The sequence below is a fragment of the Apteryx mantelli genome, chromosome 25 (assembly GCF_036417845.1).
Source record: "Apteryx mantelli isolate bAptMan1 chromosome 25, bAptMan1.hap1, whole genome shotgun sequence".
Lineage (NCBI taxonomy): Eukaryota > Metazoa > Chordata > Aves > Apterygiformes > Apterygidae > Apteryx > Apteryx mantelli.
Genome location: NC_090002.1, coordinates 7995200 through 8063137, shown reverse-complemented (window position 1 = coordinate 8063137; position 67938 = coordinate 7995200). Strand labels below are relative to the sequence as shown.

The 67938-nt window shown below is 49.4% G+C and overlaps 5 protein-coding genes and 1 long non-coding RNA gene across 10 annotated transcripts in view; 5 read left to right on the top strand and 1 right to left on the bottom strand.

Annotated features, from left to right (window-relative positions):
- LOC136994189 (uncharacterized) overlaps positions 1-1388 on the top strand; it is a 1936-nt gene extending 548 nt beyond the window's left edge. Inside the window, exon 3 of the long non-coding RNA XR_010886315.1 lies at positions 1145-1388. This is a non-coding gene — a long non-coding RNA (uncharacterized lncRNA). The remainder of the gene's footprint in view (positions 1-1144) is intronic.
- A 21105-nt stretch (positions 1389-22493) lies between these two features.
- LOC106483946 (acidic mammalian chitinase-like) lies at positions 22494-26776 on the top strand. The gene is made up of 11 exons (XM_013942011.2): positions 22494-22518; positions 23174-23203; positions 23593-23794; positions 24153-24209; positions 24315-24480; positions 24605-24729; positions 25199-25322; positions 25453-25638; positions 25790-25909; positions 26009-26150; positions 26514-26776. The coding sequence occupies exons 1-11, from the start codon at positions 22494-22496 to the stop codon at positions 26765-26767; spliced, it is 1431 nt and encodes a 476-aa protein (XP_013797465.2). The 3' UTR covers positions 26768-26776.
- Positions 26777-31064: 4288 nt separating this feature from the next.
- On the top strand, positions 31065-35347 carry LOC106482366 (acidic mammalian chitinase-like). Its single transcript, XM_067310506.1, has 11 exons — positions 31065-31089; positions 31745-31774; positions 32164-32365; positions 32724-32780; positions 32886-33051; positions 33176-33300; positions 33770-33893; positions 34024-34209; positions 34361-34480; positions 34580-34721; positions 35085-35347. Exons 1-11 carry the CDS (start codon positions 31065-31067, stop codon positions 35336-35338), a joined length of 1431 nt encoding a protein of 476 aa, XP_067166607.1. The 3' UTR covers positions 35339-35347.
- Positions 35348-39635: 4288 nt separating this feature from the next.
- On the top strand, positions 39636-44266 carry LOC106483947 (acidic mammalian chitinase-like). Its single transcript, XM_067310510.1, has 11 exons — positions 39636-39660; positions 40316-40345; positions 40735-40936; positions 41295-41351; positions 41457-41622; positions 41747-41871; positions 42341-42464; positions 42553-42738; positions 43283-43402; positions 43502-43643; positions 44007-44266. Exons 1-11 carry the CDS (start codon positions 39636-39638, stop codon positions 44264-44266), a joined length of 1437 nt encoding a protein of 478 aa, XP_067166611.1.
- A 729-nt stretch (positions 44267-44995) lies between these two features.
- Positions 44996-47900, top strand: CIMAP3 (ciliary microtubule associated protein 3). The gene is made up of 6 exons (XM_013942007.2): positions 44996-45020; positions 45337-45512; positions 45866-45964; positions 46789-46922; positions 47204-47321; positions 47751-47900. Exons 1-6 carry the CDS (start codon positions 44996-44998, stop codon positions 47817-47819), a joined length of 621 nt encoding a protein of 206 aa, XP_013797461.1. The 3' UTR covers positions 47820-47900.
- Positions 47901-49146: 1246 nt separating this feature from the next.
- On the bottom strand, positions 49147-57147 carry TAF8 (TATA-box binding protein associated factor 8). Of its 5 annotated transcripts, XR_010886333.1 has the most exons (10): positions 57088-57147; positions 56489-56645; positions 55669-55767; positions 54996-55058; positions 54409-54533; positions 53945-54092; positions 52938-53080; positions 52224-52445; positions 50054-50157; positions 49286-49353 (listed from the first exon to the last, which is right to left on the bottom strand). XR_010886333.1 is itself a non-coding variant. In XM_067310623.1 (8 exons), the coding sequence occupies exons 1-8, from the start codon at positions 57118-57120 to the stop codon at positions 49168-49170; spliced, it is 954 nt and encodes a 317-aa protein (XP_067166724.1). In that variant the 5' UTR covers positions 57121-57146; the 3' UTR covers positions 49147-49167. The 5 variants fall into 5 exon arrangements, 4 of the variants coding, with proteins under 4 accessions (XP_067166724.1, XP_067166726.1, XP_067166728.1 ...); XM_067310623.1 differs by lacking the exons at positions 50054-50157; positions 52224-52445 and having other exon boundaries at positions 49147-49353; positions 57088-57146; XM_067310624.1 differs by lacking the exons at positions 49286-49353; positions 50054-50157 and having other exon boundaries at positions 50529-52445.
- Between the last annotated feature and the right edge of the window lie 10791 nt (positions 57148-67938).

Sequence of the window (67938 nt, the reverse complement as noted above, 5' to 3'; positions counted from 1 at the left end):
TCCCATCACGGAGCATGGAGAGCAAGCCAAGGCAAGCAGGCAGCAGAAGCAGCGTCCTCGGTTGCCTCCGTGCAGCCCAGCAGCAGGGGAGAGGGGAGCTCGTGCAAGCGGTGCACAGCCCTGACGCTTAGTGAGATGCAACCAGCGCCTTAAAGCCACTACAAACCCGGGAGCTGCACCAGCTGGCCCGGCTGGCAGCCACGCTGCCCGGGATGAAGGCACTCGCCCAGCTTCTGCTGAAACTGGCCTGCAGCTAAAGCAACAGTAGGAGGCCAAGCTCTTTTCTTGCCTTTTCTTTGATCAACCATGAGAGAGTTGCTATCAAAACAGGATGGGACTTCTGAATGAGTATTCCCTGGCAGCGACCCGGCGCTGTTCAGAGCCATTGTCTCGCCGCCCCGGATCCCTGCCTCGGCCTGAGCCGGGGGAGGAGCTGAAGCCCCAGGTCTGATTTGATCCGCACGAAAACGTGTTCTCCTTCCACGGCCAGGGCCTCATTTGGCACCTCCACAAGCAGTGGGTGCAGCTGGAGAAACGGAGGCGAGGAATGAGCTCATGCGGGCTGGCCTCTGCCTGCGGAGCAGCCCCGCGGAGGCCGAGCTGGCGCTGGTTCCCACAGTGCTGCTCCCGTCGCTGGCAAGGCGCTTTCGCGCCGGTGCTCCCTGATAAAGCGGGAGGAGCAGCCCGCGCCTCCCGGCTATCGACCTGCCAGCCCGGCTCTGTCTTATCACTGGTCTTATTGACAGCTCTGGGGTCCCGCAGTGTGGGCATCCTTCACGTTGGCGAGGGCCGTCTACAAGGACCATGGTCGCCTCTTAGCAGCACTCTCAAAAGGGGGGATTTCATGGGTCTTGAAACTCCAGTTATTTTCCATGACTCAAGAATGCAGTAGGATTTATTGGAGGCCTTTGGCTTCCAGAGCCTGCAGCTCATTTTGTTCACACCTCTGTCGTTCATGCATGCACACGCTGCACGTGCAGACTCACCTTCTGAAGCGCTACGACTGTGTAGCAACACGCAGCCAACAGGCCAGGGCAAAGAGTAAGAAAACAGCTTTTAAAATCATACTGGTTTGGTAGAGGTTGATATGAAAAACATTGCCCAGGCAGAGGGCTGCACTGACCCCGTTTGGTGCTCTGCGCAGCTTCAAGGAAGGTGCTTTGGGCAGCCGGCGGAGAAGCTGCCGTGGCTCGGCTCGGCTCGGCTCGGCTCAACTCGGCTCAGCTCGGCTCGGCTCGCGGAGGGCCAGGCTCGCCAGCGGCTCGAGCCTGGGGTCCCGGGTTCTCCCCACCCCCCTCCATCTGCCGCTCCATTCATCCCCAGAGCACAAGGAAGCAGGCAAATCTCTTGCTATAAACCAGATTTGCCTTTGTAAGCTTTGAAATAAACCCAAGGATTAAAGTCTAAGGACTTCTTTTTTTTTTTTTTTAGTCAGCAACACACATGAAAGAAACGCGGGTCCATGTGAAGCACAGAGCGCGATACAGGGCGGGCGGAGGTTATTTATACCGCGGCAGCAGCCAGAGGCCCCCAAAGAAGCTGCATAAGCGCACGCAGCGAGAGCCCGTCCACGCAGAGCTTTATTACTTTGAACACACCTGTACTGTCAGCCACCAAAGACACTCGGAGCACGTGGGCACAACCATAATTGCCATGAAATTAAGAAGCAAACAAAACTATCCTGGCACAAGACACCTTTATACAAATACACCTGTAAAAGCCAAAGCAAAAATAAATTCTCAAGACTGCTACTTTAGTAAAGCATCGGAGAGCCTGCGCAGAGTTTGCAGCCTAACTGGACAAGCTCAGAGCAGGGAAAAGGAGTCGTTTCCCCCATCCGACAGAAGGATCACATTGAAAAGTACTGGGATGGTACCATCCAGTTCTGAGTCACTGTGCAGTAATCGTAGCAAGAGGTCTTCTGTCCTCCAGTCGGCCAAGAATAGCATTAATAGCAAGTGCAGGTTTATTTGCAACTAGGGCTAACTGTTCTTAAGTGCTGTTGATGATCTAACCTCGGCGAGCAGGTTCCCCTGCCCCCCCCTGCTCAGCAAGCAGATGAAATAAGTGGTGGCACCATTCTCCAAATTCAGATCCTCCATTTATTCTTAATCATCGTCACTGTTCCTGCAAGCTGCCCTGGCGCAGCTGAGGGCCTTTGTCTTGCATGTGTTCGTCTCTAGCGCAGGCCCTCGTCTCCAAAATCAGGTTCTCTTCGTTAAGCCCTTCCAATAAGAGATTTCCTGTGGAGCTCAAGGACCTCTAAGCAGGGTATGTGTCCATAACTTCTGGCCCTGTTAAACAAGGCTGCAGTCTTAGAGACGGGGCATAAGACTTAATACATGCTTTCTAATTGCTTTGAGGAGTTACAGAGTAAACAAACAATTATAAAATAAAATTCATTTTATAAAGAGAAATTAGAGCTGTTTTTAATGCTGTTCTGGCTAGATTAGTTTCCACCCTGTGTTTACCTGAAAATGGCTGAGAGCATTTAAATTTCAATTGAAATTAAAAAAAATACATATAAACCTCTCCATAGCGATTGGCCAGATGAGGTTCGTAACTGGTTTGACAGGAATTAAAAGTTCAGATGGGTTTTCAAACGTTCTGGCCCTGTTTGTCCAAAACAGGTTGAGCTGGAAGTTTTACAATAAAAAGGTAATGTGGCTTTCAACGAAGGGTTAAAGCTCCGCATGGACAGACCAAAACACTCACAGGGACTCAGGCTTTTCAAGAGTCAGCAGCTCACAGCTTTTTTATGCACACCTAAAAGGCAACCGTTCCCACACTACACTTTCTTTGGGTATGTTTGGGGGGGGGGGAAGCACCTTTTTTAATACGCTGGGCTGTCGTTCACGACACATTAGACACAAAAACCACTTCACAGGCCGTCGCTTGAATAGAGTCAGCTGCCAGTCAAATAGCCAGGGTGTGATTCCACACCCCCTGTTATCAGCAGAGAAATAGTTACACACAGAGAATTAACATTCAAATCCTCCTGATTAGACGTGTCCCACAGACGGCTAAATGAGCTGTCACTTCTCCAGGGTGGGCCCCTCCCCATTAGCCCAGCATTTGAGAAGGATTTTAAGGTTATCGATTTAGATCTGGGAAGCCAAGGGCTGCTTTTCCTTTACATTAAGGAAAAAAAAAAAAGAGAGACAGAAGAGAAAAAGTCTCTGGGAAGAGCTTTGAGCTTCAATAGAGTGTATTAGCCCGGTTCGGGTCTCGTTATCTGGCTCCGTCGGAGGAGGCACAGGCGGTGCGGTTCCCCTGCCAGCAGCCGCCTGGTTGCTAGCACCAGTTAAGCACAATCAGTGGGAATTTAAGGGGCAAAAAAGCCCAGGGATAAGCAGGGCTAGTACGTTTAATCACAGCTGTAATTGGTAACCTGGGCCTGACCCCAGAAACAGGCCTAGCAGGCAGAGTAAACAATAAAGCAAGAGTCTTAAGCCCAGCCTACACTTAGAGCTAATAAGTCCTTTCAAAACCCACAGTTGTGAAATAGGACTGTGACTGAAGCGTGTGAAATGCAGCAGAGAGGGAGGGGAAGAAAAGGACACGGCGAGAAAACAAAGCCTTTTTAACCTGTTCGCTGCCTAGGTTAGACCTCAGTTTGCAGCACGCACCTCCTCCCGCAGGCAGAGCAAGTCCTCAGCACCCTCCAGCCGGGCCAGAGCCCTCCGAGCATCTCATCCTGCCGGCCCGCGCTGCGCTGGGCTTCGCTGAGCACCCTGCCCCGTCTCGGGGCGCCGGGCGGGCTGTGGTCAGCGCGGGCCCTTGTTCGGGCTGTCCGCCTTGCCCGTGACCTGGCTCCCCGCACCCGCGCTGAGCACCGCTCGTGGGCAGCGTGGGCCAGACGTGTCCGGGCGCACGCGGGGCACATCCGAGCAGCGTCGCTCGCAGACCGCCCGGGCCCCTGCGACTCTCCCCTCTCCCCCGTCCGCAGAGACCCATGCGGACTTGTGTGCGGACTGAGAGGCAGCTGCGTTTCGCAACGGCATCTGAGCACGGTGGCTTCTGTAGCACAAACCCAGGGCTTCGGTGACCGGTGGCACCACGCCGAGGAGAAGCTTTTCCCCGAACAGCCTCCCTCTGATCCACTTTGCCTATTGCACACCATGTTTCCTCATAGAAAACAGCCCGTCTGACCCACTACAAATGTCTTGTCTGTTCAAAAATATTTCAGGCAACAAACATTGCTGCACTCAAGGGAGCCGCAAGCAGAAGGAATTGCTTTTTCTTTGCATTTCTTAGGACTTTGGGCCTAGTTTTCCGATGGCACTGAGCACTCGCTGGCTCCAGGTGCCTTCAGTTTACTCAGGGGGTTTTTCCTTGGCCTCACTAGCTTCTGGCTCGCCCCGTGTTGACAATGTCTCGTGTAAGATGACATTTGTTCAAAGCACAACGTTATCAGCTGGAGAACAAGCCTCAGCCCCACTAGTTCCTCCTGAAGCTGCCCTGTCAAGGAAGGTGTGCAGATGACCTCACGCTGATTTCAGAGATGGTTTCCTGTTCTTTGCATTCGGTTATTGTTTTTTTCCACATCCCCTTACAGGATGCAACTGCCTCCGCCTACCTCTGTTCTTGTTACACAAAACTTGAAAAGGTAGAGAGGGAACAAGAGAAAAGGTCCAGGCAGAGCCCTAAGTGGTTTGGGGATGGAAGTGTCCGCACAGGCAGCTCTACAGTTGTCCCCTGCAAAGCCTGGAGCTGGCTTGCTAGTTTATGAGATGGAGAGAGTCCAGAGCCCTGGCAGCAATGGAGCAAGCAAGGATCAGCAGGGCTCGGGGTGCCCAGCGGTGCGGGAAGACGTGCCTCTGGCCAGCCCCTCGCTCTGCACCACCCTTCTGCCCTTCGGCCGCTCTTGGAGATGACATCTCACCCCGGTCCTCAGCTCCAGCACTGCAGAAGCAGATGTGTGCAGAGGCAGGCAGCTCCCCTCAGCAATTCTCCCTTATTGCGGCACCCTGGGGTATGTCTCCCTACCTGGGCTCTGCTCTCCCCCCCTAGAAAGTCCCCGAATAAATATTGGCTCCGGTCAGGACACAGTTTCAAACCTCCCCACAACCAAGGAGAGGTAAACCCACCAGTAACGCTGATGGTGAACCCACCAGTAACACGGAACGCCACAGAGACACACGTTAACAACCACATGAACTGAGGAGCTTATGGTCTGCAAGGGAGAGACAACTCGCAGGGCAGCAAACTACGGCCTAAGAGATGCTGCGTCTTGTTCAAAGCAAAGGCAAGATACAGGGCCCGTCCCATGAATCGCGCTGCCCCCGCGCTTCAGCCTGGCTGCGTAAGGGACCATGACTCCTCGCCCCCATCCCTGATTTTTTGGGGGGCTTTTGAGGCAAACTTCCCTCCTTAGGCCTATCTCACACCTTTCCTTCTAAGGGAGGCTGGAGGGCTATATATAGGGATTTCACACTGCATTGAAATGCAGCCATACTACAAAGAAGGGATTTTTCTTTTCTTAGAAAAGAGGAGTTAAAAAAAACCCTCTGGCTGAAACCACTAGACTGGATTTTTTCAGTGGTTAGAACACAACTCGTCTGCCAAACTCGAACGCAGCCAGGGAAAAACGACTAGTCACTAGTTGCCAAAGCAGCACATTGCCGAAATCAACATTTATTACTTATAAATATTATAAACGCAGGATAATGTGTCTTACAGTGCCATAGCAACCCCAGTTGTCAGCAAAAAAGAAAAGGACAAGAGCACCAAAGGCGCCGTTGCTGTAGCAGCCGGTGAGTGATTTTACTGACCCTGCTCAGCACTGCCTGACATCTCAGCACTGAGTGGGGAGTCTCTGCTGGACTTGCTTCCATGAATGTGTCTTTTGAAAGCCTGTGAAGAGCCGTTGATTTACCAACACATTAGAAGAGAAAGGCAGGAGGTGGTTACAGATCGAAGTGACTTTTATGATGGCATTGGAGACCTCAGCTACCACCATACAGAGTCCTTTGCTTGAGGGTTTTATAGAGCATAGAGCATCAAGTAGAAAATGGGATCTTTCCAGGAAGCTCTGAGTTTTTCCACCAGCCAGTCCCTGTATACAGACTTCCAAGAGTTTGTGTGGCAGGTGCAGGTTAACCAAAGAGAAGACAAGTAACTCTAGGACTTCCAGATTTTGGCCTACTCCAGCATCGTTACAGCGACCCATGATCAATCTAACATATGGAAACCTGACCTGGTTACGGCTCACTGCAGAATCTCATCCATGTCATAGGTTACGGATCTGCTTTCCCCTTCTCTCCTCTCCCACCAGTCCTCTTAGTCCCCAGATCAGCTCCACAGCAAGGATTATATCAGGTCCTATCTATAGCTGCTATGCTGACAAAGCTCTGCCCAATCCATTCTTCTCCCCATGGCATCTGTATGCCCAGATTGCAAATCCATGGGGGGACCTTTCTCTTACAGCTGGTGAGAGGTGCTGTGCAGTAGATGATCCAGGATCCCACGTGGGAGAGAAGGACACTGGGAGAAGATCCTTGGGGTTCTTCTCAGGCTACACCCACAAATATGAAAGAAGCCAGTGCTTCCCAGAGCCCAGCAAACCTCCCAACCCCTGCAAACATCAATTAGTGCGCAAAGAAGGCCCAGATAAAGCAGGGCAACACCCTACAACAGCTTAGAACTGGGTGGTGCCCTTTCCCAAGAGTCAGGCTGATCCTGGCTTGGACAAACACCTCCTGAGGAACAGGTGGACTCCAAAGGACTGCTCTAGGCTGTTCCCAAGGATTCCTTGCCCTGCCTGGCACAGCCAGCTAGTTGATTTTTGGTGGAGTGCCACACCTGGGCAGGGGGAGACCGGCACATGGTGTACCACACGCATCCACCCTCCTTGCTATCCACGATTTTGCATGTGACCAGCATGCTCTACTTGCCCCCAGCTCTCCCCAACCAGAATACACCTCCTTTGTAGCTGACACCAAAGGACAGCTGAGCATCGGAACAAAGACACATTTAGTATCTTCCCCATAGTGGCTCAGAGGGAGAACATCACAGAGGCTGGAGTTGAACAGATATCCAGCTTTGGAGCTGGAACTTACCCTTGCACTGCCAGGGTGTTTGCAACTAAGGACAGAGGGGGGTGGTTAGTTATAAAAGTAGGGGTAATTTTCTAAAAATCTGGGTTTAGGCATGGCTTTGGATTGCACACAGAGTTCATCAGGGTTTGAACTCCAAATTCTAGGCTGGACCCACGTCCATCACTGACAGAAGCAGCACATAAGCTTTCTTTTCATAATTCTGCATTTCAGCAACAACCAAGGCTTTAGCATAGTCTCTGAAGAGATTTTTCCACTCATATTCAGAGAAATTAAAAGGGTCATGATTTTATCATCTGTATACATGTGAGGACAGGGGTAGGGGCTGGATTCCTGAGCTATTTCAAGTCAAACCTTGGGGCCTCTCCAAGGCCTTATTCTGTTGCCCAGTTTCAGCTCAGGACTCTGGTCTTACTTTGCCAAAACCCAGGAGCTTCACACAGAGCCTAGGTTTGGAATGAAACAGGCACCCTTAAACTTGCTTAAGCTAAACATAACCTCAATGTCCTGGAAATGGGTCTCTGGGAGATGCCCCAGGTACACCAAAGATGTGATGGCCAAGGACCTGGCCTCAAGGACTCTGCTAGAGCTACCATGGAGCAGACCCTCCTGAGAGACCAGCACCCTGGCCCAGGCTGCTTCAGTCCTCCCCATGCTGACCAGCGTTCCCCAGAGCCCCTTGGTGTGATTGTCCTCCACATGCTTGTCACCAGCTCACACTATAATTAATGCCTTTGGGAGCCCAGTTATACCCCAGCCCTGTGTCACCCCACCCGCCAGTAATGGCAGGGACGGTCCCGCTCCCACCCCAGACAGCTATGTTCCTGTCTCCCACAGGGAGGTCAGCGAAGCCATCTGGGATCTCTCAGCACCTCTGGAATTTAACAGGCACCAAAAAAACAAACAAGATCGCTAAGACATGCCAAGAACAACGACTGGAAATGCAGCACAGGGACACCGTTTTGCATGAGGCGTCAGAGGAAATGCTGTGCAAAAGAAACACTAAAGATCTGTAGTGGCCACAGTGCCTGGGAAGACGGAGAATGGGGTGATGTGTGTCATGGGGGAATAACTACTTGGGGCTGGTAAGAAAAACAACACACAGCTCACTGGCTGGCATACATCCCCTGTTGGACACAGCAGCCCAAGGAAGACCTACAGTCAGAGCAGGACTCTCAAGAGAGGCTTTGGCAGCAAGGCTTTGCAGCCACATTCCTTAGAAAACAAAAGGAGGTTTGGAAAAACAATAACCCACTTTTCCCTTCCTGTACTGAGCCTTGGCTGAGGCCTGCAGAGTGAATTACATATACAGCTCCATCCAGAAAGCCTCATCACAGCTGAGAAGGTGCATCCCAAGCCGTTAGCAACCAGGACATCAGCACTGGCCCAGGGAAGGGGGACAGGGATGCCAGGCAGAGATTGGAGCCCCTCTGTTAGAGCAGGATGCATCCTGCTGCTGCTGTTCACAACCAGCACCACCCCGCGGGGGCACCGCGGGCCCCTCGGCCCTGCCGTCACCCCACCTACATGGGCCTGTGAGACTGAAGGGCCAGGTCTGACAAGACTTGCAGTGAGGCACGTATACTCCTAGCCTAACTAGCCAGTGCATCCCAAACGGGCTCCATTAAGATGGGGAAGGAAACTGCAGCCGGCTGGAGAGCAGAACTGGAGAACGGTGCTCAGGGTTTGGCACATTTGTTCATTTTTGGCATAACAGGGTCCTCAATTGCTACATTCAAGTGTCTCCTTTAATATAGCTATCCCACAAAACTAGCCTGCAAGGCGGAGAGCTATTTCTTCCCTTCTCCCCTATTTCCCAGGAGGTAAACTGAGTCACAGGAAAGCAAAATGACAGGCCTGGGGCAGGCCAGTGGTTTGTGACAGAGGAAGAAATTGAACTCAGATGTCTCCCAAAGCTCAGATTCCTAAACACCAGGTCATCTATCCTTTGTTTTTAGTGTCACCAGTAGCTCCCATACAAGATGAGTCCAGTCTGCTATCTCAGAGCCTCACAGAGGTTCAGCAGAACTGCACTCAAGATCTTTTGCCTACAATTTTAGCTGCCTGCTCACCCTTACCAGACTTAAGTCTGGATGTGAAATGTTGCTTGGAAACAAGATTTGAAGTTTTATGCACTGTTAACATTTACAGTTGAAGACACACCCAAAAGAGTGGCTTAGATCACCAGCATCTGGGAAATTCGTATCTCTGCACTAGAGGCATTATGCCAGTGTAAAACGAGAGTTACAGGTCAGGAAGTCAGTTCTGGCCTCCAGCAGCATTGCTGCAATAGGGCAGCTCCTCTCCTGCTCATTGCATCCTCACCCCTTCTTTCCCCACACTCTGCCAGCTAGATGCAGACTGAGTACCCCCAGGATCCCTCCAGGATCTTTCTCCTGTGTCCTTGGCACAGGAAAACCTGTGGGTTTGGGCAGCTTCCCAGCTGCCAACTGGTTAGAAAAGCCTCGTGAGTGCCTCCAAAGCCTGTGCAATTGTCCTTTTGCTTGAGGTTTCTTTGCTGTCACGTGCATTTCCCACCCTGTGTCATCATCTCAGCTGAGGTTTCCCATGACAAGGACTAAGGAGAGGTGTCCCAGACACTGGCAGAGTTAAGAGTTTGCCTGGAAGGTGGTGCACACCAGATGGAGTGACTTTGTCTTCAGTCTTGTCAAGCATCACCTCAAAAGTGGCCAGAAAAGCACGATGAGGTTGATCCTGCCTCCGGCACCAGCCTGCTGTGTATTTGGGTCATCACTTTTTCTCAGTGTGTGCCTCAGTTTCCTCATGCACATGAAGGCCCACTTTCCGTTATAAAAGCACCTAGAGACTTAGGAGGCAGGAAAGATGCATCTGTAATGAGTGGAAGAAGCTGGTAACATAGCTCTGAGCCCATCCCCTGCTAGCATTTGCCCCAGGGTGAACGCTGTGAAGGTCTCCTCACGGAAAGCACTGGCCAGGAGGTAAGAGAGGAGGAAGTCACCTTCCACTTTCCCTGTAGCAACAAGCCATATGAAAGCACAAGGCCTGGGACTGTTTTGTTACAGTCCCTGTGGAGGGGCTGTTCCCAGCTCAGATCATGGATATTCAGTATGGAAATGGCCCAGTGGAGCAGGAAAGCATTTCTTTGTGACCCAGGACTCCTGGCTGAGAGGGGTCCAGGGAGCTCCACTCCCTCCTGTGCCTACAGCTCTCACCATGATAACCATTTCAGATTTGCCTAATGTACATGCCCTTGAAATCTGTGGAGGCTGAAAGAGTAAACAGACCTTAAAAGGGTCTGAAATTCCTGCTTTCCACTCCCTCGTTCTCAAGAGCACTCCTGAGCTAAGCAGCTTTTGCAGAGACCTGGCAACTGAGGGCCCTCTTAAACATACAAAGCAACGAATAATAACCCATGCACCGTTCACCCTGCCTGCTCCAGAGCCCAGGAGAGCCCTCGCTTGGCAATTGTATGCATTTGTCTGCCATAAATGGCTGTTTTCCCTCTTTCTAGCAAGGCCACATCAGGTTCAAACTCTGTTCTGTTCCACCATTAGAAATTCCAGCTCAAGATTGCCGGTGCTTGAGATCTCACCATAAGTCTCCTCGTGTTTGAAGCTTTTCTTTTCCTCCTGCAAAGGGTGTTAAAAAAAGAAAATCTACATGTCATTGGTAAGAAGAAAATTAAAAACATGAACTAGCTCAAAGTGTCCATGTAAAGGTGTTAAACACAGGAGTCAGCTAAAACAAGCAGAGAAAACAGGACAGAATAAAATAAGATTTCAGTTTTGGAGGCCAGTGTGTGTTTTGAGGCATAGAGAGGGGAGAAAAAATCCCACTGTGATTTTAAGCACCTTGGAAGCTATTAAAACCATTAAACTCACTGGCCTTCCTGGGGATCCCTGGGACTGACAGTAGCATAACAGAACACTAGGCCTCTGAGCCAGAGGGAGCAGGACGCTGTAGCATCACATGTTGACATTCAGCCTTTCCTCAGACCCTGCTGTGTCCTTGAACCAGTCCACAGAGCCCTGGCAGCTCGATTTTCAGAAAGGATAGGTGTGAGCTCTGGACAGATTGGAACACGTGTGTTAGAAAACATCCCGGAGGTACACATACGTGCTGCTGGCAAGTTAGAGGAGGATCTGGTCCAGCCAAACAGCAAGCAGGTACCCGATGGGCAACTCTGTTGACTCTAAGACCAAGATCCTTCGTGCTCCTGATGCCCTTTCCTCAAATTGCTGGCAATAGCGGTCTGAGCACACACCAAGAGTGGCTCATCCCAGCAAGCGCGGGTGAGCAATTTGGCTGTCCCACCTAATCCCCTCAGGAGCTCCTTGTGCCCCCCAGCTGGCTCACCGCCTCTAGACATTGCCGCAGGTGATGAGCCATGCCAGAACCCACTCCCTCTTAGGCACCTTTGACTCACTGCTTTTTGGCTGGAAATAAAGTTGTGTAAAGAAGGAGAAAACCATGTTCCTTCCATCCCAACATTTCTTAGAGCCTCTGTATCTCACTACTATCCTTCCCTAGGATTCAGGTGCCTCTGTGCCTTCTCTGCTGGGCTGTACTGGGATTTGTGCTGGCTTTCACTTACCACAGCCAGATACTGGCTCATATTTCCCTGGATGAGGATAGAGTGACTCCAGGTTGAGAGCTGCGTGGCAGATCAGGATCTGGCTTGCCTCAAGCATTTTGCTGCTAGAGAAGAGGTCAATCTTCAGGCAGGGAAGGGATAAACTGGCTTTAGGGAATGTGATAAAAGGCTAGAAGGGAGAAGAAAGCTGCCTTTTTTCACAGAAGAGCAGGCTCTAAGGCAAGAACCTCGTAGTATTTGCAGAATCTGGGTCTCTCACATCAAGAGTCTCAGTTTCAGGCCACTTCAGAATAGAAACAAGATATGAAACTCCTTTTTCAAGAGAAGGAATGGAAAAAAAAGAATACTTCTTCTCCAGCCAGCTGTTTCTCAGCAGGAACAGGACAATAATGCCCACTTCAAAGATGTCACCTGAGACACACCTAAGATGAATACTGTAGAGACATGTGAGCAGGTAAATCATTTGAAAGGCCACCTTGGGCCTTATAACTGCCCTTGGGTATGCTAAAAATTGGCCACAATTACTCTGTGGGGTGCTTACCTTACCTAATTGTCTTAATTATATAGGGTTGCCTAATTACACTTTGTGCAGCTTTAAGTATGCAAAGAAAGGCATCACAGGTGGGATAAAAAAGATTCTGACCAAGTCTTGACCAACATGAGAAAACAGAAGTACTCCTGATGGCCCCACTTGGTGTCTTGCTCCACAACCCTGCTGAACAGGTTTCCATTGCTGCCCTGATAAGATGAGAGCCCTGGGTGTGACCCTCACTGATGGCAACACATGAAGTCAGCCAGAATTGCTGGCGGGCCCCAGGGTCAGGCTGGGCTGGGGGGAGAGGGACTTCCCAGCCAAGCAGTGTATCCCGCAGCGGCAAGGTTGTAATTGTCCTTCATTTTGAGCTGTTTACGCAAGGGTAGAAAGCTGTTCTCAGATTAACTATCTGCTCCTCTCAGCTCTGTAACCTTGGTAGCCTGATTTTTTTTTTTGTTTTTTTTGCACAGCCACCCACACAAAAGGAGGACCTTTGCAGCGTACAGCCACGGCAGAACGGCAGGGAAGGCAGGGAAGGCAGGGAAAGCAAAGCCTGGCTAGGCAGGTAGGATGGGTGTGTGGAAAAATCCACGGCCTTGCTATGGATTTTGGGTCTAGCTCGGGGTTTTCCCAGAAGCTGGGGAGCAGTCAGATGGAGTTAAGGACTTAAGCCCGCCTTAAAGATTTACTGTAAATTGCTCAAGTTTCCAGTATGTGCACATATATACAACGTACTCGGAGGAACGTGCCACTTTAAGCATGCTTCAATCCAGGGTTATTTTGTTCCCCTTTTTTTAGGCACTTGAAAGCCCCCAAAATGAAGCTGAATGTGCAGTGTTGAGCTCTGCTACTCTAGTTCTCTTTCTCCACAATACACAGGCTTTCTGAATCCCCCAAAGTGCCTGGGCTCTGGTATTGCCTCAGGTCAAGAAACTGTTAAGTTTTGTGGAAGGGGAATGATTGTTTCCATTTCAAAAAGCACTGTGATACAGCTGCATTAGAGAAGTTGGAATCAGGGAGTGCTATCGGCGAAGAAAATCTAAAAATAACTCTGGACTGTGTTCCACTCAAATTAATTATCAGCAATAAAATAACATTTTTAAAAGAAAAACGGAAATAGTGTGCCAAACAGAGAAGAAGAGGGAAGTTTGCCAATCCTGGAGCGTGTTTATCCAGGCTATTGTTTAAGAGTTTAGTGCTAAATTACAGACAGAGCCCAGCTGTTCCCGAATCTCAGCCCTCCTCTCTGCTCAGACCAATAGACTTGGCTCTAGTCTACACCCAAAAAAGGACTGCGTTTCCCTTCCCGGCCGTGTCTGACGTGGCTGGCCCGCACACGTCAGCACGACCAGCTCCCCAGCAGGAAGCTGGCAAGCGCTTCTTAAAAACATGTGACGTGGGAGACGGGCCCACAGTGGGGCTAAGCCCTGCGCACGGGGGGCAGCGCACGGGGGCACGCGGAGCAGAACCGCGCTTCCAAAGAAGGAAAGCCCCCCCCGTTTCTGCCCTTAGGAACAAAAGCGTGTTGCAGCCTCCAAAGCCTGCTGCATGGCTGCCAGCAGTGCCAGGGTTTGTGGTACGGTGGTAGGGCTCTGGCAGATTTTAAAGATTTGCTAGAGATCCGTGTGACAGCAAAGGGTTCGCGGCGAGGAGCACGTTGGGGGTGCCTGGCTGCCTGCTAAGGGTGACCGCGTCCAGCCTGTGGGAGGTGGGAAGGAAAGGAAGGGCGGCACAGGCAACATCTGGGTCGGTGGGGGAGGTTGCTATAGCCCTCCAGCAGCTGGGGCAAAGGTGGGTTCGTTTCCCTGCGGGGAAGCGAAAGGGCCAGCAGACTGAAGGGAAGCCCCTTCGCTCTGCCCCCTCCCCGCGCCTGATCGCCCAAGACAGACAATTTGTTGTCTCAAGAGGCTGCTTGAGACAGATGCTCCTACTTCCGCTTCCTCCTCCACCCCCACGCAAACCTGGCAGCTTCTCAAGGCTCGCGCTGCACTGCAGCGGCCCCGGGAGAGTCCCCGTGCTCAAACACATCAGCACAAAATTAACCCCAGGACTGTGCCCTGCTCCAGCTTCCCCACTCCCACGCCCCGCTGAACGGGCTTGCCAGCTTGCAAGCGTCGAGCCGAAATGCGTTCACACAGGAGAAACCCAGTGCTTCCTTCCCTGAAGCATGTCCCCGAGTGGAGTAAATAATTGGTAGCTTCTTTGATGAACTTCACTTTTACTGCTTTCAAGTTAGCCACAGTCCGCGCGCGGCCTACCTGGGTTTTCTCTCATGTCTGCAATATTGAGAATTTTTTGCTGAATAAGCTCCAAGTGACACCGGCCAGCACAGACTGGGGCTTGTGAAATTCAAGCGGTGTTTAGATAGGACGGGGCAGGCAGCAGGCTGCACTGGCTGTTTCAGTTCCCTGGCTGCAGCACGACTCCCACGCTGTGAGCAGAAGTCTAATACAACCTGCCCAGTCTCCCATCCCCAGGACACACAGACTCTCCCACAGCCCATCGACACGCTGTGACCCAGCAGCTCTACGAGCTGCACCGGATCTCCAGGTCTTAGCACCACGGACGAAACAGCAGAGCATCAGCCCAGTTACCGTGTGGGTGGTTTTGACAGTACAGCTAGCAGAGGAGCCACGTTCCCTTGCAACGGGCTAGGAAAGACTGAGGGAATTAGAGCAAAGTTTAGAGCAGCTGAGATAATCGAGCTGACAGTCAATACCAGCAGAGTGAAAAATTATTAATGCAGTTTATGACCTTTCCCTTTGGACTGGCCTGCCCTGGGGCCAGGAGCTCCCTGTAGCCATCAGCTCACACAGATGGGTCGGTGCTCTCCCAGCAGCGGTGCTGGGTTTAGCACACCAGCGTCTCGGCCTCCCCTAAGCCAGACCCAAACTCCTTATCGCCGGGCCGAGCACGGATTCCTGCGCAGGCGGGCACAGCCCCAGCTCCTGGCACCCCCCTGCGGCCCCGGCCCAGGCCAGCCCCTGGGCATTAACTGGGCCTCAGGGAAGGGGCTGCACCGGCTAAAGAGCCCCCCAGGGATGGAAACCTTCAGCTGGGAAAAGAAGGCGCTCTGCAAAATAAAGCCCCTTCCTGGCAATATTTTGAAACAAAACTGTTCTTTCAAAACAAGGACAATATATGATGAATGGCAGGGACAAAGATAGTGTTTCTGCCTAGAATTAAGGACATGTTTCGCCCTGTTCAGGAAAGCTAGACAAAGGGGTCAGACTGACTTCATAGCTATTTTAAGTGTTTGAGGTTAAAGAGCATTTAGAGCCACTGCTTATGCAATTTGATGGGTTGTATCTAAAGACTGTTTGGTTGCTAGAATTTCTAGGGCTCAAAATGCTATTATTTTAAAAGCCCTTATCATGCTCACATAGCACGAAAGCTCATGGATGTAAGCAAGAGGGACAACTACCCTTTTGCTGGCGCTGGGATGGTGTGCACATCCCGGCCCCAGACGTACCAGGGCTAGGTTATCCTCGTTCAGTTACAACGGGGCAGTCAGAGGCACAGGGTCAGCGACTCTCCTGCATGCAGACGCCCGCCGGGTTGTCTCAGCAACTGCTGCTTCAATACGCTCTTGTTGTGCCTTGTAAATGTTTAATAGGAAGCTTATCTCTCTTACCTATACAGATGGCTCAGGTTATTGAGCTTGTGAACAAAGATTAATTGGAAATGGGCAGATGTCAGCTAACCAGAAAAAGAGTTTAATAAGTAATTAGATAATCTGGGATGCTGTTGTGGGGCAGAGCCTCCTCTGAAGGATTCAGAGCAGAAAGGAAGAGCCCCAAAAGAACTTCCTGGAGCCCTGCTATAACTTACTTAAAAGGACTAGACCTCATGAACAAGAACTTAAATGCAAGATGATGGCCATACTTCAGTGACCTGCTTGGTGATGGCTAAAGCATTCAGTGATAGATTAGCACTCAATACTCTCAGCTAGTCACAGCTCCCAGTCCAGGGCATCTGGTTCATTCCTTGCAGATAATAGGAATTGTTGGGGTGAGATGTAAGGGGAAAACAGGTCGTGTTATGTGGAGAATCCTGACTGAACCTGCCACTTTGAAACCTGACCGTAAGAAGTTCAAGATCTGAGTCCTTGGTGATGATTTCTTTTTTAAATGAATAGATTGCAAGCAGCTCCGATATGCATTACCAATCTTAAGTGGATTTCTGAAGATTATATGCTTTAATAAATCCAATTTTTTAAAGACAGATTTCAGAAAAAATTTGCATGTGACACAAGATGCATAAAAATAGAGAAAGGAAAGAAAAATCCAAAGCACCTGAAAAGCTATTCTTCATGCAATATTTCCTTTGCTAAAATAGCACTCGTGCATGTTTGTTCATGCATATATAACCTTTGGGCAGTACGTTTTGCTCACCTGCACACACCTGCATTTGGGCACAGACATTATGTGCAAGTGAGAAATTTGTGAATCTCTATGATATGCATATATGCCCCCTTTCAAAGGCCTGTTCTCACTTGCTGACGCACCGGGAAGTTATTCTTGGGACTAACACTTTAATAGCAGGATAGGTGGGATAATCCAGCTCTGCAGTTCATTCCTAGATGTAGAGAGCCTTCCTGTTCCTTTGGTTAGCCAGTATCACAGAGAGCTGCTGAACTCACTGCCTCAGTCCTGATCACTAGGGAACATTAGTAAGATGCTGGCAGTACAGAGTCAAGGTTTATTTGAGGAACAGGAAGGTCAGAAACCAAGTTTGAGTGTTTCACAACATAAGAGAAGCTTGAGATTTGTTTACAGTGCCTAATTATAGCAGTTTAGTGCCAACAGAGAAGAAAAAAAGATGAAAGATGTGCTGTAAGGAAAGAACATGCAATGGGAGATTGCAATACTGCATCAAATTTCCCATGAAAAGGACTCTTCCAGTTCCTACTAGAATACCTGGGGACAGACCGTGCATAAACGATGACACTCTGTTAAGTAGCAGGGGAAGCGACTCGAGCGTTTTGTAATCAGAGTGAGTCAGAGATGATATTTCTGGGAATGTACATGCAGAAGGCAAGAATTTCCCCCGGGAGGCAGGGAATGGTTGGTATCTGAAAATCAGCAGTTCTTTAGTTCTACTCTATGAGCTGCAGAGAGAAGGGAAACCAAATGCCAGAAGAAGATGGAGTGAAGCAGAACAGACCCAGCCATTGTAACAAGGAGTCAGTACTGGGGAAACCAGGCTTCAAAACAGACTTTTATACAAATGAACTGGTGTCATAAGAATCAAAGAGATAGGATTCTCTCCTGACTGCCCTATGTAAGTAAAGTGCCCAGAATGCCCGTCTGTACAAAGTCCACACCCAAGGCCTACATGGTGTGCTTATCTTTAGGAGGAGGGAATCCAAGGATCTTTAAAGCTCCAAAATTCCTGCCATGAATCTGAACACGAACAGATGCACACTTCCCGTGCATCCTCTGCTCCTGGACAGACTGTATCACACTGGCCCTTCAGCATGCACTTCCCACTGCACAGTTCTCAAGGAACCAGCAACATGCATCCTTCAGCTAGACCAAAAGGATCTATGTAGAAGAACAGAAAGCAAGATTTGGACTAGGGCAGCTCCCAAATCCCTCTCGAAGCTCAGGCAGGCAGCTGAGCAGATGCCAGACCCATAGGCATTCCAGCTCTCTCCTCATCGCACAGAGATCCTATTACACCAGCCACCGTCAGCTCTGTGTGCTGCACTGTGAAGGACACATCCAAGGGTTATGGGACTTGGGGATAAGAGAGATCTTTTTTCTTGACTTCATTTGCAGGAATCCCATTAGAGTGGCAGGAACTCAAGCAAGTGTACACATACCAAATTGGATGTATTGGCCAGATTTTCATATGTTTGGCCAATGATATTGAGGCCACATTTTCTTAACTCTGTCAGGCTCCTGAAGTGAGGAGGCAGTTTTTCCAAGGAGGTCAGCACCCACCAAGTAGAACTCAGCTGTTATAAACTGTTAAGCCATTGACAGACCAGCAATATCACCTAAACTCTTGGAAGGAGACCTAGAAGCTCTCTTTAAACATGCTTCATGCATCTCTGATTGCGCTTCAGTGTGCCGAGTCCATTTCTTCCTCTGCCTTCGGTTCAACTCTAACCTCAAGATGGTCTCTTGTTCTTTGTACCTTAGTTTTCCCCAGTTAAGGAAAGTAAATGAGAGACCTTCTTTATCCTCCTCTTAGAGGATTCAACTTATCAGTCTGCACTAAGAGATACCTGGCATCTACCCAAGGGCCTGGTTTGCAGAACTCTTGTAAAGTCCATGGCTGGGTAAAAGCAGAGGTCAATGTGTTATGATACAGGAGAGGCATAGGGACATTTCTGATACACTGCTACTAAATTCAAATACCTTGTGAAATAAATGTTGAGTACTACATTAACAAAAAAGGAAGGCTAAAGAGAGACTTAGGTAAAGTCATTATATAGCAAGCATGTTCACAATGTGTTTGCACCATTACCCACAGCACTATTCTCCGTCATCTTTTCTCCCCAAATTCAGAGTTATTGAGAGCAGGGATCTGCAGAAAGCATGTGGAGAAACAAAATACACGGGAGCAGGACATATTCACCAGGGTCATTTCCAGAAAGGAGGAGGGGGAAGCGTTCTGAGAACCAGGAGTGAGATTAAGGGGTCGCTCGCTGTTGTTGAAATGGGGTCAATACTTCCAACACTCACCCCTTGGCCCTGCTCAAAGCCTGCCAGTCCAGTGCATGCACAAAGATACCTGGAGATCATCCACCAGTAAAGTCATGTTTCCAACTGAGCAATTGCAGCAACAGCAGAAATGAAAGCTGCTATCAGGAAGTATACAGTATTGTCTTTTACAGGCCCGGAAGCATAAGCCGAGCTCCAAAAAGAGTAAGCATTGGGTAGGAGTCTGAAGCTGCCTACTACGTGCCAGAAAGGAGATGGCTGTATTCGGATGTAGTCTGCCAGGAAGGAGTAGATAAGAGCGCTCTGATCTTTATACTGATAAGCATTTTATCATATAGAGCTTTGAGCAAAACCAGGTAGTTAGGAGAACCTGCTGAACTGCTGTCAGGATGTAACATTTATCATTAAAGTGAGTAACACAGTGCTTGAATAAAACTAGCCTTATTGTAAAGACTGCACAAGCGTAACACGGAACCAGGGAAATTAAAGTTTCCCTCTGTAATCTGACTACTCAGGCCCTGTTTCCTCCACAATAAATATTTACTCTGTTGGTAGGGAAAGGTGTAGGAGACAGAAGGTGAACCTGGATTCTTTATCAACAAGATGTCTAATGTCTTTGTGGGCATCCTGTCACAGCTAATGATTTGGCTAGTTTTTGGACAGCTAAGCAGGTGTGTTTAATAGCTCCTCTTTCACTTTAAGACAGTCATGTCTTATGCAGGTTAGACAGCTCTAAAGAAGTGACTTGCTTTTATTCCTGTTTTTTTCTATAGCAAGAATGAAATACTCCGTTTGTATTAGGAAGTGCACAAAATGTCCTGCTGATCTCAGATCTCTGTCATTAAACAAAGAGTAGCAGCAACTAAGCTTTCTGGCCCGCAAGCACATTTCCCTTCTAAATGTTACCAGAAGACTGCTGGAAAGCAGGGAAGAGCAAGCAACATTGACACCTACTGTCGGATATTTTAATTGCCTGTAGCGCCCTATCTTCAAAGCATTTATTTCTATTTGTAGCAGGAAGCAGGCATGTGAGGCTCTAGGAAAAATCCATGGCAACTCTACACGGGGCACAAAAAAGAGCTTTTAGGCTTACTGTTTTCATCTTGCAATGGAGTGTTGCCCATACTAAATGTATGAATCATATTCATATTTGTATGAATCTTTACTATGGCCATGGCACCACCTCCCCCATCAGCCCACCTCCCCGCAGCTTCTCACTTGTCTTACTCTGCAAGACTTCACTGGTGCCCTGAATCTGCAGGGTTTAATTCCTTTTTCAACATGATATTTCAGAGCACTGTGAGGAAGTATTTGCAGAGTGATTCTCTCCTAAACCACCTTATAATACACTGTCATCTAGAAAAGCCTGTACTGAGGGGCTGTCACAGCTTCCGTAGGTGCCTTACAATGGCAGAGTCCAAGGTGTACAGTTTTATCTTTCTAAAGAGAAGTCACAGATCTCAAATGTCTCCTGTGTCACAGGAAATGGATTTCTGCTTCACCCAGCCACTGACGTTAGCAGATTCTTCCAAACCAGGAGGAAGATGCTCTCCTTTGTTAAAACTACATTCTTTTACAGTTGTGCTTTTATTTTTGTCTCCTGCAATGCTTTCAGAGAGCATTTAATTGCAAATCTAGAATCTACATGTGCAGAGAAACCTCTTCCTTAACTCTACTTCTTCCTTCCTTTAATTCATGAAATCAGGTGATCTCTTGGCAGTGATAGTTTCTTAAGAGGCCAGTGAATGAGGCAGAGCTGAAGACTAATGTTGCTGGTGTCAGGCAAGGCTGTACCGTATGTTAAATGATAAAGCATGCTGATTTCTCAGGAGATTCAACCCTTCTAGCTCATAGCATAATAAGGTTCAATACAGAACTCCCAGAGCATATCCCATATCAGAAACCACTGCCCAGCCAAGTACAGAGCATAGGTTTTAAAGAGAAAGTTCACTATATTTTAGCACAGTGGCAGATCATATTTAACACCCACAAAGTGCTTCACACTAAGAAATTGGCATCATGATTTCCCTCACTCATTGCTTTTTCCCAGAGCATTATAGAGATTTTAAGCACAGAATTAAAAGACTCCCCAAGCGACTAGAGAAAAGTTTGGCAAGCTGGCTGAAAGAGCTTAGCCCTATGTCTTCCCTCCTATCATTGCCTTTTTCTTCACCAGAAACTTTCAGCAGACTAGCTCCCACTGACTTTCTACAGTTCTGACTTGCTCCTCTTATTCATACTACCTATTTGTGAAAACAGATGAAAACGAAAAGATTTAAAGCTAGAAACCTAACCATAGTTAAAGAGAAAAAAAATCTGACAAGGTAGAATATAAAAATTCCTATACCTCCTCTCAGAGTAGGCTTTAGAGAGCCCTCTCTGCCAAAAGTGAAGTCATAGCAACTTCCTTTAACAGCCTGCATGGAAGAAAAGAGAAAAGGAAAGGCAGACGAGGTGTTTTTAAAGCTCCAGTTTCACCACTCCCACCTTCTCCACCAATAGCCGCTGGGATGCTTTCTCCTCAGAAGTTCTCCTTGCACTTGGGAGAGGAAGGTTGCAACCTTTCACATGTGCCCTGCATAAGGCTCCCTGCCAGCACTGCAAGTACAGACCTGTGTGTACACCCTCACAGGCGTCAGCAGCAGTGAAAAGCTCGAGTAAATAAAAGATGAAGTTACAACAAGCCTAACAGAAATCTACCTGGGCACTATTGCAATGTAAACAGCAAAAAAAAAAAAGTACCATAGAAGACTCTGGATGGAAAGATTGTAACAGCTGATTGGGGCTCAGAAGACAAACATGCATAATCCTGTTCCTCAGTAGGTGCCCTCTAAACCAAAGACTTACAGGTCAGGAGCACTGACTGCCCCCAGCAAAGAGGACACTCAGACAAGAGACGAATGTTGAGCTACACAGAAACCTCTCAGCTTGGGAAACAGCTGAGCAAGGAGGAGGGAATAAGTGCAGCAGCAAATGCAACCTGAATGATGCTCTGTCCCCGGGCTCCCCCTCGCAGTGCCTGGCCTCTGAGAAATAACGCTCCCTCAGGAAGATTCCCTCCACTTCACTGAGGTGACGCCAAGCTTAAATGGTGCGAGCGAAAGACAATCCACAAAATCTGGATCTGGAGAGACGGTATGCCTGCGGTACCCCAGGGTCCAGATTGCCGTGGTCCTTGGAAAAGCTCACTTCTGAGACTCTAAACCCAGCTCAGTCCTCCCTTGCCCGCTGCCATAGGTTTGAAGGGCAGAAGCTGAGAAAACCCTTGTACGCCCGCCTTCGGTTTGGCAGTACCTACCGCCCTTGGGCAGTCACAGTGACAATGCAAGGTTGAACGCTTCAGCCATCTAGTACTGGGTCATCGCCAGTATTGACACAAAACCTATCGTTGTGAACAAAACTTCTAAAATGAAAAGCCATCTAATCTTGCTCTTCCTCTAATCGGCAGCACCATTAAAAGGCGCAGCCTGATAATACTCGTTTCTCCAGCTGCAGTGTTAAGGCCCATTGTATTGGTATCATTTTCTGTGATGCTTATCTTTATCAAATATCAAAATGTTTGTGCGTCCCTGTTGATACAAGATTTGCATGAAACGAGAGAGGTGTATAAAACTGAGAAATAGGCTGCACCAGGCCTGTCCCGGGCAGAGATGGCCAAGCTCATTTTGCTCACCGGTAAGTCCTGCTCGAGAACTTCATTCTCTACCTTTAGGACGAGTATTGCTAGATACTTCACTGTATCTTGGGTGGGTATACAAGGGCTTCCATTGGGATTGAAAAGGCTGCTCTCTCTTTTATCAAAGGAGAAGCAATAACATTTACTTTCACAATGCTTATATGTTCAGGTGATTTGGGAGTTGGTTGTTTGGTCTTTAGAAATGCAAATCCTTTATTTAATGCGGTTTAAAATTGAAACGTCATGTTGGGACCAAGAAAATGACACTGGGAAGCAGAAATGGACCCCCTGATAGAAGTGCTGCTATTGTCTGAAAAGCCGAGTATGTACCAGAGGGTTGCTGCTCTTCCAGCCACGCTCACGGCTCCTCAGATCCCCCATTGCTCAACGCTGGCTGAACGAATCCAGCAGAATGCCCAGCCCTTAACGAGCAGGGGCTCTCGTGTATCTCCGCTTCCCACAGAAGGAACGGAGACCTGACATACAGGTTATGTTGGGTTCACGCCGGTCCTGCTCAAGAGCAGCAAAATGGGCCCGCTGATAGAAGCGCTTTCATTGTCTGCAGAGCAGAGTGTACACCAGAGGGCTTCTGCGAGTTCAGTCATTACCCCATTTCTCAGGTCAAAGACTAATCACACGCTTTTTTCTTTAAAGGTCTGGCACTCCTGCTGAACGCCCAGATAGGTATGTGCTTTCTCCCCCAGAATTCATTCCCCTGGGGGTTCATTTTGCCTCATTTCTCCCTTACGTGGCAACAGAGGAGAAAGGCTCTGGGTGGTAAAGAAACCCAGCAGCCAGAACCACCCTGACACCCGAGCTTGAGTGGACAACAGGTTCCTGGACTGACTCCTTTCCGGAAGTAAAGTAGGAAGGAAACAAACCCATTTTTATCCTTGGAGAGCCAGTTCACTGCAGGATAGCCAACCCTACCTCACTTCCTCTGAACTCCTTCCCCTGCAAGGAAGCATTGCCCAGTCATTTCTTGTCAGACCTTGTTACAATACCCTGCCTTAAGGAATGAGTTTCTCCTGAGCGCAGCCCAGCTCCACATCACCTCCTCCATTTCTCTGCAGGCACTGCCTATGTGCTGTCATGTTACTTCACCAACTGGGCCCAGTACAGGCCTGGCCTGGGGCGCTACAAGCCTGAGAACATTGACCCCTGCCTGTGCAATCATCTGATCTATGCCTTCGCTGGGATGTCCAACAATGAGATCACGACCTATGAATGGAATGATGAGACCCTTTATAAGTCCTTCAATGGCTTGAAAAACCAGTACGTATCGAGAGCAAAGGGGACCACTCGTCCTCCCTTTCTTTCCCTTTCTCTGCACAGCGGCAAAGCAATCCATTGATCACTTGGCGATGCCAAGGGAAAGAGGCAGATAGTGACGGGGAGGGCAGGTCAGGCTGCAAGCACCGATCTGCTATGGATGGTGACTGTGACTCGGTGCCCTGCACCTGCTCACTGGATTTTGGACCAAGAGGTCACAGTCTACGGAGCAAAGCCTGCACCAGACTTTTAAGAAAAGCAGGAGCACTGTGCTTTATGTTGGTCCTCTGTGTACAACTAGAAATTGGTGACACCAAGCCTTTATTCATTGTGAAACATGTTCCTGTCCCTCGCTTTGCAGGAATGGAAATCTGAAGACCCTCCTGGCTATTGGAGGATGGAATTTCGGAACAGCCAAGTAAGTCCACACCATCTCCTTCTCATAACTGCATCCTGGCAAGGGAGGGAGAGGAGGAAAGGAGCACCAACCGAACCTCCACTCTGTTCTCCTCTGCTTCCCTAGGTTCTCAGCAATGGTTTCCACTCCCGAGAACCGCCAGACCTTCATCAAATCGGTCATCAAATTCCTGCGCCAGTATGAATTCGATGGGCTTGACATTGACTGGGAATACCCTGGGTCCAGGGGCAGCCCATCTCAGGACAAGGCTCTCTTTACTGTTCTCGTCAAGGTAGGCTGAAATAAAAGGTTTCTGACCAAGCCCCTGCTCTGCACGGTTCTATCCAGAGCCCCAGGGCCTGGGAAGACTCAGCTCAGGGGGTCCATGGTGAGGCCTGCTTCTTGGCATCTCTTAGGAAATGCTGGCAGCCTTTGAGCAGGAAGCCAAACAGGTTAACAAGCCCAGGCTCCTCATCACCGCTGCGGTTGCTGCAGGACTTTCCAACATTCAGGCTGGCTACGAGATTGCTGAGCTTGGAAAGTGAGTAGCAAACTCTCAGATACCGCTGCAATGACTTAGTTGGCGTTCCTTCGCACGGTTAAGGGAAACCTTGCCATTAACTGGCGGAAACCCACTGCATTTCTTGTGGGCTCCCTAGTCTTTTGCGTAAGGTGAGGACGTGAGGGGAACATTGCTTGTTTGGTGGAGAAGGGGACACCTCGGGAAGGGAAGGGTAATAACGGTCTGCATCAAGCCTCTTCAAGCCATTAGAGAGCATCTCTCAGGTCCCAGAATGCAAGCACATTTCCCACCCCACACCGACCTCTCCCTCCCTCCTCCGGCATAGAGGAAGCGGCTCTAGCGCTTACAATGCTTGCTCAAAAGAGGTCTTGAAGAACGTGAGTGTATGGCCAGGGATGCCACAGGGCAAACGGCCAGCACTAAAGCAACAAGCAGTATTGGGTGAATCAACGGGCCGGGACACAGATGCATGCAATGTTCTCCACAGCTACCTGGACTACTTCCACGTGATGACATATGACTTCCATGGTTCATGGGATGGACGCACTGGAGAGAACAGCCCTCTGTACAAAGGCCCAGCTGACACTGGCAGCAACATCTACTTCAATGTTGTAAGTATATGTTGGGATCCTGTGTCACAAGTGTCAGGTCTGTGATGACACCAGTGGTGAGAAGTTCAAGAATTGGTCCTCCTCCCCATAAATCCTGGCACAGACTTGAACTGTGATGTTTTTTTAATAGGATTATGCTATGAGCTACTGGAAGAGCAATGGTGCCCCAGCTGAGAAGCTCCTTGTTGGGTTCCCAACCTACGGACACAACTTCAACCTCCAAAACCCATCTAACACTGCTGTTGGGGCACCAATATCAGGACCTGGGCCTGCTGGACCTTACACAAGACAGGCTGGGACCTTGGCTTACTACGAGGTATACATGTTCCCTCACATCTAGGCAACCACGAACACAAAAACTCATTGAATTACCCAGCAGGGAATTTTTAACAAGGGACCCATGAAATATTCCAACTGCCCTTTTTTTTGGACACTTGGTAAATACCCCTCTCCGCCCTTCTCCCTAGATCTGCACGTTCCTGGATTCTGGAGCCACCCAGGCTTGGGATGCTCCCCAGGACGTACCCTATGCCTACAAGGGCAGCACATGGGTTGGCTATGACAACATCAAGAGCTTCAACATCAAGGTACAGTGGGAAATGGGGATGTACCAGTAATGCTCTGGGAGGACTTCTGCAGTAGCAGGCCTTGGGACTAACTGGGGCTTCTCCTCTGGCACTGAAAAGGCTGACTGGCTGAAGAAGAACAACTATGGAGGTGCTATGGTATGGTCCCTTGCTATGGACGACTTCACTGGCTCTTTCTGCAAGGAGGGCAAATATCCCCTGATCTCCACCCTGAAGAAGGCTCTTGGCCTGCAAAGTGACGGTGAGTAACTTGAGTAGCATGGGTTACTGAAGGTGACACCCTAGCTCAGTACGCATGCCGGGTTTTAGAGAGCTACGAACTTTTAACTCTAGGGGCTTAGAGGATAATGACTCTCTGTGGAAGCCACAACTACAGACTGCCCAGGAAAGATCCCTTCACTCTACAGCCCCTAGGATAAAAGAGGGAGACTGAGACTGGGACCTGAGGCCAACTGTTTCCAAGGCCGGATATGAACGCAGACAAACTTTGGGGGAACAAAGTCTAAGAGCTGGTCTGCTGACCCCACCACAAATGGGACCATGGAGGGAGGGAGTGCTGGGAGACCATCAGATATCAATAACCCCTTCCCTGCTCTTATTTCAGGCTGTGTGCCCCCTTCTCACCCCAATCCTCCAATCACTGAGGCTCCTAGCTCTGGAAGTGGGAGCGGAAGCTCAGGGAGCAATCCCGGTGGCTCCACTGGAAGTGGCTTCTGTGCTGGCAAGGCCAACGGCATCTATCCAGACCCATCCAACAAGAACAGCTTCTACAACTGCGATAACGGCGAGACCTACCTGGAGAGTTGCCAGGCCGGCCTCGTCTTTGATACCAGCTGCTCCTGCTGCAACTGGCCATGAAGATATCAATTCTAGAACAGCAAACAGTCCCCCCTAACCTAATCACAAGGAATAATAATGATGAAATAAAGTGTTCTCCAACAGCAACAGTCCTCTCTGCTTGGACTCATCTCGCTCTTAATACTCTGATGCTCCCTGATTCTCTCTTGATACTCACACCCCTGCTCAAGGAAGGGCAAGAATCCACAAGCTGGACTTCAGACAGCCCCACACTGGCTTTTGCCAGGGGTTTCTCGCTGTCCCAGCATGCCAGCCAGGCAGAGGGAAAAGATGGGGGGGGAGGAGATGGGGAGTATCGGGCTGTGCCATGAGAGAGCACACAAAGAAGGTTAACAGTGGCACCACCAAGGGACTGGCTCCCCACAGAGCCATCATGCAAGGTCTATGCATAGACCGAGGAACAAGCATTCCCCTCCTGCAAAAGTTATCTTCCAAACATACTCATCTTCAAAGGTCCAGCTGCCCTGGTGCTCTAGCCCTGAGGCAGCTGTAGTAACTCCCCCTCCAGCTGCAGGGACGGTTCAGCCAGGCGGGCAGCAGTTCACAGGGTGACTCAGTGAGGGGCCCCAAATCCCCCAAACTCCACTCCATGGCCTGATCAGGAACAGGGCCTGATGCCCCCTTGTGCCAGCCTCTGGCCTGAATCACACAACCATTCCTCCTCCTCTCACAACAAAGGTTCATTTAAAAGGCCTCCGTTTAGAGAAGAGGAATTAGTGGGAGTGACCACTTCTGCTGCTCTAATACTTCTGGCCTTCCCCTGATGCAAATGGTGTCTTAAAAATGTCAGTACGATGTTTCTGCTTTTGAACTACAGAAAAGCAGCCTGGTATACTCCTTGGCTCACAAGCCACAAAGCAAGAAAGGCTATGTGATAGGAGCAAGAACTGCCCAACGTTTCCTACCAGAGCCACAGGTAAGAAGAGCACTCTGCAAAGCAGCAGAGCCACAGCTTTACAAGAATTTGTAGTCCGCTCCCACCATAGACTACCAGTTTTGATCGCATTTGCTGGGGGTGCAAGTCACTTGCGCACAGCACTCAAACTCCACGCATTGCTTCGGTTCCACCTGAGAAAGAGAACTGAAATGATGCAGCAGCCCTGGGGGGACATTTTGCCAAGGGTGAGTTTCAGCCTCCGCTGCATTTGAGCACACTTGGCTTTCATTACAGCTCCCTCCAATGTGCAGAAGTGCAGCAAAGTCCCTCAGGAGTCTTCTATCCCCTACACACGTCAGCTGCTCCCGCTTTTTGTTATCACCTTCATTGGTCATGAGCCTTGTTTCCAGAAACAGACTCTGCTGGAGAAGGAGAGAGCGTGCTGCAAACCCTGTCCCCTTTTCAGTGCTCATTTCTTTTGTACGCAGGCAAAAACAGACCCAACTTAGTACATAGTACAGTTATAGATCTCCCTACACATAACCTAGGGGCAGGTCCGGTGCTAAACTTAGAGACTGATGACTGATCAGATGAGCTCCAGCAACACATGCAGACACACAGACATAGGCATGTATGTATAGAAATATTTGGGTAAATAGCTGTAGGAGAATTCCCAAGGAATTTGTAGGAAAATTGCTTCACATTAAAAGAGTATCATCCAGGCAACAGATTGTCTGTTTGATGGTAATACACTGTCTGCCTGCAGCGAGGAAAACCCGATCAGCAGCTGAAAACAGGCATATAGCTCTCCCCTAGTTTTTACTGGCAAAATCATAGAGCTTGTCACATCCAAAGAATAAATCCAGAATTCATTTATACTAGCTCAACAACATCTTTGCGTTGCCAATAAGCAGCCTTGAGTCCCATGAAATCCAAACACAAATCTTTCACATATCTAGCCAAAGGTCCCTCTACCTATTATACGTCTCTGTGTCGCTAACGTGAAACTTGGCACTTGCAACACTTCCATCAGCACAAATGCCTGCACTGGCCATCAGCTCCAGCCTCCCTGTTCCAGGAGACCACTACCTGTGCCTCCGCATCCAGATAAAGGCAAGGATATTGATATCCCAAACTCACTGCACCAGTTCACTGACATTGACACTTCTCCTCGGTATAGCCTTCCCCAGCGACCTGCCTAATCTCAATAGCGAGGGCAGGTAGAACAAAACAACGTCTCTAAAGCAGTGGCTCGTGTACCCTGAGGTTGGTAAGGCCAGGATGGCTAAGATCTTCCTGGAAAACAGCAGTACTTCAAGAGTCTGCCGAGAGTCAATTGTCAGAGCCATCTCCCAGCAGATGGGTGCGAGGCTGTGCAAGCCCCGTGCCCGAATCTGACGAACCGCCTGGGCTCTGACGAGATGCAAAAGCCATCTCTCAGCTGGCGAGAACGTGAAAATCTGCATCTCTCTTTCCAGGACCCAGCAGAAAGGAGTCCAGGTGGTTAAAGGGCAGAGACAGACGTAGTCATAGCATAATAATGCAACGACCATAATGACAGTTTTTGTCCACGCATCAAGTGAAGCTCATGCAGAAACAATCCAGAAGGCTGGATCTTTCTGGAACCCAATGCTTTGGCTACAGGAACAACGAGCAAGGTCTCCGTCTGAATACTCCACTCTTTTTTAACTTGAATACAGAATCCCTTTCACGGCGACCAGTTCTTCTGCCCTTGCTCAAGGTCTCCCAGCCCTCCCACTGAAACCAACGGCAAACGGGCTTTCTCAGGACAGAATGAAGGCAGAATAACCACTAAAGGAAAACTCCAGAATTTGCCCAGCAGAAACTGTTGCCTCCCTATGACACAAATTAGCTTCCCTGACCCTTTGCCAAATGCTTTCATCTTCACACTGAGACGTCTTCTCCAGGTAACAGACCTTCTCCTGCGAGACTCCAAAGGCCACTGAGGGTGGGATTTTCCAAAATCTGTTTCTCCTGGTCTCGTATGCTTTGTGTTACCTTATCAACTCAGAAACACACTGGAAAAATACTTCTTGAAGGTGGTTGTCTTGTTAATCATCCGCTGTGTACACAAAATCTGAAATACAAGTCTAAAGCATTTTAATCTGCAGGTCAGCAGGTCAGGTGCCAGCATGTGATATGGGCAACTTTGTGGGATTTTTCCAGGTTCACATTCAACCAAGTCTAGGTGACCTCCTGGAAATTCACCTTCACATCTTCTTAACGCAAACTAAGAAATGTCTCGGCGCAGAGGAACTGGGCATAGGTACACTGTGTCTTACTCTGCTGTTTGCACAAGCCCTGACAGTGACTAGCATGCAAGAAAAAAAAACAACCCTCCCCTATCAGAACACACTAAAAGACTTGAGTCTCCACCTGGACTGAAGAATAAAGAAGGACGCAGAGAAAACATTCCGAGTCAAAAACATCATTTTCAGCACCCCTCTTTGCCTTTTAAAAAGTCACATTCAGATACGCCTGGAAACAAAACGTGGCATCCTGAAAGCAGCACAATGAAACTTTCAAGCTAGACCAAACACGGCCCTTAAAAAAAGACCACAAGAACGACCACTGACAAGCTCATGTAGAATTTAAGAGATTCTGTTATTTCTCCTGAAGGGGCTGCACGGTACACTCAGACAAGAGACAGTGCTGAGCAACACAGAAACCTCTCAGTTTGGGAAACGGCTGAGCAAGGAGGAGGGAATAAGTGCAGCAGCAAATGCAACCTGAATGATGCTCTGTCCCCGGGCTCCCCCTCGCAGTGCTTGGCCTCTGAGAAATAACGCTCCCTCAGGAAGATTCCCTCCACTTCACTGAGGTGACGCCAAGCTTAAATGGTGCGAGTGAAAGACAATCCATAAAATCTGGATCTGGAGAGACGGTATGCCTGCGGTACCCCAGGGTCCAGATTGCCGTGGTCCTTGGAAAAGCTCACTTCTGAGACTCTAAACCCAGCTCAGTCCTCCCTTGCCCGCTGCCGTAGGTTTGAAGGGCAGAAGCTGAGAAAACCTTTGTACGCCCGCCTTCGGTTTGGCAGTACCTACCGCCCTTGGGCAGTCACAGTGACAATGCAAGGTTGAACGCTTCAGCCATCTAGTACTGGGTCATCGCCAGTATTGACACAAAACCTATCGTTGTGAACAAAACTTCTAAAATGAAAAGCCATCTAATCTTGCTCTTCCTCTAATCGGCAGCACCATTAAAAGGCGCAGCCTGATAATACTCGTTTCTCCAGCTGCAGTGTTAAGGCCCATTGTATTGGTATCATTTTCTGTGATGCTTATCTTTATCAAATATCAAAATGTTTGTGCGTCCCTGTTGATACAAGATTTGCATGAAACGAGAGAGGTGTATAAAACTGAGAAATAGGCTGCACCAGGCCTCTCCCAGGCAGAGATGGCCAAGCTCATTTTGCTCACCGGTAAGTCCTGCTCGAGAACTTCATTCTCTACCTTTAGGACGAGTATTGGTAGATACCTCACTGTATCTTGGGTGGGTATACAAGGGCTTCCATTGGGATTGAAAAGGCTGCTCTCTCTTTTATCAAAGGAGAAGCAATAACATTTACTTTCACAATGCTTATATGTTCAGGTGATTTGGGAGTTGGTTGTTTGGTCTTTAGAAATGCAAATCCTTTATTTAATGCGGTTTAAAATTGAAACGTCATGTTGGGACCAAGAAAATGACACTGGGAAGCAGAAATGGACCCCCTGATAGAAGTGCTGCTATTGTCTGAAAAGCCGAGTATGTACCAGAGGGTTGCTGCTCTTCCAGCCACGCTCACGGCTCCTCAGATCCCCCATTGCTCAACGCTGGCTGAATGAATCCAGCAGAATGCCCAGCCCTTAACGAGCAGGGGCTCTCGTGTGTCTCCGCTTCCCACAGAAGGAACGGAGACCTGACATACAGGTTATGTTGGGTTCACGCCAGTCCTGCTCAAGAGCAGCAAAATGGGCCCGCTGATAGAAGCGCTTTCATTGTCTGCAGAGCAGAGTGTACACCAGAGGGCTTCTGCGAGTTCAGTCATTACCCCATTTCTCAGGTCAAAGACTAATCACACGCTTTTTTCTTTAAAGGTCTGGCACTCCTGCTGAACGCCCAGATAGGTATGTGCTTTCTCCCCCAGAATTCATTCCCCTGGGGGTTCATTTTGCCTCATTTCTCCCTTACGTGGCAACAGAGGAGAAAGGCTCTGGGTGGTAAAGAAACCCAGCAGCCAGAACCACCCTGACACCCGAGCTTGAGTGGACAACAGGTTCCTGGACTGACTCCTTTCCGGAAGTAAAGTAGGAAGGAAACAAACCCATTTTTATCCTTGGAGAGCCAGTTCACTGCAGGATAGCCAACCCTACCTCACTTCCTCTGAACTCCTTCCCCTGCAAGGAAGCATTGCCCAGTCATTTCTTGTCAGACCTTGTTACAATACCCTGCCTTAAGGAATGAGTTTCTCCTGAGCGCAGCCCAGCTCCACATCACCTCCTCCATTTCTCTGCAGGCACTGCCTATGTGCTGTCATGTTACTTCACCAACTGGGCCCAGTACAGGCCTGGCCTGGGGCGCTACAAGCCTGAGAACATTGACCCCTGCCTGTGCAATCATCTGATCTATGCCTTCGCTGGGATGTCCAACAATGAGATCACGACCTATGAATGGAATGATGAGACCCTTTATAAGTCCTTCAATGGCTTGAAAAACCAGTACGTATCGAGAGCAAAGGGGATCACTCGTCCTCCCTTTCTTTCCCTTTCTCTGCACAGCGGCAAAGCAATCCATTGATCACTTGGCGATGCCAAGGGAAAGAGGCAGATAGTGACGGGGAGGGCAGGTCAGGCTGCAAGCACCGATCTGCTATGGATGGTGACTGTGACTCGGTGCCCTGCACCTGCTCACTGGATTTTGGACCAAGAGGTCACAGTCTACGGAGCAAAGCCTGCACCAGACTTTTAAGAAAAGCAGGAGCACTGTGCTTTATGTTGGTCCTCTGTGTACAACTAGAAATTGGTGACACCAAGCCTTTATTCATTGTGAAACATGTTCCTGTCCCTCGCTTTGCAGGAATGGAAATCTGAAGACCCTCCTGGCTATTGGAGGATGGAATTTCGGAACAGCCAAGTAAGTCCACACCATCTCCTTCTCATAACTGCATCCTGGCAAGGGAGGGAGAGGAGGAAAGGAGCACCAACCGAACCTCCACTCTGTTCTCCTCTGCTTCCCTAGGTTCTCAGCAATGGTTTCCACTCCCGAGAACCGCCAGACCTTCATCAAATCGGTCATCAAATTCCTGCGCCAGTATGAATTCGATGGGCTTGACATTGACTGGGAATACCCTGGGTCCAGGGGCAGCCCATCTCAGGACAAGGCTCTCTTTACTGTTCTCGTCAAGGTAGGCTGAAATAAAAGGTTTCTGACCAAGCCCCTGCTCTGCACGGTTCTATCCAGAGCCCCAGGGCCTGGGAAGACTCAGCTCAGGGGGTCCATGGTGAGGCCTGCTTCTTGGCATCTCTTAGGAAATGCTGGCAGCCTTTGAGCAGGAAGCCAAACAGGTTAACAAGCCCAGGCTCCTCATCACCGCTGCGGTTGCTGCAGGACTTTCCAACATTCAGGCTGGCTACGAGATTGCTGAGCTTGGAAAGTGAGTAGCAAACTCTCAGATACCGCTGCAATGACTTAGTTGGCGTTCCTTCGCACGGTTAAGGGAAACCTTGCCATTAACTGGCGGAAACCCACTGCATTTCTTGTGGGCTCCCTAGTCTTTTGCGTAAGGTGAGGACGTGAGGGGAACATTGCTTGTTTGGTGGAGAAGGGGACACCTCGGGAAGGGAAGGGTAATAACGGTCTGCATCAAGCCTCTTCAAGCCATTAGAGAGCATCTCTCAGGTCCCAGAATGCAAGCACATTTCCCACCCCACACCGACCTCTCCCTCCCTCCTCCGGCATAGAGGAAGCGGCTCTAGCGCTTACAATGCTTGCTCAAAAGAGGTCTTGAAGAACGTGAGTGTATGGCCAGGGATGCCACAGGGCAAACGGCCAGCACTAAAGCAACAAGCAGTATTGGGTGAATCAACGGGCCGGGACACAGATGCATGCAATGTTCTCCACAGCTACCTGGACTACTTCCACGTGATGACATATGACTTCCATGGTTCATGGGATGGATACACCGGAGAGAACAGCCCTCTGTACAAAGGCCCAGCTGACACTGGCAGCAACATCTACTTCAATGTCGTAAGTATATGTTGGGATCCTGTGTCACAAGTGTCAGGTCTGTGATGACACCAGTGGTGAGAAGTTCAAGAATTGGTCCTCCTCCCCATAAATCCTGGCACAGACTTGAACTGTGATGTTTTTTTAATAGGATTATGCTATGAGCTACTGGAAGAGCAATGGTGCCCCAGCTGAGAAGCTCCTTGTTGGGTTCCCAACCTACGGACACAACTTCAACCTCCAAAACCCATCTAACACTGCTGTTGGGGCACCAATATCAGGACCTGGGCCTGCTGGACCTTACACAAGACAGGCTGGGACCTTGGCTTACTACGAGGTATACATGTTCCCTCACATCTAGGCAACCACGAACACAAAAACTCATTGAATTACCCAGCAGGGAATTTTTAACAAGGGACCCATGAAATATTCCAACTGCCCTTTTTTTTGGACACTTGGTAAATACCCCTCTCCGCCCTTCTCCCTAGATCTGCACGTTCCTGGATTCTGGAGCCACCCAGGCTTGGGATGCTCCCCAGGACGTACCCTATGCCTACAAGGGCAGCACATGGGTTGGCTATGACAACATCAAGAGCTTCAACATCAAGGTACAGTGGGAAATGGGGATGTACCAGTAATGCTCTGGGAGGACTTCTGCAGTAGCAGGCCTTGGGACTAACTGGGGCTTCTCCTCTGGCACTGAAAAGGCTGACTGGCTGAAGAAGAACAACTATGGAGGTGCTATGGTATGGTCCCTTGCTATGGACGACTTCACTGGCTCTTTCTGCAAGGAGGGCAAATATCCCCTGATCTCCACCCTGAAGAAGGCTCTTGGCCTGCAAAGTGACGGTGAGTAACTTGAGTAGCATGGGTTACTGAAGGTGACACCCTAGCTCAGTACGCATGCCGGGTTTTAGAGAGCTACGAACTTTTAACTCTAGGGGCTTAGAGGATAATGACTCTCTGTGGAAGCCACAACTACAGACTGCCCAGGAAAGATCCCTTCACTCTACAGCCCCTAGGATAAAAGAGGGAGACTGAGACTGGGACCTGAGGCCAACTGTTTCCAAGGCCGGATATGAACGCAGACAAACTTTGGGGGAACAAAGTCTAAGAGCTGGTCTGCTGACCCCACCACAAATGGGACCATGGAGGGAGGGAGTGCTGGGAGACCATCAGATATCAATAACCCCTTCCCTGCTCTTATTTCAGGCTGTGTGCCCCCTTCTCACCCCAATCCTCCAATCACTGAGGCTCCTAGCTCTGGAAGTGGGAGCGGAAGCTCAGGGAGCAATCCCGGTGGCTCCACTGGAAGTGGCTTCTGTGCTGGCAAGGCCAACGGCATCTATCCAGACCCATCCAACAAGAACAGCTTCTACAACTGCGATAACGGCGAGACCTACCTGGAGAGTTGCCAGGCCGGCCTCGTCTTTGATACCAGCTGCTCCTGCTGCAACTGGCCATGAAGATATCAATTCTAGAACAGCAAACAGTCCCCCCTAACCTAATCACAAGGAATAATAATGATGAAATAAAGTGTTCTCCAACAGCAACAGTCCTCTCTGCTTGGACTCATCTCGCTCTTAATACTCTGATGCTCCCTGATTCTCTCTTGATACTCACACCCCTGCTCAAGGAAGGGCAAGAATCCACAAGCTGGACTTCAGACAGCCCCACACTGGCTTTTGCCAGGGGTTTCTCGCTGTCCCAGCATGCCAGCCAGGCAGAGGGAAAAGATGGGGGGGGAGGAGATGGGGAGTATCGGGCTGTGCCATGAGAGAGCACACAAAGAAGGTTAACAGTGGCACCACCAAGGGACTGGCTCCCCACAGAGCCATCATGCAAGGTCTATGCATAGACCGAGGAACAAGCATTCCCCTCCTGCAAAAGTTATCTTCCAAACATACTCATCTTCAAAGGTCCAGCTGCCCTGGTGCTCTAGCCCTGAGGCAGCTGTAGTAACTCCCCCTCCAGCTGCAGGGACGGTTCAGCCAGGCGGGCAGCAGTTCACAGGGTGACTCAGTGAGGGGCCCCAAATCCCCCAAACTCCACTCCATGGCCTGATCAGGAACAGGGCCTGATGCCCCCTTGTGCCAGCCTCTGGCCTGAATCACACAACCATTCCTCCTCCTCTCACAACAAAGGTTCATTTAAAAGGCCTCCGTTTAGAGAAGAGGAATTAGTGGGAGTGACCACTTCTGCTGCTCTAATACTTCTGGCCTTCCCCTGATGCAAATGGTGTCTTAAAAATGTCAGTACGATGTTTCTGCTTTTGAACTACAGAAAAGCAGCCTGGTATACTCCTTGGCTCACAAGCCACAAAGCAAGAAAGGCTATGTGATAGGAGCAAGAACTGCCCAACGTTTCCTACCAGAGCCACAGGTAAGAAGAGCACTCTGCAAAGCAGCAGAGCCACAGCTTTACAAGAATTTGTAGTCCGCTCCCACCATAGACTACCAGTTTTGATCGCATTTGCTGGGGGTGCAAGTCACTTGCGCACAGCACTCAAACTCCACGCATTGCTTCGGTTCCACCTGAGAAAGAGAACTGAAATGATGCAGCAGCCCTGGGGGGACATTTTGCCAAGGGTGAGTTTCAGCCTCCGCTGCATTTGAGCACACTTGGCTTTCATTACAGCTCCCTCCAATGTGCAGAAGTGCAGCAAAGTCCCTCAGGAGTCTTCTATCCCCTACACACGTCAGCTGCTCCCGCTTTTTGTTATCACCTTCATTGGTCATGAGCCTTGTTTCCAGAAACAGACTCTGCTGGAGAAGGAGAGAGCGTGCTGCAAACCCTGTCCCCTTTTCAGTGCTCATTTCTTTTGTACGCAGGCAAAAACAGACCCAACTTAGTACATAGTACAGTTATAGATCTCCCTACACATAACCTAGGGGCAGGTCCGGTGCTAAACTTAGAGACTGATGACTGATCAGATGAGCTCCAGCAACACATGCAGACACACAGACATAGGCATGTATGTATAGAAATATTTGGGTAAATAGCTGTAGGAGAATTCCCAAGGAATTTGTAGGAAAATTGCTTCACATTAAAAGAGTATCATCCAGGCAACAGATTGTCTGTTTGATGGTAATACACTGTCTGCCTGCAGCGAGGAAAACCCGATCAGCAGCTGAAAACAGGCATATAGCTCTCCCCTAGTTTTTACTGGCAAAATCATAGAGCTTGTCACATCCAAAGAATAAATCCAGAATTCATTTATACTAGCTCAACAACATCTTTGCGTTGCCAATAAGCAGCCTTGAGTCCCATGAAATCCAAACACAAATCTTTCACATATCTAGCCAAAGGTCCCTCTACCTATTATACGTCTCTGTGTCGCTAACGTGAAACTTGGCACTTGCAACACTTCCATCAGCACAAATGCCTGCACTGGCCATCAGCTCCAGCCTCCCTGTTCCAGGAGACCACTACCTGTGCCTCCGCATCCAGATAAAGGCAAGGATATTGATATCCCAAACTCACTGCACCAGTTCACTGACATTGACACTTCTCCTCGGTATAGCCTTCCCCAGCGACCTGCCTAATCTCAATAGCGAGGGCAGGTAGAACAAAACAACGTCTCTAAAGCAGTGGCTCGTGTACCCTGAGGTTGGTAAGGCCAGGATGGCTAAGATCTTCCTGGAAAACAGCAGTACTTCAAGAGTCTGCCGAGAGTCAATTGTCAGAGCCATCTCCCAGCAGATGGGTGCGAGGCTGTGCAAGCCCCGTGCCCGAATCTGACGAACCGCCTGGGCTCTGACGAGATGCAAAAGCCATCTCTCAGCTGGCGAGAACGTGAAAATCTGCATCTCTCTTTCCAGGACCCAGCAGAAAGGAGTCCAGGTGGTTAAAGGGCAGAGACAGACGTAGTCATAGCATAATAATGCAACGACCATAATGACAGTTTTTGTCCACGCATCAAGTGAAGCTCATGCAGAAACAATCCAGAAGGCTGGATCTTTCTGGAACCCAATGCTTTGGCTACAGGAACAACGAGCAAGGTCTCCGTCTGAATACTCCACTCTTTTTTAACTTGAATACAGAATCCCTTTCACGGCGACCAGTTCTTCTGCCCTTGCTCAAGGTCTCCCAGCCCTCCCACTGAAACCAACGGCAAACGGGCTTTCTCAGGACAGAATGAAGGCAGAATAACCACTAAAGGAAAACTCCAGAATTTGCCCAGCAGAAACTGTTGCCTCCCTATGACACAAATTAGCTTCCCTGACCCTTTGCCAAATGCTTTCATCTTCACACTGAGACGTCTTCTCCAGGTAACAGACCTTCTCCTGCGAGACTCCAAAGGCCACTGAGGGTGGGATTTTCCAAAATCTGTTTCTCCTGGTCTCGTATGCTTTGTGTTACCTTATCAACTCAGAAACACACTGGAAAAATACTTCTTGAAGGTGGTTGTCTTGTTAATCATCCGCTGTGTACACAAAATCTGAAATACAAGTCTAAAGCATTTTAATCTGCAGGTCAGCAGGTCAGGTGCCAGCATGTGATATGGGCAACTTTGTGGGATTTTTCCAGGTTCACATTCAACCAAGTCTAGGTGACCTCCTGGAAATTCACCTTCACATCTTCTTAACGCAAACTAAGAAATGTCTCGGCGCAGAGGAACTGGGCATAGGTACACTGTGTCTTACTCTGCTGTTTGCACAAGCCCTGACAGTGACTAGCATGCAAGAAAAAAAAACAACCCTCCCCTATCAGAACACACTAAAAGACTTGAGTCTCCACCTGGACTGAAGAATAAAGAAGGACGCAGAGAAAACATTCCGAGTCAAAAACATCATTTTCAGCACCCCTCTTTGCCTTTTAAAAAGTCACATTCAGATACGCCTGGAAACAAAACGTGGCATCCTGAAAGCAGCACAATGAAACTTTCAAGCTAGACCAAACACGGCCCTTAAAAAAAGACCACAAGAACGACCACTGACAAGCTCATGTAGAATTTAAGAGATTCTGTTATTTCTCCTGAAGGGGCTGCACGGTACACTCAGACAAGAGACAGTGCTGAGCAACACAGAAACCTCTCAGTTTGGGAAACGGCTGAGCAAGGAGGAGGGAATAAGTGCAGCAGCAAATGCAACCTGAATGATGCTCTGTCCCCGGGCTCCCCCTCGCAGTGCTTGGCCTCTGAGAAATAACGCTCCCTCAGGAAGATTCCCTCCACTTCACTGAGGTGACGCCAAGCTTAAATGGTGCGAGTGAAAGACAATCCATAAAATCTGGATCTGGAGAGACGGTATGCCTGCGGTACCCCAGGGTCCAGATTGCCGTGGTCCTTGGAAAAGCTCACTTCTGAGACTCTAAACCCAGCTCAGTCCTCCCTTGCCCGCTGCCGTAGGTTTGAAGGGCAGAAGCTGAGAAAACCTTTGTACGCCCGCCTTCGGTTTGGCAGTACCTACCGCCCTTGGGCAGTCACAGTGACAATGCAAGGTTGAACGCTTCAGCCATCTAGTACTGGGTCATCGCCAGTATTGACACAAAACCTATCGTTGTGAACAAAACTTCTAAAATGAAAAGCCATCTAATCTTGCTCTTCCTCTAATCGGCAGCACCATTAAAAGGCGCAGCCTGATAATACTCGTTTCTCCAGCTGCAGTGTTAAGGCCCATTGTATTGGTATCATTTTCTGTGATGCTTATCTTTATCAAATATCAAAATGTTTGTGCGTCCCTGTTGATACAAGATTTGCATGAAACGAGAGAGGTGTATAAAACTGAGAAATAGGCTGCACCAGGCCTCTCCCAGGCAGAGATGGCCAAGCTCATTTTGCTCACCGGTAAGTCCTGCTCGAGAACTTCATTCTCTACCTTTAGGACGAGTATTGGTAGATACCTCACTGTATCTTGGGTGGGTATACAAGGGCTTCCATTGGGATTGAAAAGGCTGCTCTCTCTTTTATCAAAGGAGAAGCAATAACATTTACTTTCACAATGCTTATATGTTCAGGTGATTTGGGAGTTGGTTGTTTGGTCTTTAGAAATGCAAATCCTTTATTTAATGCGGTTTAAAATTGAAACGTCATGTTGGGACCAAGAAAATGACACTGGGAAGCAGAAATGGACCCCCTGATAGAAGTGCTGCTATTGTCTGAAAAGCCGAGTATGTACCAGAGGGTTGCTGCTCTTCCAGCCACGCTCACGGCTCCTCAGATCCCCCATTGCTCAACGCTGGCTGAATGAATCCAGCAGAATGCCCAGCCCTTAACGAGCAGGGGCTCTCGTGTGTCTCCGCTTCCCACAGAAGGAACGGAGACCTGACATACAGGTTATGTTGGGTTCACGCCAGTCCTGCTCAAGAGCAGCAAAATGGGCCCGCTGATAGAAGCGCTTTCATTGTCTGCAGAGCAGAGTGTACACCAGAGGGCTTCTGCGAGTTCAGTCATTACCCCATTTCTCAGGTCAAAGACTAATCACACGCTTTTTTCTTTAAAGGTCTGGCACTCCTGCTGAACGCCCAGATAGGTATGTGCTTTCTCCCCCAGAATTCATTCCCCTGGGGGTTCATTTTGCCTCATTTCTCCCTTACGTGGCAACAGAGGAGAAAGGCTCTGGGTGGTAAAGAAACCCAGCAGCCAGAACCACCCTGACACCCGAGCTTGAGTGGACAACAGGTTCCTGGACTGACTCCTTTCCGGAAGTAAAGTAGGAAGGAAACAAACCCATTTTTATCCTTGGAGAGCCAGTTCACTGCAGGATAGCCAACCCTACCTCACTTCCTCTGAACTCCTTCCCCTGCAAGGAAGCATTGCCCAGTCATTTCTTGTCAGATCTTGTTACAATACCCTGCCTTAAGGAATGAGTTTCTCCTGAGCGCAGCCCAGCTCCACATCACCTCCTCCATTTCTCTGCAGGCACTGCCTATGTGCTGTCATGTTACTTCACCAACTGGGCCCAGTACAGGCCTGGCCTGGGAACCTTCATGCCTGACAACATCGACCCCTGCCTGTGCACTCACCTTCTATATGCCTTCGCTGGGATGTCCAACAATGAGATCACGACCATTGAATGGAATGATGAGACCCTTTATAAGTCCTTCAATGGCTTGAAAAACCAGTACGTATCGAGAGCAAAGGGGATCACTCGTCCTCCCTTTCTTTCCCTTTCTCTGCACAGCGGCAAAGCAATCCATTGATCACTTGGCGATGCCAAGGGAAAGAGGCAGATAGTGACGGGGAGGGCAGGTCAGGCTGCAAGCACCGATCTGCTATGGATGGTGACTGTGACTCGGTGCCCTGCACCTGCTCACTGGATTTTGGACCAAGAGGTCACAGTCTACGGAGCAAAGTCTGCACCAGACTTTTAAGAAAAGCAGGAGCACTGTGCTTTATGTTGGTCCTCTGTGTACAACTAGAAATTGGTGACACCAAGCCTTTATTCATTGTGAAACATGTTCCTGTCCCTCGCTTTGCAGGAACGGAAATCTGAAGACCCTCCTGTCTATTGGAGGATGGAATTTCGGAACAGACAAGTAAGTCCACACCATCTCCTTCTCATAACTGCATCCTGGCAAGGGAGGGAGAGGAGGAAAGGAGCACCAACCGAACCTCCACTCTGTTCTCCTCTGCTTCCCTAGGTTCTCAGCAATGGTTTCCACTCCCGAGAACCGCCAGACCTTCATCAAATCGGTCATCAAATTCCTGCGCCAGTATGAATTCGATGGGCTTGACATTGACTGGGAATACCCTGGGTCCAGGGGCAGCCCATCTCAGGACAAGGCTCTCTTTACTGTTCTCGTCAAGGTAGGCTGAAATAAAAGGTTTCTGACCAAGCCCCTGCTCTGCACGGTTCTGTCCAGAGCCCCAGGGCCTGGGAAGACTCAGCTCAGGGGGTCCATGGTGAGGCCTGCTTCTTGGCATCTCTTAGGAAATGCTGGCAGCCTTTGAGCAGGAAGCCAAACAGGTTAACAAGCCCAGGCTCCTCATCACCGCTGCGGTTGCTGCAGGACTTTCCAACATTCAGGCTGGCTACGAGATTGCTGAGCTTGGAAAGTGAGTAGCAAACTCTCAGATACCGCTGCAATGACTTAGTTGGCGTTCCTTCGCACGGTTAAGGGAAACCTTGCCATTAACTGGCGGAAACCCACTGCATTTCTTGTGGGCTCCCTAGTCTTTTGCGTAAGGTGAGGACGTGAGGGGAACATTGCTTGTTTGGTGGAGAAGGGGACACCTCGGGAAGGGAAGGGTAATAACGGTCTGCATCAAGCCTCTTCAAGCCATTAGAGAGCATCTCTCAGGTCCCAGAATGCAAGCACATTTCCCACCCCACACCGACCTCTCCCTCCCTCCTCCGGCATAGAGGAAGCGGCTCTAGCGCTTACAATGCTTGCTCAAAAGAGGTCTTGAAGAACGTGAGTGTATGGCCAGGGATGCCACAGGGCAAACGGCCAGCACTAAAGCAACAAGCAGTATTGGGTGAATCAACGGGCCGGGACACAGATGCATGCAATGTTCTCCACAGCTACCTGGACTACTTCCACGTGATGACATATGACTTCCATGGTTCATGGGATGGACGCACTGGAGAGAACAGCCCTCTGTACAAAGGCCCAGCTGACACTGGCAGCAACATCTACTTCAATGTTGTAAGTATATGTTGGGATCCTGTGTCACAAGTGTCAGGTCTCCCCATAAATCCTGGCACAGACTTGAACTGTGATGTTTTTTTAACAGGATTATGCTATGAACTATTGGAAGAGCAATGGCGCCCCAGCTGAGAAGCTTGTTGTTGGATTCCCAACCTATGGAAACACCTTCACACTGCAAAACCCATCCAACACTGCTCTTGGTGCTCCTACATCAGGACCTGGGCCTGCTGGACCTTACACACAAGAGGCTGGGACCCTGGCTTACTATGAGGTACGCGCATGCCATCACATTTATTGCTCAAGGAATTTTTAGGAAGGGACCCATGGACTATTTTGAATGTCTAACTCGCACACGAAATTGTCTGTAGAAATCTGAAAGAGAAGCCAATTAAAATGACAGATAGAATCAGTGCATGAATATAAACATGCCTTATCCATTAACTGAGTATCACTAAGCAATTTTAGCAGCAAGGGCTAGAAACAGACGAATAGGCCCTTCTGAAATTTAAACATGATTTCTCCAGTACTAGGATGGGATAATAAGAGAAATTACTGACTATTAACTATTATGACCACAGTGCAGAGAGGAGGAGGGGCATGTTATACCTGGTCTTTTCCCTGTAGTGTTTATTGTTTCCACACAATCTGTGGAACTTCTTAAGCTCATTTTGCAAAAGCTAGGAAAAGGTTACCTATCCTCAGAGATGAGATTTATAACCATAACTGAAGAATAAAGTCAAGAAAATGGCAGAGCTTGGACTTGCCTGTTTTCGCAGGACACTTCATAAAAAACAGTTCTCTGCCCTTCTCCCTAGATCTGCACTCTGTTGAATTCTGGAGCTACCCAGGTTTGGGATGCTCCCCAGGACGTGCCCTATGCCTACAAGGGCAGCACATGGGTTGGCTATGACAACATCAAGAGCTTCAACATCAAGGTACAGTGGGAAATGGGGATGTACCAGTAATGCTCTGGGAGGACTTCTGCAGCAGCAGGCCTTGGGACTAACTGGGGCTTCTCCTCTGGCACTGAAAAGGCTGACTGGCTGACCAAAAATAAATATGGAGGTGCTATGGTTTGGGCCATCGATCTGGATGACTTCACTGGCTCTTTCTGCAAAGAGGGCAAATATCCCCTGATCTCCACCCTGAAGAAGGCTCTTGGCCTACAAAGTGACAGTGAGTAACTTGAGTAGCATGGGTTACTGAAGGTGACACCCTAGCTCAGTACGCATGCTGGGTTTTAGAGAACCACGAACTTTTAACTCTAGGGGCTTAGAGGATAATGACTCTCTGTGGAAGCCACAACTACAGACTGCCCAGGAAAGATCCCTTCACTCTACAGCCCCTAGGATAAAAGAGTGAGACTGAGACTGGGACCTGAGGCCAACTGTTTCCAAGGCCGGATATGAACGCAGACAAACTTTGGGGGAACAAAGTCTAGTAGCTGGTCTGCTGACCCCACCACAAATGGGACCATGGAGGGAGGGAGTGCTGGGAGACCATCAGATATCAATAACCCCTTCCCTGCTCTTATTTCAGGCTGTGTGCCCCCTTCTCACCCCAATCCTCCAGTCACTGCAGCTCCCAGTACTACAAGTGGAAGTGGGAGCGGAAGCTCAGGGAGCAATCCTGGTGGCTCAGGGGTGAGTGACTTTTGCACTGGCAAGGCCAACGGCATCTATCCAGACCCATCCAGCAAGAACAGCTTCTACAACTGCGATAACGGCGAAACCTATTTCGAGAGTTGCCAGGCCGGCCTCGTCTTTGATACCAGCTGCTCCTGCTGCAACTGGCCATGAAGATATCAATTCTAGAACAGCAAACAGTCCCCCCTAACCTAATCACAAGGAATAATAATGATGAAATAAAGTGTTCTCCAACAGCAACAATCCTCTCTGCTTGGACTCATCTCGCTCTTAATACTCTGATGCTCCCTGATTCTCTCTTGATACTCACACCCCTACTCCGGGAAGGGCAGGGATCCACAAGCTGGACCTCAAACAGCCCCACACTGGCTTTTGCCAGGGGTTTCTCGCTGTCCCAGCATGCCAGCCAGGCAGAGGGAAAAGAGGTGGAGGAGGAGATGGGGAATATTAGGCTGTGCCATGAGAGAGCATACAGACAAGGGTCCTGGCAGCATAACCAAGAAGCTGTCTCTCCGGAGACCTCTGCCCCCCACAACTCACACCCATGCAATTGGCAGCTTCTGGGTGCAGGAGGTAGCACACCTAGGCAAGCTTCCAGGATAGTGTGGAGGAAACGCTGTTTCAAATACATGCACTGTGCCCTCCTGTCCTGTCCCTTTCCAGGGGTTCCACATTAGAGAGCTCAGCTCTCTGGGCCCTTGGCAGGATGGTTCCCTCTGGGAAACATCAATCCACAAGGCTTTTATCAATCCTCCTCTTTTCACGCAGCTCTCAGGAGCTGCAGTCGCCAGCATTCCCTTCAGCAATGTACCCGCCCCCCCGTGTCTATAGCAACTGGAGTACACACATATCCTGACACCTCTGTGCGTGCCCACAGGCAGCATGATCGACGAGTGGGAGCCGACAGGTGAGCCGTGCCAGGCACACGTTGACGGGGCCTATGGGCAGGAGGGCTTTCCCTCTCACACAGCTCCCTGGAGGCAGCAGGCTCCCCCAGCTATCTGCCCCCCAACTGGTCCACAAGGCACCTCTTTGCTCAGGCCGGCGACAAAGAAGCCTTTGTGGCAGCTGCGAACAGCCATCCAAAGGGCAGACCCCTCATAAATATCCGTGGGCAGGGGAAATTACCAGCTGGGAGATAGGGGGATGCTTGGCCTCAGGAAGCAGAGCACGCTTGGAAATGAAGAGAAGCAGCAAGATGTTGTCTCCCAAGGGGTGAATCACACTGGCGGCATTTCCCTCTCCTGGCCTCACAGGTGTGCAGAAGCGGATCTCCTTTGGGTCATGTCAAGAGCGGAAATTGTTCCCTCTCCACCATGCGCCAGACAGGCTGGGGATCCAGCTGATACCTATCAGGGGAGACCCTTGGCTTGGGCCAGGCTGTTATCAGAATCACAAGGTGAGTTTTTTTGGCTTTCATGCTCAGAGTTTTTCCTTTACAGCAGACATACAGTATAGGAGCAGTAAGACCATGGTCAACCAGGCATGACGTTCCCAACGCCGGTCCTGCAAAGCCATTGTACAAGGTCTATGCAGATACCTAGGAAAAGACATTCTCATCCTGAAAAAGTTACAGCTAGATGTACCGGTCTTCAAAGCTCTGAAGTGCCCTAGCACTCTAAATTTGTGACAAATTAGAGAAATTAGAGGGAATGACCTCTTCAGCTGCTCAAGTACAGACATTCTGGCCTTCCCCTGATGCAAATGGTGTCTTAAAAATGTCAGTAAGATGTTTCTGCTTTTGAACTACAGAAAAGCAGCCTGGTATACTCCTTGGCTCACAAGCCACAAAGCAAGAAAGGTTATGTGATAGGAGCAAGAACTGCCCAACGTTTCCTACCAGAGCCACAGGTAAGAAGAGCACTCTGCAAAGCAGCAGAGCCACAGCTTTACAAGAATTTGTAGTCCGCTCCCACCATAGACTACCAGTTTTGATCGCATTTGCTGGGGGTGCAAGTCACTTGCGCACAGCACTCAAACTCCACGCATTGCTTCGGTTCCACCTGAGAAAGAGAACTGAAATGATGCAGCAGCTCTGTGGGGACCAGAAAAGTCCCTCAAGAGTCTTCCATCCCCTGCAGACATCAGCTGCTCCCACTTTTTATTCTCACTTTCATTGGTTGTGAGGGTTTTTTCAGAAACAGACTCTGCTGGAGAACGAGACAGAGTTGGAAAACCAGTCCTCTTTTCAGTATCTGTGGCCTTAGTAGCCAGGCAAACACAGACCAAATGTACAGTAATCATAGATCTCCCTACACATAACCTAAGGGCAGGTAAATTCCTGTGCTGAGCCTAGAGTCTGTTGACTGGTCATATGAGCTCTCTCGACAAATACAGAGGCATATACATATTCCTTTACATCCCAAACACACACACACATGAACATACGGAGGCAAGATCAGGGAGAGAGCACAGCTATGCTGCCTGACCAACACAATATGTTTTCTGGCCTAACTTCTGTAAAATAACAGTATAGCGGGAGAGACGTCAGAGGACGCATTGGGTAGGCGGTAGTGAGTACATATTTGACTTGTTCTGCTGTTTTTACGCTAGCAGAGTAGCCAGAGTATTCACTGAACAGCAGTTCTATAATATCCAGCTGGCTGCTGATCAGACCACTTAGGAATGTTTTGCAGAACATAAAATCTTCTGTATTGAAATTTTCTCTCTTACAGACTGTGACTCCTGGCCCAGGAATGTACCAGTCATGGTGGAAGAAAGAGAGAAAATGTCAGCCTGCCTATGCCCCATTTTCCATTAAATCACCACGATTTCCAGATAAGCCTTTGGATAGAGAGTTTTTCCCTGGGTAACATAACTCATTTTCTTACAGCGTTAGTAACTAGCGGGAGTACTAGCAGAGACAAATACTAAGGCACAAATGGGACATAGGCAACTGCGTTCCCAATAACCCTTTGTATGTTTGAAAAGCTCCCCTGCGAGTACATGGTTTAGTCTTTCACCTAGCATGATGACTAGAAGACCACAACATGCATTTCTCCTACGGATTAAGGTAGGACTGGTAAATTAGCATACCGCAAACATCACACTCCTGCTCCAGAAATGAGATATTGTGCTTATATTTTTTAGACCTGGAACTTACGAAGCAGACAAGCTATTACACAAAAAAGTGACCTGGCCGATGAAGTTTGGGTCTCCAGACTGGTCTTTAGTGCCAATGCCAGTGAAGACGACACTAGGAGCAGAGGTACCGAACACGTGGGCAGGGATAAGGGGATGGGATTCCCTGCAGAATACTGCTGACAAAGGAAATCAGATGATTACTTAAAAGCATTTTGTCATCCTTTCCTCACTGTCCTGCTGGGTATGTGGCTGTACTAGCCTGGGACACAAGCTACAAGGTGATTTTCTATCAGATATACCCCTTTGCTGAAACCAAATTTTGTGAAAATGGCTACAGTCCTTCAAAAAGACTTCTGTGAAAAAGTTTGCTCTAGAAGTAAGACTGCAGCCAAAAAGTGAGAGACCCTGCGCGCAGACTTCCCTGTGCGGCTCTCCCCAGAGGAAAATGTTCCCAACTCAAAACAGCGGTTAAGGGGTGGGAAAGCTATTTCCTGCTGAGTCCTGGCAGAGTGATGCGCTGAGGAACATCTAATGGATACTGGTTTTCTTTTAGCTGATCACGGACAGGGAATTCAGGAAACATCGGAACCGGATGGCCTACCTGAGCCTGTACTACAGCTGAGCCGTCCAGGCCGCCACAATGTCCCCCTTCCCTGCTCCTGCAGGCGCCTCGGGCCTCTTCCCGATTTCCCCTGCTCTTCTGGAGACGTTTATCCACGCCCCGCTGCCTCCCAAAATAAAACCGCTTCAAAAAGAGGCATTTGCTGCTTCTGTCCGCGCTTACCTGGTATCGTGTCATCCATTTATAGAAAAAGGCTAGGAAGGAAGGGAAGAGCGGCAGGTGTCTCCGGCCTCGCTGCGGATGTGGCCCCAGGCGCCGGGGACCTGGAGGGCTTTTGAAGGAGGGTGCCTCAGTCCCCGGCCTGCCTCTGCGGCCGCCATCTTCTCCGCGTCGCCGTGGAAACACCTCAGGGCGCTGCCCTCACCAAAATGGCTCCCCTTCTCTCCCCCCCGCCAGGCCACCACAGGGGGCTTTTCCCCCCCAAATCCACCCCTCGCTGGCACCGCAGAGGTGCTGAATTCATGCCGCTGCCAGTTTTCACCTCAGAGGGAGGCTCGGACATCTGTCCTGTCCCACTGCCCCCTCAAGATGGCGGCAAGAGCCACCATCTTTCTCTCAGCCAACACCCGCCCTCCCCAGAATGGTACCGTCGTTTCCGAAAGGCGTCCCGGCACCACCGCAGAAAGGCAGACGCTCGCAGGCTGGCCCGGGAGCTTCTCCCTCCGCCTGTCCCTTGATTTTCCTCCCTACGGCATGCCACAGCCTGAGGAGATCCAATGGAAGTGTTTCCAAAGGGATGGGTGCGGGGTCGGCCATAGCACAGCCGCCCACGCCGCGCTGCCGTCGGGTACCATCGCGTGGAAATGGCCAAGCTGCCTGTGCGGTGCCTCATTTTCCCCTCCTTCGCCTTGCCCATTGCTCCTCACAGAGGCCAGAGTGGTGCCGCCACACCAGGAGATGGCGGGGACACCCGGGGCTGAGGTGCCAGCGCTTCGTTGCGAGCTTGTTCTCCCATCATCGCTTCTGGTCCCCAAACGAGGCCTAACAGCAAGATTTTGGCTGAGAACAGCAGCCACCATCTCATCGAGCCCGATCCACAGCCCATCTGATCTGTCACCCTGTCCCAACTGCTCTACCACTGCCCAGGATCACACCACATGAGGACATCGCTCATGGGCCAAAGACCAGGGCGGAGACATGAAGCCCTGAGCCTTCCCTGTAGATCTGGATCTGACTGAGCCGAAAGGAAAGCTGGAGCACACGCTGATGACGTTGCAGTATGGCTCGTCTACACGGGATGGTGGAAAACGAGGGGAATGCGCGCTGTGCAGCAAGTCCAAAGGGCAACTCTCACGAACGGGACAGCCTTGGTTTGCTCTGGGATGTGTTTATTAATAACAGAAGGCAGTCATGCTTCGAGGGACAGACAGGCTTTGCATCTCCCCTCACCAACCACCTGGCCTAGTTTCCAAGGACAGCCTTCAGCCTCATGAGCAGCACACAGGTTCTTGCACCACCGAGAGTCAGGAAAGTCACCCCTGCCAGGGACCCAGATCATAGCTCCTCCGCTGTGAGTCTTCTTCAGAAAACACATCTGTGAAAAGAGAATAAAATGCCTCTGTGCACAGTCCACAACAATTTTAAACTAGCATGCAGTAATACATCCCAGGCAAAGAGTACTGTGCTGGAAAAAGATAGACCAGATGGCCTGCAACACGTGCTTTTGCATTAGCAGCTTTGTGCCTACTGACATGAGGAAGTTATTTTTGAGCAAGGAGCAAGCTCCATGCTGCTAATTAAGAATGTGGCCATGAAAACAAATGTAGTCTGAAACAGAAAGGTCCTGGTGTTCATGGTCATTTGTTTCTGCAATGTACAACTCAGACCTTAGGGACATATATAAATACATACATACCTTCACGCACACATACACACATGTACTGATCACAAACTTTATTATCTGCAGATCTCAGGGGAATATTAAGAACAGGCAATATTCATCCTAACTACCAATTGCAAGGCAGACTTTAGAATTTCTGTAGCTGTTTAGCTGTTTCTGTAGCAATTTCACCTGTAGTGCAATTTCAATTACAGAACCAAAATATATTCTTCCAGTTTCTCACTTTCTGTCCCACTGCAACAGCTGCTCAAAACTTTTTTCTCTCTACACATTGGCCCCTTCCTTCACAACCACAAGAGGCTACTTCACAGTTGCAGCTGTCCAAAAGGGATGTAGCTGCTGATTCTCAATTGCCCTTTTGGTGCAACCTTTCAGAGGAGGGAGTATGACTCACTGGAAACTACTCTCCTCAGGCCTGGCTTTTATGGTTCTGTTTCCAGCTCCACCACTGTCTTCACGGCTGATGCTGTACACCTCACCTCCCTCTATCTTGGTTTTCTAATTAGGAGAAAAACACATGTGTAAGAAAGAAAGATGTAAAAGCACTACCTATGATTCTGCAATCCTTCTCCACCAAATGTTCCACCTGTGATTGGAGAAACCTTCTAATGAAGCTTTTGCAAAATTGATGATACTTCAAAAGACACTTTGTCTTCAGTGAACATATTTCTAATGAAACAAAGTTTGTGTTGGGAAATTCCCAACTTTCTCAGCTGCCAAGTCTTGGTGTAGAGAAAGGAAGAGATGCAGAGGGAAGAACAAGATTGACTGCTCAGTGAGAGCTCTGCCAAGCCCCAAGTGAACACACTCGGGCTCCATTCACATGCTTTTCCACTCTTTCCAAATTCCAAGGACTCAATCAGTTTCACTTGTAGGACATAAAATTTCTTTTATTATGAACATAAAAGTCACTATTTTCACTCTACATTTTTCCCCTACCCAGCGAGGGATTTTGTAATTATGAAAAATGCATAATCCAAGTAAAGAAAAATAGATATAAATTTTTATATATACATACATACACAATGTATCTCTGTACATTCATTATTCTGTACAACCAAGGCACCAGCAGGAATGACAATGGCACACGCAGGACTCTTGCTAGAGATGTCATTTCAGATTATTTGGCAGGAATGCCTCTGTTTCCACTGAAACAATTCCTCCTCCTTTTCTACCTCCTCCCTGGGTGGAGGTAGAAGAAGGGAAGAGGGGGACCTGCGAGAACTGCTTAACTGAACTGAGGTGAACACATATACACAAAACTCTGATCTACCTCTTGACTGCAACAGACTTCCTGCACTTGGCTGCTACTCTGGGAAGCAAGGAGCAGTCTGGCAATTCATAGCAGGCAGTGTCATAGCCTTTGCTGCCTCTCTCAGCACCATGCTTGATCTACAAGAAAGATGTAGTCTTAACTACTGCTTAAAGCAATTTTAAACTAGCATGAATGAGAAATAGCTGACTGGTAGTAGGGACTACTGAATCCACATCATTTAATCATGCTTGGGAGTCTGCCTTTTGTCAAAGGAAGTCAACCCATATTTTGCCCGAATAAAGGTTGAATGAAGATTAAAGGAAAGGCCTCCAAAACCAGCTAGCGATTACAATACTCCCATCATCATTCATTTTCACTGCTGAAAAGAAGGATTCTGCTTGGGAGAGGGGTAGTAGGCGGCGGGTGGGGGGAGAATTCTGGGGATAAAAGCCCATATCTGAGAAAGGACAAAATAAAAAATGTGATCAATAGAATAGCTCTGTGGACTGTAATCAATACAGCTTTATTCCATATTCCAAGATTTTCAGCACAGCATCTTTCAAACAGCTGGTGAAGGCATGAAGTCTCATAGGATTTGTGCTGTGTTGAAACTAACAATGGAAGTGAAAAATGGCCTGAAGCAGCTGTTAAATCTTACCATTCATACTGCTAGAAAATAACCTCAAAGCAGGGCAGTGTAAACACTACACTTAGCGCTTTTAAGTTAGAAGTGCAGCTGCAGTCAGAAAAGTGAACATAAAACACCATCTTAGCTCTGTATTTACACTTTGCTCTCTTACCAACATATCAGACACCTTCAGTTTATAAAAGAAAAGTCTATTTGCTTTTACCTGCTAACAATACAAAGACAGTTTAAAACCAGAAAACCCCTCTGGGCTTTTTTTGTCTCTGTTACACATGCTCCTTAGATTGTAAGGCCAGACAGGGTCAATTGCAGAAGTTTCCCTTCTAACCTGTGAGACAGCCACAAACAAATTGTTCCCTTGTATTCTGTAGTGTCCACTGGGAAGCACTAAGCAGCAAGAACCTGTGTGCCCCTTCTCCTTAGGGAGTAGATCCAGTCAACCGAGAGAAGGAACCAAAATAAACGAGACAGTTCCTATCTGTAACCAGGTGGTCTCCGACGCTTTTAAGGCAATTGACTATACACCATTCCAAGTCAGCAGGAGTGGAGAGGAAGAGGGAGCACTGCAAACCAGGATGAGAGTGTAGGAGAGAGAGATCATATTTCTGCTTCTGCCACTCTACCAGCCTGATTGCCCCTCCTGTCTTGTGCCATGCCTCTCACCCACAGCAGCAGAGGTGACCCCCCAGGACAGCCAGAGAACTGGGCTCCTCTTCCTCTGAGCAGTCAGCCGGCTACACTTCACTTCTTTCTGCGGATCTTGGGCTTTTTCACTGGCCGGAGGTAAGGATTGTCAATTATATTCTCCTCCCCGTTCCGGCTGCCTGATAGGGAGGTGTTCTGCTGTAGCACTGAAGCATTTTCTTTTTCAGGTCCTGAATCATCCTGTCACATTAAAAAAACAAAAACAAAAAAACCCCCAGAAGTATAAACAAAGTTAGGCTAGACATGGTTTGGGAGTTCAAACAGCACAGAGCCTATGGGCAAAACAGATAAGAAGCAGCCAAGACAAACTGCAGCACACAAGGAGCTGCATTAGAAGTGCAGACTTCTGATTTCTAAGACAAGTAGATCCTCTTTGGGAACAGTGTGAGATCTCATGAGAGTCCTCTCTCCTCTAACACTGAAATGAAGGTTGCCCTGAAAGCGCATGATCCAGCATCAAATAACCTCATTATACAGTGCACCCTGCAGAAAGTTAGGGAACCATGACAATGTTAGTCATTTACACCTGGGGAGGTGCTATAAAATGCAACCCACTTTGCCATTTTCCACCCACTCTGCCCAGCTGCGAGGAAGACAGGCAAAGCAGAATCAGGTTTCATATGTTTAAGAAAGTCAGGCCCAAGGGACCTTAATGTCTGAGGCTGGGCATACCGTGCTCATGTGCAGGGGGAGGTTCTCTGTGTCTGTCTGGTCGTCTTGTTCAGACGAATCTGTTTCTTCCATTTGCTGCATTTCCAGCTCGGAGGGAAGAAGAGCAGTCAGGTAGGGTACTGTGAAGGGTCTGGCAGCAATTACTAGGGTTGGAGAAAAGGACAAATTCAGCAAGCTGGGAGGAGCCTCCTCAGCTCAGATGCTATGAAGCACAAAGATAATCAATTACTTGGAGACCAAACACTCTAAGTGGTTCAAGTTTTAAACAATCCCTCCCTGCCATTCACACACACACTCTTCCTGCCATTCCCAGGGGTCAGGAATGAAATATGAGGCCCTGAAAAGGGGCAGTCTCTAATTTCCTATTTTCTGACTCAAAACCCCTTTTATGTTTCCAACCAAGGACACATCATCATACAAACACAAAAAGTTCCTTCCTGACCTTCATAAAAGTTCAACTGCCTCACTTCCTGAAGCATCACCTAGTCCCCCTTAGGATAACACTGGCATCTGTGCTCCCAGTGAGCTTTGGGAAGGTGAGAATTCTCATCACTGCTTTGCAGACAGAAAAACAGAGCGAAGGCCTGCCTGTGAGAAAAGGGGAAAACCTGCAGTGTTCACCACCACTGGGTAGCACAGAAATGTCAGGGCAAGTGAGAGAAGAACTGACTTGCTCAAAGTTACAGAGAGGGTGCGACAGGATTGGGATGAGCACACAGGAGGCTTGGAATAGAGCACCTATCAGCCAAGGCCTCCTCCAGCATCACGAGAAAGGAGAAGCCTTTCGTTAGGGTGGGAGCCTGCAACTTGGCAGAACTAGGTTTGATTCTGAACCCTGTGTTATTTGCCCCTGTTTATAACAGAAAATTCCTCATGTCCCTCCTTTCCTTGGCAGGACAAACAAAACACGATCCTTCAGTGCTCACCTCCTGCAGTAACAGGAACTATAAAGATATATTCAGTCAGATAGCTGTCATTTAGGGCACTAAGTGTCCTAGAAAACTCACATGGGAATGTGCTAACATCATCTTTGAAGAGACTCTGTGTTTCTCCCGTCTTTGCCATGAAGCGCGTGAGAGCTCTTTCTACATCGCGTCTTTGAGATGCTGCCTTTTCCCGTAGGACCTGATAATCAGAAACTGGCTCCCGATATGTCTGTGGAGCAGGGAAGGGAAAAAAGTTCAGTTACCGGATGCAGTGCAGCCAGCTGAAGTTCAAAACGTTACTAGGATTCAGATGCTACAGGCAAACATAGACCTTCAACATGCACAACCTTTCAGAGCGCTACACATGTCAGCCAGCCTAAAATCTACAGCAAGGCTGACTTGCAAACATTAAGCAATGCATGAAGTCAGGAGAACTGATGTCTTGGATAGAAAGTACCAGCACCATAGTAAAAATACTTATACACCAACTACTGATGCCATTGACTTCAGATAAACCCCAAATGACACACAAGTCTTTCACTCACGGGCGTCTTGATGTAGGTGTGAGGATCTGGAAACTCAGGGAAGTGGCCAGGGATGTGGGATGGATGTGGCTTGTTCTGTCCAGCTGTGAGGGCTTTGGGAGTCACGGGCTGGTTTGTCACAGGAGCTGCAGTTCAAAAAACATGCACACACAGAGATCAGCCAGCACCATTCTGGCAAGTATCAGACATAAAAAAGTGTTAGCCTACACTGAGCTGTGACCCATGATTCTAGGTCCTGTAAAAGGAACAGAGCATTTCTCCTAAGCAATAGTTGCAGGTCGTGTTTGGCATCCCAGCAGGGAACAAGAGTTATTCAAGCCCTCTCTCCTACACATGGAAAACAAAACCATCTTCAGAGTCTCGTGTGCAATAAGGATGCTAAAGCAAAGGCAACTGATACTGATTTGTTTGAGGGTATCCTTCCTTCACCTATTATATAGCCATTACAGAAATCCTTTAACATGAGTGCATCCAGGAGCGCTAGACTGCATCATCCATCAGAAGAGCAGGAGCTCACTGGATGCCAGATGGGAACGCCAAATTATTTCCAATTTCCTAGGTATGAAGAGAAAGGATTTCCCACGTACGGGCAGTGATGACCATCCTCTGGGAGCGCTTGGCATATGCGGGAAGCGTTTCTACATTGAACCCTGAAATAGAAAAGGAAGCAGAAATCACATCAGGAATTTGTCCTGTCAAAAATCCCTCCTCCTAGGCCTAATTCCACTCAGAAGGAAGTCAGGCAGAATTTTGCCAAGGGCTCCACTGTACATAAGAATGAAAATCGTGCACTGTCTGTTTATATTCATACTGGATCCACCACAGAGATAGCTGAGCACCTGTACAAGGCCCTTCCCTGAACAGCTGGACCATTCTCATCATCAGGTCCATTAGCAACCTTTACCATCTCCACAAGAATTGAAGTTCAGCAACTTCCAGCTGAAGAAAGCCAAATGCACAGAAAGCTGGAAGAAAGCAACCCCAAGCTGAGCAGGTGTCAGAGCAGCACAGAGTTCTCCTCCCCTGTCCCAAGAAACTGCCATTCTGCTACACCAAAACCCCTCGTGTGCAGTGGGGGGTTGCAGCCGCGGGCAAATGCTGAGCTCAGTGCCCATCTCAGAAGATGCCGATATTCGCTCACGACAGTGGGCATCACACAAGCACTAGAAAGATGGGGGAAAGATTTTCCTACCGAGATAGCACACCCAAATCCTCTGCAACACAGGCAGCTGGAATTGCTGAGACCGGTCAGCTACTCACCCATTTCAACTAGGGTAACCACTATATCAGAGAGAGTCGGCTGCGTTCTGGCTGTATGTTCACAGTAGGACTTGGCACTTCTTCCAATTTCAGAAATATCTGGGAAAGAAACAGCACCATATATTCTTTCCAGACAGTGACCACAGATTTATATCAGCCCAACCCTGGCTGCAGAAACCTGATTTTGAGGGGATTTTTAGCAAATCTATCAAGAAAAGAAAAATAGCTCTTGAAATCCAGTCTTATAATTTTCATATTTAAAATTAAAGTATGTGCAAAGTACGGAGATAGTAAAGATCAGTCAAATGTTCTCCATAAATGCAATAGCAAAATATGTGGTTTATCAATCCACAAGCATGAACAAATAAGAAAAGAGTAAAGAAAGAAAATACAAAACTTAATCATCTCTTGATTTCAGCAAAACGTGCAAATGGAGATCCTGGGCACATCACCCAGAGAGGCAGGAGCAGGGTTTCAAGACTGAAACTAACCAAGTACCCAAAACTTTATTATTTCTCTATTTTTTCTGACGGCGTCTCCATGAAATTTGTGGCGCTGCAATTCCCACCTCGCGCGCCCAGGGACAGGCTCCCGAAGCTGTGACGATGCCCGACGCTCACCAAGCAAGACAATTAAACGCTTCCAAGTTCGGGCAAGCTGCTTGCCACCGCAGAAGCCTGCGGCCCCCGGGGTACGCGCTAAGCTTAATCCACTCGTGCTAAAATCATCGGCGCGAATCGAAATGTTAGAGGGCAAATTCGGAAATGGGCCCTGGGAGAAACGGGCAGGAGCCGCGGCCGTCGCCGCTGTCTCCACTCACAGCTCTGCAGCATCTCGGTGAGGGTCTCCACGGCGGCCTTCTCAGCGCTCTCGAAGCCGGCCTCGGTGAGCAGGGAGCTGACCACCACCTGCAGCGTCCGCCGCCGCGCCAGGTAGTAGTTGTCCGCGGGCGTCGTGGGTTGCTTGCTGCCGGACCTCTGCGGGCACACGGCCCCGCCGGGCTCAGAGCCGGGCCCGGGGCGCCGGCCCTGCCCGCAGGGGGCTGCCCGGGGGGGCTCAGGGCAGAGGGCCCCGCCGGGACCCCCGCACACCACCCCCGGGGTCTCCCCACCGGGGAGCGCGCCGCGACGCCCCCTCCGCGGAGCTCCACATAACCGGGCCGCGGCCCCTTTAAAAAAGCCGGTACCCCCTCGCCCCCCCACCCCGGTCCTCCAGCCAATCCAGCGCCACTGCTAGGCCCCGCCCCCCTCCAGCCCTTCAGCCAATCAGCGCCTCCCTCTCTTCAGCCTGCGCCTACAAGCCCTACGGGCAGGCCGCAGCCGCCTCGGCGCCGCCGGCGAAAACGAACCGCTGGCCGGCCCGGGTGGCGCGGTGCGCCCTCCCCAACGGCCCCGCGCGCCGGTAAGGAGCCGCCGTTACCGTGCCGGAGCCTCCCGACGCCGTGTCGGCCATCTTGGAGCCATGTGAGGCTGTGCGCATGCGCCGGGAGGGAGCGAAGGGGGGGCGCTGAGGTGAGGCGCGCGCGGAGCATTGTGGGGTTTGTAGTGGCGGGAGGCAGGGGCGGGGCCGGCAGGGGCGCGGGGCGGGAGGGCGCGTGGGGGGGCGGGGGCGCGCGCGCGGGGCGGGGGCGCGCGCGCGCGGGGCGGGGGCAGCCTGCCTGAGTGCGCAGAGAGGCCGCACCGGGAGCCGGGCTGGTGGCGGCCCCGGGGACCATGGGGGTCCCCTGGGCCCGTGTCGCCACTGCCCTCCCGGAGTTCCCGTGCGGCCCTGCGTGACCGGCCCGCCCCGGCCTCCTGCAGGGCGGGAGCCTCGGCGGCCCGCGGTCCCCTGCGTGCCGCACACCTGCGTGCTTGCACCCCCCCCATGCAGCTGCGGGCGCCGCCGAGCCCGCCCGCGTGACGCAGCCACTGCTCTCACACATGGGCCCTGAGCGCCGGCTGCAGCCCGTGGCCCCGCCAGATACGGCCTGGGGGCCGGGGTCTAAAGTTCAGAAGAGCGCCTTGTTCTGAAGTTCAAAAGAACACCTCTTTATCTCCGGAGATGCATTGGAGTCTGTGGTTTCCCACTTCTTGTCTGGGTACTTTGGGGGATGAGCCTTCAACTGCTTCTAAAGGGTCTGTGAAAGACAGCTAGGAGAACAAAACCTGTTGTCAGTGGCTTTCCTGTTGGTCTAGCATAGTCTGTGTTTCCATTCAAAACTTTTTTCCTAAAAAAGCATGAAAGGTACCAACCATGTGCCAAGAGCCCTGTAACTGTGGGAACGTTTCAGGTTTTCCTGTTGTAAGCAATATGTACTTTTAGCTGAACCTCAGTGTACCAGCTTGAGTGTTTAGATCTTTTGATCAAAGCTTTGGTGTCGGTTACGTGTTTCTGAAACGACAGAACAGGAAACCCCCACACTACAACTCCCACCCCTTGCTTCCTGTTTAAGTACGTGTGTGGGAGAGAGAGAACATAGTAAGGACCAATAAGTGCCTCTGAGAGGAAAAAAAAAATCGATGTAAACAACAGCTGCCACGCTGGAAATTAAAGGTCCTGATCTCATTTGGTTTGGATAGCAACACGGCTTCCACACATCACTGGCTTTTCATCAGCAATAGCAGCAAAATCAGCAGCAGATAGGGAAAGCAAGGAGGAGGCGGCGGCGGAAGGAGGCTGGATTGTTCAAAGCAAACATGTCTGCAGAAGCAAATTTCTTGATCATCAAAGGTAGGAGGCAACTTAGTTTCATAGACTGAAAAACTGCCAGAAAGAGAGTGCAATCTTATGCCTTATGGGCTCAGGGACGTGCAAAAGTGTTGGCAGAGGGCTGGTAGAATGTAATTGCACTGAAAACCTTGGAAGTACCTTGAAATGGTTGTGTATGAAGGGGCTGGTACTGACGGGGGATCTCGCTGCAGTTTGCGTACGTGAATTCCCAGGGTGTCAGAATCCTGCCAAACCGCGAGGCAGTCACCGCTCCAGCCCATGCCGCGGCGGGGATGCCTGCCTCTGCCCAGCACTTCTGCGGCGGAGGCGTGGCAGCCTTTCTGCCCCTTAGCACGGTGAGAGGAGATGTGAGGCTGGGTTCATGGAGGTGCTGAGACCTTGTGGCTTCCAGCTGAGGAACTTCTGGGGGTCTTGACCCTAGGGAATAAGCTAATGTTGCAGATGAAGCTGAAAGATGGGAGCTGAGAGTGCTTAACGTTGGTAGTTTGAACTCTGCTGGTTAACTCTTGACACATGCCTGACCCAAATTGTTTGGATGGGAAGACGAGTAAGAACTTGGCAATTCTGGACTAAAAACTCCAGCACAGTGTTGCTGCCTGTAGTGAAAAGACAGGCTCAAGCTGAGCCGGAAATGTCCGTAGGAGCCACGGTGGAACATGACTTGTAGGTACCATGCGTGGTACCACGGGGAGCGCTGCGCTCCTCAGTCTCGGTGCGCCGTCAGTTCAACCAATCTGCAGTCACTCTTGTAGCAAATCCAGGGAACAAGTAAATGAGGAAATAAGTGTGGACAGGTGCTTTTGCTGATGAATTATCATGTGCATCAGAGTACTGAGTGAGGTGGCATTTTCTCCTCATAATATGCCAGCCATAACATTCAGCAGGAAAGAAACCAATGAAAAACAAATCATAATCCTTAGTGGTGTGCAAATAGACTCCAAAATATTTTGGGCAGAAGGCTCTCAGGCAGGTAGGGGCCCAGTTGTTTTAGATCTTTCTGATCTGCCCAGCTTTCCTCCCACCCCCAGCCTTGCTAAGGGAACCTACTCTAACCTAGGCTGGATTCCCATGAAGGATTAGGTGTTTCATGAGATAATTCAGGCTGGCAGGGACCTCAGGAGGTCTCTAGTCCAGTCTCCTGCTTGAAGCAGCGTCAGCTGTGAGGTCAGACCAGGTTACCAGATGTAAACCTTTCTGCACCTGCCTGTTTTGTGCATCTGCGCAATGGCCAAGAGCAGAAGGACACTGGGCAATCAGCGTAGCTGGGCTCCACACTGGCTCTCCCAGCTCAGTCTTTGAGGTCTTTCCTCCAGATGCCCGCTCCTTCCTCACTGAGGAATCTTCCTGCTGGGACACAGACGTGGCCAGCGCACTGCCCTCCTTCACACACGGCTGCACAAGCGTGTGCGCCCAGACAGGGCCCACCGCTCTTGCATGTTCATGCTGCCTTCCTCCCTCGGCTGTCTGCTCGGCCAGGTGAGCAGCCACAAATCTTCGGTGCTCCCGTAGCCCTCGCTGTCTCCTGGCCTGTGCTCCCCCTACAGTGAAGGGCAGCTGCAAATGAAGCTGCCAAATTTCCAGCATGAGCATGTATTTCCTGGTGCAGCCGAGCTGTTTGGCCTGTCCTGCCCTGTGGATGCCCCTCTGAATCTGATGGTTTAGCTGACTCCTTCCCCGTATGTACTGCATTACCTGATTTATTCACGTCGGGGAGCTGTTGTGTAAATAACAGAGTACTTCACAGCCCTGTGCTGGCTGTTTTCTTTACTCTCTTGGGAATATTCTTTCCCCTGCCCCTTTCCAAACCACTTAACAGACACATTCAGAAAACAAAACTGTCACTGAAGTCTCTAGCTCTTTGCGCTCCAGGGGCTTTTGGTTCAGCGAGGGGAAAGCCCTGCAGCGAGGGATGGCAGGGGAGGCTGGGTGCTGTAGTTAGTGGGGCAAAGTGTTGGGTTACTCTGGCTCGAATCCTGGCTCTGCAGCCAGCCTGCTGAGTGACTGTAGGCAAGTCTCTTTGCTCCTCTGCATCTCATTTCCCAGCCGTAAGTACTGACACTCCTTCTGAAATGCTTTCAGAGCTGTTGATGGAAAGCTTTATCAGGGATTAAAATGTTCTTCTTGGTGGCAAAGCACCCCTGGAAAGCTCTCCCCCTCCTGCATGTTGTAGCAGTGCAGTCTATGTCTGACTCCACCAAGAGCAGGGTATCCAGCAGGCTGGCAGAAATCCACTGGTGTAAATATTTGCAGACAGCCCTAGAATTAGGGGTCCAACCTCCCTTTTTGCAGTATGAGTATGTAATTCTTCCCTTATGCCCCCCCCGGCTGATGGGATGGGAGGGGAAATCTTCCATAAAGGTCCAGTTACTCAATGATTTCAGGCTTTCTTGCATGTCCCTCTCAAGTAACTGGTAGCAGCCACTAGAGGAGCCTAGCCAGCCAAGTCAGGAGGGGACCAGCTAAAAACAGGAGCACTTCTCGGTGCCGTTGTAAAAAATGTGCCCAGGGATCCAGTCTGAAAGGGACAGAAATTGGAAGTAAGTGGAGCCATGCCAGCACTTTCTGCCTCCCTAGGTGGAGGCAAACATCCGTATTACTGAGAACATGTGGCACTGGAGATGACATTGCTGCTGGAAGAATCTGCCAACTTAATGTGCCAGTTTCCTCTGGAGCACTGTGAAATCGGTAACCTGGCAGCAACAGCAAAAAAATGCAGGATGGTGATAGTATGTGTGCCTTCCTGGGCATGCTGCTTTTTCCCAAAGACTGAAACATTTCCTCTTGTTTCCCATTTTAGCAACATGAAAAAAATTTTCATATGGGTGTCAAATTGAAAAAGGAAAAAAGTTCACATGCTTTTACTTTGTCTGACTGAATCATATGCAGATTATTTCAAAGAAGAGGTAGGAGTTAGGATTCCCAGGTCTGTTGATGCTGACCCTGGACAAGAACACGTTAACCTCATGGTGACACAGATGAACAGTTATTCTGGTACTTACAAGCCCGAAGGGGAAGCAGTGAAGCTTAATGGAATTCTTGTTTGAAAGGAATGACGGGAACTGGTGACTCTGGACTCTTTGGCTATGGAAAGCTCAAGGCTTTGTCATTTTAAGCCTGGGAGGTGCTCAGGCACCAGCATGGAGGAGACTGCAGAAGACTCTGGTTGTATGACCTTGATGTTGTCAAATCATGACTTTGAGAGTTATGGTTAGTCAAATGGAAATTACTGAGCTCAATATAGGGGTGAAATTTTGCAGCATGTGTTAGACAGGAAATCAGGCTAAGTGATCTAATGTCCCTTTGTGCTCTTAAATTTTGCCGTGTCTCTGGCTTGCCAGAGAGCGAACATGTGCCTTGGAGGCAGGCCCAGAGCGAGCGATGGAGGTTGATGTTCCTGCGGCACCAGGCCCTGAGAGAGGGCAACTTCCTCCCCTTTGCCTTGTCTTTTGGAGCGCTGCTGGTGTGTGGAGAAGTCTGAGATGTCCACGGCAGGCACCCACCCGCCTTCCCTGCGTGCTGGCGCCCTGGGTGCACCACCCGCGGGGTGCTGCTGCCCCCTGGTGTGCTCGAGGCCACCCTGGTGCCATTGCCACCAGAGGGCAGGTCGCGACCAGTGTGTCCTTATTCCCAGACAACTTATTTCAGACACCAGAATCGCCAACAGTGAATTCATTTACAGACTTTTGCACCCCTTAGCTGTCAGGACCCCATCCAAAATCTTCCCTGCAGCCATTTGTTGCTGAAAAGCTCCAAATTCCCTGGCTGACCAGGGCTGAGTTTCTTTCGTCATGTGGTTTCTGACAGTGGCGAGCACTTAATATTCAGAGGAGGCTGCTGCTGGGAAGGAGGGAATAAACTGCACATCTGAGAACATTTTTTTCCTGATGAAATTGGCTTATGCCTTGCAGAAATGATGAGCCAAATGCAGGGAGCTTATAGCCACTTTGCTGCTATTGTTTGTTTTTTATTATTATTATTTATTTTGACAGGTGTTATTTATATTTGTTACAATGTTATTATCCTCTCTAAAATAGCAGTGGTGTTATTGTTGGTTGTAGACATGTGCGTTAACTGAAGCCTCTTGAAGTGATACCATGCAGATTTCTTGCCAGCTTTGTTTGGCAGAAGAGGCTGTGTTGGTGCCTCAGCGGGCAGCAGGGCTGCCCTGCCTTGGCTGGTAGCGAGGAGTGGGGATGGGGACGAGCTCTCTCGATAGCCCTGGGGGTTCACAGCTGGGCTTCTGACATCCACATTTCAAAAAGGAGATGTAAAATGCGCAGAGGGTGCAGAAAAGTTTGCAGAATGCAAAACGTATCTCAAAATGTGTGAATTAGGCGTTCCAGTCAGAGTTTCTCAGAGTAAAGCTTGAAGCCTTTTAGTTGGATTTATAAATAGCTGAAAGGGGAGAAGGTGTCTGATAGTAGAGGGCTCTTTGATCTAACAGACAGAGGTATAACAAGATCCAGGTGCTGGAAGTGCAGGTCCGCACAGTTGAAACAGGAAATAAGATGCACCTCTTCATAGGGGAATTTAATTAGGCTTCTCAAGGGTGCAGTAAACTCTCCAACATGTCAGGGCTCCAAATCAAGACTAAATGTCTTTCTAAAAGATAGTGCTGTAGCTCAACTGTGGGCTGCTGAGCTAGACACAGAAACGAGGTTTTACAGCCAGCTCCTAGGCAGGCAGGCAGAGCTAGGTGGTGTTAGTACCCCTTCCCGGGATGCACAGTAGCGCAGTCAGTGCTGGAACTAGACTCCAAAGGAACCCTGGCTCTCCCCACTGCCATCACAGACAGGCTTCCTCCACCCTTACTGCTGAGATCATGGATATGATGTGTCCAGGGTCTCTTGTCTGTGAGTTGCACTCCCTAAAGATGAGCTTACAACACCAAGGAAGTCCCAGGAGCTGCATTTGGCCAAACTGGAATGACAGAGATCATCTTCACTGGTGAAAGTGGCCCTGGGGAAATGCATACTTGCTGGGCTTTTTATTTCAACATTATTTAGCTCATGTAAAAGCTGTTCCTTCCCATTCCACCAGCAGCTCAGAGCTGTGTTTGAGTCAGTGCCATGTCTAATCCACCAGGCATGTAATCCCACACCTCCAGGCTGTCCAGGGCCTCTGCTGCTGAGAACTATTGCAGATCTCTGGTATGCTCGTCCTGCCTCATCGGTGACTCAGTGGCTATTCTGCTCCATTCTGTTCCCTTCCTTTGTCTGAAGCCTTGTTTGAAAGGTTGTGAGAAGATGGGTTACACTGGCTTTTATGCAATCAGTTAGATCTAAGGTTTACTTTCTGGAGAACAGCAAATGTTAGGGTGTGCTGAGAGAGCAGGCAGAGGAACTGTGCCAGGTTTGGAGGATGCTGTCCAGTCCGAATCTTACAGACCAACACAAACGGTCCTCACCTTTCCTTCTATGCTAGAGATGTCAGACTTTCCACCCCATCCAGTCCTATCCACATGCTGTCATTCTGTCTCCCATCCCTGCTTTCAGCAAAGTGTCCACAGCTGCTTTGGACAGGCCAGACACTGGGTGTAACTGGACCAGCTAGAGAAAGAGCCTGGAAGAAGAGATGCATTGCCTCTGCCTTGTCCCCAGAATGAGCTCTTAGTCCCTGCCCTGACAGAGCTCATCTGTAGTTTTGTGTCTGTTGCAGTATGAGCCTGTTACTGTTGCTTAGTAATTAATAATAACGAGCTAGAGGCATACAAGTCACTCCTGTCTCTGGTTCTGTGATTTCCCACCCTCCCCACCCCCCTGTCCATGTTCAAGGAGTTTGTCTACCCTTGTCTTCCTGCAAGATGTTTCTTGATCAGCAATCTCTACAGACGCTAAGGTGCAAGTCCACATCCCCTTCTAGGGCAAAAGTCCAACCCCACCCTGTCCTGTCCCCAGTTAACACAATCTTCACTTCCCTCCCTGGCTGCTAGAGACTAAAAGAGGAAACTGAGCTCAATGGCCTGTGCTGTTAACATCTCCTGGACCAAACATTAGGAGCAGGATTAGCTGGAGACAAGTGAGTTTGGAAAACTCCAATACATTCCCCTCTTTCCAGGGAATGGTTGTTTGAGTGCAGCAATCAATTTCTCTCCCATTAATTAAATTGTAGGAGGGTGCTTGCAGACAACAGGTTCGTCGATATTGTCCCCGCAGCCATGCGTTTCTTCCCCCCATGTGGAAGAGATGAGATAGACCTGAGCTGGAGACATCAAACCTGTCCAAAGTCTGTGGTTTTTTTGTGACCCGTAATAGAGACTGAAGCAACTGACAGCCACATAATCAGAACCACAGGTCTGACTCTAACCTTTCTCAAATTCTGAATCTGCTTTTTGTTCTTGCTCATCTTTGCCCGAGAAGGGGCAAATGCAATGCCTAATTGCAGCAAACAGAATTATCCCTGTGTTTGCTGACCCCTGTATCCACATTTGGCATCTTTTGCTTTGGGGCTTGAGCCCATTCCCCACCTCAGGTGTCTGCCTGACTTTTAAATGGCTTCTGAAGAGGACCAGACCTTCAGGCTTTCAGAGGAAGTACTGCACAGCAAGGTGGGTGCCATCTCTCTGATAAACCAGACACCAGCGTTGAAGCTAGGCCAGGACAATGTCTGTCTCCTGCATGTCTTTTGCACACTTCTCTCTGTGGCTAACAGCTTGCCAGAGGAAGCCCATCTCTGCTCTGAGCCAGAGCCACATCGCATGTGCCTTTGATATTTTGCAAAGAGTAAGGTGTTGTTGCTAGCCCCACAGGGCGACAGCCTTACCCCAGAGCATCAGCACCGGCAGCTCACTCAACTCAGAAGAGGCCACTTACCACATTTGGGTTTCTTACTGCTGTCTTTGACAAATATCTCTGTCATTTCAGGAAACCACACGGTGGGTGTTGCCCTTTCAGGGTAGGGGTGGGGGAAGGAATCCTGCTCCTCCATGCACAGGCCCAGGAATCCAGGTGGGGTGAGGGAATACCCACATCCCATCTGGAGAGGAGGGTAACTCCTCTACTTGAGCAGGGCAGGGAGCATCTGGGGCCAGCCCGAATAATTCCTGCAGCAGATCTTGGGGCTGTGCTGTGAGTGGGCTGAACTGGCTCCACTTCAGAGTAGGAAGAACATGAAAGTTTGGAAAATTCCTCTGATAAAGTACTTGAGCTGAGGTTGTGCAAAGTTGCATATCCCAGCTGGATTTGGAGTTCTTTCCATTTCCCGAGTTATAGGGAAATTGTTTGGATGGATTCTGAACAGCCCACATGCCTCAACATGGTCTCACGCATGGACGTGACTTGCTAGATCTGTCTCAGCTTAGACTGAGAGGCTTTACCAGCTTTTGGAAATGCTTCCCACAGTAATGGGTGAAGTTCAGCATGTTTTGAGAATCAGCCCTGGTGTAGAACCTTCTGTGAGCAATTTGTGTGCTGCTGGGGCGCAATGACTAAAACACCAGGCTTAGAGGGTCTGGTTCTGGCTCTGCTGTTGGCTTTTGTATACAGCAAGACACTTCCCTTTCTATGCTTCTGTCTTTCCCCGTCTTTAAAATGGGGGGAAAATAGCTTAAGAACTGGCGGTGATTTGACTGGGAAAGTTAGAAAGCTGGGCAGCCGCTTACCGCTACAGGAGCGGGCAACACTCATGGGGTTGAGAGGGAGTACTGTCACCTTTGCTTGCCTGTTAAGTCTGTCCTTTTAAGAATACTGCTGTTTCTTGGCAAAGAACTTTCTTGAGGAAATGCCTATATCTGTAAATTTGAGCTGGGAGTCTGAAAGTTGCTTTTTTTCTTCCCAGTGGGATCCTGGAAATAGAGAAACAGTAGCAATGGATGAAATGTAGAAACTTCTGTGAACTTATTGGACCTTCTCAACAGGTTCAGGCTGAGTTTAGAGCTTGGGTCTGGGCTGAATCTTGTTTGATCAAATCCAGCTCCCCTGTCCCCATCTGCAGAAGAAACAAAGATTGTCATCATCAGGGCAAGAAGCTGATAAAAGATTCTCCTGAAGAACAAAGCCTGAAGTTTGCTTGTTTGTGTTCAGAAAAGGATCTTTGGGAAAATGGGAGACTCCTTGGGAAGAAATCTTCAAATAAGCTGTGAGGAGAGCAAGGAGAGGAAGACTTGCTAAAAATCACTTGAACAGCAATGCTCTTCTCTCAGGGCTTGGTTTTCAGAGAAGCTGAGCTCTTGTGGCCTTCCTTGATTTCAGAAGGAGCTGAGCTGCTAGTGGCTCTAAAAATCATGATATGCCCTTCATAAAGAACCTCCTTTTCTATAGAAGAGGCATATTCAAACTGGAATTAGATGCTTAAGTATCTTTGTGGAAATGGCTTTTGGGAGAGACCCATCCAGTTTCTGGCAGCCATGTGTCTTTGTCCTTCCGACCCTCTACCTGTGGCCGTGGAAGAATCCCATTACCCAGTCAAGAGATGGGGCCAGGCCATCTTCGCACTGGCTGCTCCATCAAAAGCCTCGGGCTTTGAGAAACCTCTTTACCTTCTCCCACCTGCTCTCACCTCTTTGAGAGGAAAAAGAGGCTCCAGGTCATGCCACATAATAAGTGTACTTCCTTTTTCCTCACATCGTTCTTTTGGCGGGAGCCTGATCCAAAGTGTATCAGTCTATGGAAGTCTTGAATCAGTCAGACCTAAGGGGAACCCTGAACTGAATTCCACCAGAAATCTGCAGCCCCCCAAACTCAAGGTTTAATGTTGCTCCTCAGGCCCTTTGTATGAGCTAGGCGGGCAGAGGAGTTTGTTTCTGGAGGGGTTCAGAAGCAGCAGCAAGAGACACAAGGAGTGTGGCAGAGATAGAGGGTGGCAGCAGCTGTTCAGGATGTGCTGCTGATTCTGTGACATCTCCCACCCTTTTTGGAAATCAAGAGTTTGGAGCAAGACAGAGAAAGAAGAAACAGCAACTGATAAAGCCTCACATAGACAACAGCCCTATTTTCAACAGGCTGCGACCCACAGCCTGTCTCCAGGGATCTGCCCCAGCTGGGAGGCAATGATAGGCTTCACTGCTTATTCTGTCTGTTCACCTCCCTGCTCTGGGCATGGGGACGGATATAATCTCCCTTCCTTCCTCCTCCCTCCCTTCCTCCCTCATGTCTCTGTCTCTTCCTCTCTAGGTCTGAATTTCTGTCCATAACCCCTGTTAACTTGCCCCAGTGGATTTAATGGCTCTACTAGCTCTGCTCTGCTCACTGACCCCCTGCCATGCAACTCCCTGCAGACTCTTAGTCTCGGTCACCTTGAAGGTCGCAGTTAATGATGGTGGGCTGGGAAATCCCAGAGCACTCTCCATCCTAGGATATGCAAATTTGAAAAGGCAAAAAAATAAAGTGAAATATTTGTGAATAGGAACTGTTGACCCTGGGCTGTGCTCCCTGGACAAAGTTTCCTTTGGAGCATGACTGTGTCATTTGGATCTGACTGTAAGGACTTCCATCAGGCCCAGGGGATGTTGGTGTCACAGCAAGAACTGATCATCCCACGGATGGTGGCAATAGGATCCTTAGTGAATCGTAATGGAGATGAAGTTCACTGGAGCCCAGGGTAACAGGCTCACGGGGCAGAGAA

Bases quoted from the DNA above. Each gene is read 5' to 3' on its own strand.
- LOC106483946 (XM_013942011.2), top strand. From the start codon at position 22,494: ATGGCCAAGCTCATTTTGCTCACCG. The intron at 25,323-25,452 runs GTAAGTATATGT...TTTTTTTAATAG, and splicing joins GCAACATCTACTTCAATGTT to GATTATGCTATGAGCTACTG. The intron at 25,639-25,789 runs GTATACATGTTC...CCTTCTCCCTAG, and splicing joins GGACCTTGGCTTACTACGAG to ATCTGCACGTTCCTGGATTC.
- LOC106482366 (XM_067310506.1), top strand. From the start codon at position 31,065: ATGGCCAAGCTCATTTTGCTCACCG. The intron at 31,090-31,744 runs GTAAGTCCTGCT...TTTTCTTTAAAG, and splicing joins CAAGCTCATTTTGCTCACCG to GTCTGGCACTCCTGCTGAAC. The intron at 33,052-33,175 runs GTAGGCTGAAAT...GGCATCTCTTAG, and splicing joins TCTTTACTGTTCTCGTCAAG to GAAATGCTGGCAGCCTTTGA.
- LOC106483947 (XM_067310510.1), top strand. From the start codon at position 39,636: ATGGCCAAGCTCATTTTGCTCACCG. The intron at 39,661-40,315 runs GTAAGTCCTGCT...TTTTCTTTAAAG, and splicing joins CAAGCTCATTTTGCTCACCG to GTCTGGCACTCCTGCTGAAC. The intron at 43,644-44,006 runs GTGAGTAACTTG...CTCTTATTTCAG, and splicing joins TCTTGGCCTACAAAGTGACA to GCTGTGTGCCCCCTTCTCAC.
- CIMAP3 (XM_013942007.2), top strand. From the start codon at position 44,996: ATGATCGACGAGTGGGAGCCGACAG. The intron at 45,965-46,788 runs GTAAGAAGAGCA...TCTCTCTTACAG, and splicing joins GTTTCCTACCAGAGCCACAG to ACTGTGACTCCTGGCCCAGG. The intron at 46,923-47,203 runs GTAACATAACTC...TATATTTTTTAG, and splicing joins GATAGAGAGTTTTTCCCTGG to ACCTGGAACTTACGAAGCAG.
- TAF8 (XM_067310623.1), bottom strand. From the start codon at position 57,120: ATGGCCGACACGGCGTCGGGAGGCTCCGGCACG. The intron at 56,646-57,087 runs GTAACGGCGGCT...GTGTGCCCGCAG, and splicing joins CGTCGGGAGGCTCCGGCACG to AGGTCCGGCAGCAAGCAACC. The intron at 49,354-52,937 runs GTATGCCCAGCC...CTCTTTTCACAG, and splicing joins TCCCCCTGCACATGAGCACG to ATGTGTTTTCTGAAGAAGAC.